This window comes from Camelina sativa, chromosome 12 (assembly GCF_030686135.1).
Source record: "Camelina sativa cultivar CO46 ecotype springtype chromosome 12, ASM3068613v1".
In the NCBI taxonomy this organism is placed as follows: Eukaryota; Viridiplantae; Streptophyta; class Magnoliopsida; order Brassicales; family Brassicaceae; genus Camelina; species Camelina sativa.
Genome location: NC_141891.1, coordinates 33,731,459 through 33,785,615, shown reverse-complemented (window position 1 = coordinate 33,785,615; position 54,157 = coordinate 33,731,459). Strand labels below are relative to the sequence as shown.

General features: G+C 36.2%; 4 protein-coding genes and 3 pseudogenes across 5 annotated transcripts; 1 reads left to right on the top strand and 6 right to left on the bottom strand.

Annotated features, from left to right (window-relative positions):
• Positions 1–26,633: 26,633 nt before the first annotated feature.
• On the bottom strand, positions 26,634–30,020 carry LOC147933010 (uncharacterized). Its single transcript, XM_087477254.1, has 7 exons — positions 29,760–30,020; positions 29,172–29,678; positions 28,478–29,086; positions 28,157–28,220; positions 27,825–28,104; positions 27,421–27,520; positions 26,634–27,362 (listed from the first exon to the last, which is right to left on the bottom strand). The coding sequence occupies exons 1-7, from the start codon at positions 30,018–30,020 to the stop codon at positions 26,634–26,636; spliced, it is 2,550 nt and encodes an 849-aa protein (XP_087333380.1).
• A 771-nt stretch (positions 30,021–30,791) lies between these two features.
• LOC147933009 (putative disease resistance protein RPP1) lies at positions 30,792–34,823 on the bottom strand. The gene is made up of 4 exons (XM_087479420.1): positions 34,008–34,823; positions 32,718–33,855; positions 32,314–32,622; positions 30,792–32,024 (listed from the first exon to the last, which is right to left on the bottom strand). The coding sequence occupies exons 1-4, from the start codon at positions 34,631–34,633 to the stop codon at positions 30,945–30,947; spliced, it is 3,153 nt and encodes a 1,050-aa protein (XP_087335546.1). The 5' UTR covers positions 34,634–34,823; the 3' UTR covers positions 30,792–30,944.
• A 2,123-nt stretch (positions 34,824–36,946) lies between these two features.
• On the bottom strand, positions 36,947–37,658 carry LOC147933008 (disease resistance-like protein DSC2; annotated as a pseudogene).
• Positions 37,659–37,663: 5 nt separating this feature from the next.
• LOC147933007 (disease resistance protein TAO1-like) lies at positions 37,664–40,040 on the bottom strand (annotated as a pseudogene).
• A 6,463-nt stretch (positions 40,041–46,503) lies between these two features.
• Positions 46,504–47,245, bottom strand: LOC104733021 (defensin-like protein 181). The gene is made up of 2 exons (XM_010452630.2): positions 47,150–47,245; positions 46,504–46,889 (listed from the first exon to the last, which is right to left on the bottom strand). The coding sequence occupies exons 1-2, from the start codon at positions 47,205–47,207 to the stop codon at positions 46,549–46,551; spliced, it is 399 nt and encodes a 132-aa protein (XP_010450932.1). The 5' UTR covers positions 47,208–47,245; the 3' UTR covers positions 46,504–46,548.
• A 329-nt stretch (positions 47,246–47,574) lies between these two features.
• Positions 47,575–48,236, bottom strand: LOC147933006 (defensin-like protein 181; annotated as a pseudogene). Its single transcript, XR_015574166.1, has 2 exons — positions 48,102–48,236; positions 47,575–47,929 (listed from the first exon to the last, which is right to left on the bottom strand). The product of XR_015574166.1 is annotated as a defensin-like protein 181 (transcript).
• Positions 48,237–51,208: 2,972 nt separating this feature from the next.
• LOC147933005 (replication protein A 70 kDa DNA-binding subunit B-like) lies at positions 51,209–53,449 on the top strand. The gene is made up of 8 exons (XM_087477253.1): positions 51,209–51,229; positions 51,309–51,576; positions 51,670–51,766; positions 52,231–52,363; positions 52,436–52,629; positions 52,728–52,851; positions 52,928–53,143; positions 53,216–53,449. The coding sequence occupies exons 1-8, from the start codon at positions 51,209–51,211 to the stop codon at positions 53,447–53,449; spliced, it is 1,287 nt and encodes a 428-aa protein (XP_087333379.1).
• Positions 53,450–54,157: the final 708 nt, after the last annotated feature.

The following is a 54,157-nucleotide window of genomic DNA, read 5'->3' as shown; positions in this document are numbered from 1 at the left end:
TTCGTGACCATGAGAGTGGGAGAAACTTGTCTTAGATTTATATGTCTAGAGGTTAGCTCAAAGTTTGCTTGAGATTTGTTGACCAAGTTAGATAACCACAATGATTAGTTCATCCCATGAATCCATCCTCAGGACCTCCCTTGTTTATTGATATCTTAGTCTTAATCCTGTTGCTTGCTTGTTGTTTGATTTGATTCTTGTGTTGCTCTGTTTTTCTAGCATTGCTCTGTTTTCCAGATTTAGCCAACTCGACCTCTCACTCGACCTACACTCGGTCGAGTGCTTGCTCGGGTTCATCCCCAGAACTCTGGTTTATGTTTTGTGATTGTCCTGTTTCATTCCTGTTTCATCTTAGTTGCATTCATTTAGTTTTCAGTTCATTACCTGTGTTGCATTAGTTCATTAGTAGTAGTTTCTATTTCTGTTCTTGCTTCATTACTGTTTCAATCATTCAGTTTCATTTGCATCTAGTTCTTAGTTCTTGTAGTTTATTTCCTGCAATTTACATTTCCATCTTAGGATTGTTAGTGACAAGCAATCTTTACATTTGTCTTAACTTAGATTCATATGCACATCTTAACTGTTCACAAACACTCATTTAGGATTGATACCTCTTATACTGCAACAGCATAGGGGGAATTGAAACACCCATCCATCATTCCATTCATATCTCACCATTGCATACATCATCATTCACACCACATACCAAAAAGAATCGTTTCAATTTGGCGCTGTTGCCCATTTGAGTGTGTTTTTGTGACATTTAGGATCTATATTAGTCTAAGGTTAAGTTTGTATAACCACTTGTGCACTACTGCTCTTGTTTCTTCTCCTGCTTGTCTGTGATTGAGTTTCAGGTGCCAGCTCGACCATCAACTTGACCAACACTCGACCGAGTCGTGATCGAGCACCTGATCGAGTCAGACACTGGATCTAAATAGACAACACTTCCCAGTCGACTCGACCATCAACTCGAGCCTGTGCTCGACTGAGTGTCTGTTCGAGTCAGTAACCATGTTTCAAGGCAGTGAGTTCTATTATGCACCCATGCACCAGCAACACGGTTTCCAGACACAATGGTGTCCCACTCCAATGTTTTGGACCTACCAAGCCCAAGAACCTGACTTAAGCACTATGATGCAACAATTGTTGCTTGGGCAAGCCAATAAGAAGCTTGAAGAGGCAAGGCAGTTTGAAGAGCTGAACCAAAAATTGAATTCCTATTCTCATGACCTGAGTCACCAGCTTGAGAGTCTGACCTCTTCATTCCAGTACATGGAGAGCTCCATTGCTTCTTCTTTAGCTCCTAGGCCACACCAACTTCCTGAACAAGCCATTCAAAACCCAAGGGAGATCACTGCTAAAGCTATCCATCTCCATGAGGAATATGTCACTGAGGGCAGTGAGGTTCAAGGTGGGGAGGATTCATCACTAATTGAAGCCCAGAGTGAAGGTTTTACTAAGCAGACTGAAGCAGAGAAACAACTCGACCAGGTGCTCGACCACACACACGATCGAGTACCTGATCGAGTGACTGATCGAGTTGAAGACACAGAAGCTGTTAAGCCTGCTAGATACATTCCTCCTGCTTACAAATCACCTCTACCATTCCCAGGGCGTTTCAAGGCACAAAAGATAAGAGAACTCAGGGAGATCATTGATAAAAAGGAGAAGATAGCTTTGCAACAAGAGAAAGAGAAAGCCTTGAAAGAAGAGGGTGTAATTGAGAAGAAGGAAGTGATGGCCATACAAGAGGTCATCATTGCTTACCAAGAAGAAGAGAGAGGACCTGCTTTGGAACAGTATGCTCCATACCCTCTCTATCAGGATTTTTTACTTGAGATGTCAAAGAAGAGGGCTCATGACCAAGATATGAAGGATTTGAAAGAGATTGGGAAAGCTATTGTCCCAACAAAGCTTGAAGATCCAGGTTCATTCAACTTATCATGTTCCATCAGCTACATGCATTTCAATAAGTGCCTTTGTGATTTAGGAGCTTCAGTGAGCTTGATGCCATACTCAGTGGCTGAGAAGTTGGGGTATGAGGACTTCAAGGACAACAACTTCTATGTCAGTCTAGCAGATGGATCCAAGAGGGATGTGGTTGGAATGATTGAAAACCTCCCTATCAAAATAGGAGAAGCAAGGATCCCAACTGATTTTGCAATCATGAGCATGGAACAAGAGCCTGAAGACCCTCTTATCTTGGGAAGGCCATTCTTAGCTACAGCTGGGGCTGTTATTGATGTGAAGATGGGGACTATCAAGCTCCACCTGACTGAAGACTTCATTATGAAGTTTGACATCAACAATCCCACTAATCTGCCTTCAAAATATGATCCACCTTACACTATCAAAAGAAAGGAGGATCATGAGGTCTCAAGTGAGGAAACTGCTTCAAGGGGTAAGCTAACCTTTCAAGAAGATTCATTGGAGAAGCTTAAGAATTCTGTTCAAGAAATGACTGCTTTAGTCAAGGATCTCCAAGTCAAGCTGAACAAAAGGACTTTGAAGAGAGCAAGGCCAAAGCTCAAGGTTAAGAAGAAACATGGTTCAAGTGCTAAGGAAGCAGTGATCAAGAAGGAACACAAGGGTTATCAAGTAGAACCAGGGGGGACTTCATCACCTCCTTGGTCTCCAACTCAAGTTTGAAAAGTTAGAAGAAGTCAAGCTTAGTGACTCTAAACAAGCTCACTAGGGAGGAAGTCCCTAAGGTATCTCTGTATATATTGCTTAGGATTTTGGTATTTTGATTTTTGTTTTGGTGTTTTCATGGTCAGGGAAGTAAAGGAGTCTAAACAGAAGAAGAGAGGGACACTCGCGGTCCAGCTCGACCCCCCCACTCGGACACGTACTCGACCGAGTCGCGGTCGATCGCCATCGTCGAGCTGCCCCAAAGTCCATCTCCAAGTCACCAACAAGACCCCAACTACTCCTATGACAGCATGCAGATGGATGTGGACAACTTTTTCCACAACCCCTAAGGTACCACTATCACCTTCACTTGTAAATACCATTGCATTTGATGTTGTGTTTTGTTTTGTTTTTAATCTTGAATCCTCAATCAAATTTCTTTCACACAGAGGACTGTGTGATTTAAGTTTGGGGGAGGGTTTGAGATAGCATTTGACATTGTGTTTTGTGTTCTTATTTCAAATTTTTATCATCATCATGTTAGCACTTGCATAAGCATCTAAGACATAGAAAAACCATAAAAATTTGAAAATTTTTGAAAAAATCTTCATAAAAAAGAGTGTTCATGTAGTTTGCATTGCATATTAGGATCTTGTTTAACATGTTTCATGTAGAATTGTATAATATTTGCATTAGGGATCTATGATGAGTATTTCCTTGTTAGCTAGCTTATTCACTAGACTAGGATCAATGCCCAAGTTATTAGTACTTTGATGCTAGTTGAGTAGTTAGAAGCATAAGATTGAACCAAGCCTTGAATTCTTGCATTGCATTTGGTCTAAATTGAAGCATGTTGAGATTTGAAACTATTTCCTATTTATAAGAACTTAATATTAACTTTTAATTATCAATATATGCATTGCTTTAAACTTATGGATACCATATACATACTTGGATCATCTTTCTCCTTTTTACCACTCTTGTTGATCCAAGTAGCTGATTAAATCATTAAGATTAGTTCCCTTACCCCTAAACCAAACCTTCTTTCAAGCCTTGTTTATTCTTGAGTGTGTGAGGCCTATTTTTGGGATTGAGCTTGGTAGAAAGTGTTAGGTTTGAACTGACAAGAGTAAGACCTTGTGTAGTTCTAGTTTGCATTTTTCAAACTAGATAGGACTAGGTGGTTCACTTGTTGGGTTTGGGACTTGGCTGTTTTGAAAAGAAAAGAAAGAAAAGAGAAAGAAAAAGGGTAGAGTCTTTAAGAGGAGATTGTGTTTAAGCAAAGTCTAGTGAAAGGATGGGAAGAAAAGTGTTGTTTAAGATGGTTCTAGTTATGAAAAGAAAAGAAAGAAAAGAAAGTTTAGCAAAATGCTTATATGTCTTAAGAATAAGAAGAAAAGAGAACCATAGCAAATAAGTAAGAATCCCCTATCCCACTAGAAAGATCAAATAAGAAAACATCTCCTAAGACTTGAAAACCAAAAGAGAAAAGAGGTTAAAGAGAAAAGAAGAAATAAAGGGTAGCACTAGGATCATTTGGGTTTAGATTGCTAGGATAGACACTTTGGATGCCTTTGGGTAGACAGGGTTTTATTCTTGTATGTGTGTGTTCTTACCTTTAGCATTCTTCTAAAGCTCAATCCATTTTCATGAGAGAACCTTGATATTGACAAGCCCTACTCTAAAAAGAGACCATCTTTGTCTCAAAACCCTTTATTACCAAGCCAAATGATTTTAAGCATTGCATAGAATTGATTCATGTTCTTGATTAATGAATGTTAAAGGAAATGGTTGATTTGAATGCATGTGGATATCTAAGGCTCAAATCAATAAAGGTTGTGAAATGCTTGTCTAAAGTCTTTAATTCCAGCTCATTCAACTTGCATCATAGTATTAGTAACTTGGACATTGATTCTAGATGGTCTATTTGCAAGCTTTAGGAGCTGAGATCCCACTTTCAAACCTCACTTACCTTCTTATGTCTTGCTTATTTGCTTGAGGGCAAGTATATTCACATCTTTTGCATCTTTTGCTATCCATTTTAACCATTATTGCATAAGCTTTAGGAAAAATTATGCATTAGAGTTTAGTTGCATTGCATTTGCATCTTTTCATGCATAAACAGGTGATTTTGGAGCTTAAGGAGCATGGAAGCAATGGAGAAGAGATGTGAAGCAATCATGAGGAGGAAACAAGGGAGTTAAGGCTGAAGAACCAAGGTCCAGAGTCCAACTCGACCGCACACTCGACCAGACACTCGACCGTGTGCTAAGGAGGACTCGACCGAGTGGAGATTGCACGAGAGAAGCCAGCTCGACCAAGCCACTCGACCGAGCACTGGTCGAGTTGACTGAGCCGTTGACTACTTTAACTTTTTGTATTTTTAGGGCTTCCACCTCCTCACCTATATAAGGCCTTGTACCTGCAGCCACCAAAAGAGTCCAGCTTTTTAGATATTCCCTAAACCTAGTTTTTACTTTTTTTAGCATTATTCCTTTTGCATTTTTATTTTTAAGATCTTGTACTTCCTTAAGAAAGAAGAATAGATTCTTGTATTTTGTTGGTTCTATAACTTTCAAGATATTGAGAATTTGAGTTTCATCCTTTCATCAATATTATAGATCTTTGTTTCATCTTTCTAATAATGCAAGTTTCAATATTTTCTGGGTTTATGACTTTGTTCACCATGTATTGTTGTGAGTAGTTTCCTTAGGATCTTGAGGATGGGTAAGGATGGATTGATCTTGTGGTTTATGTGATTTGGTCAAGCTTGATTGTTGTAGATCTCTTCTAGGCTAGATGTTCTTAATGCTGATCCTATATCTGAGAGGGTAGGATCTGATTTCAAGCTTCTTAGCATCACACCAATGTTTAAGAAGCATAGATAAGGCTAGATCTAGAGCTTACCATTAGGCTTGCTAAGAGATTAGAGGTCTTGTTTTGTTTGAGATGTATTGCTTAATGCCTGCTTGTGTAGATTCTTTACTGTGTGAGAACAAGTCTAGAATTGCATAGGTTTGATTGTTTCTTGACCATGACAGTGGGAGAAACTTGTCTTAGATTTATATGTCTAGAGGTTAGCTCAAAGTTTACTTGAGATTTGTTGACCAAGTTAGATAACCACAATGATTAGTTCATCCCATGAATCCATCCTCAGGACCTCCATTGTTTATTGATATCTTAGTCTTAATCCTGTTGCTTGCTTGTTGTTTGATTTGATTCTTGTGTTGCTCTGTTTTTCTAGCATTGCTCTGTTTTCCGGATTTAGCCAACTCGACCTCTCACTCGACCTACACTCGGTCGAGTGCTTGCTCGGGTTCATCCCCAGAACTCTGGTTTATGTTTTGTGATTGTCCTGTTTCATTCCTGTTTCATCTTAGTTGCATTCATTTAGTTTTCAGTTCATTACTTGTGTTGCATTAGTTCATTAGTAGTAGTTTCTATTTCTGTTCTTGCTTCATTACTGTTTCAATCATTCAGTTTCATTTGCATCTAGTTCTTAGTTCTTGTAGTTTATTTCCTGCATTTTACATTTCAATCTTAGGATTGTTAGTGACAAGCAATTGTCTTAACTTAGATTCATATGCACATCTTAACTGTTCACAAACACTCATTTAGGATTGATACCTCTTATACTGCGGCAGCATAGGGGGAATTGAAACACCCATCCATCATTCCATTCATATCTCACCATTGCATACATCATCATTCACACCACATACCAAAAAGAATCGTTTCAAAAGAACAGTAAAAAAGGAAAGGATACAACATCAAGTGGTACATGCTTAAAAATAACTAGAAGAGAAAACCATGGAAACAAAAGGCCGGATTCAGTGCGTGTACACCCTATGACGTAGATATTAGTACGGCATTTATAACAGAAGACATTTAGATGAAACGTTTAGGGCGAAACATCTAAAGAGATAATATAACTAAAGGATCTCGGATATAGATTTCGCCAACCACCAAAGGCCGCAATTGTTGCACACCATGTCATAGTCTCGATAGTTGAGAGAGTACAAACATGCTCCAATAAACACAATTTAGCACATTCCGGAGAAGGGATCAAAGGGGCAATCGGATAGACGAATGTATCGTTGTACGTGTTTTCTCGCGCCGTCTGATATCTACCCAGCAACATGAACAACTCCCTCCCCAAAATCCTTGTTTGAGTTGTATTTAGTTGGTAGTGGTATGCAAAAAACAGGTAAACATACTGACCCGCCATGTCGAGGTTCCCATGTAACATAGAAAAAAACCCACATGCTAGTGTGACATCATCTTCTGCGGGTACGTTACAAGTTAGAAGTGTACCTCCCTCAATGTCGCTTTCCTCGGCAACAACCCGGAGACCTTCGTAATAGATTGCCTTTTTGTTCCCAGCGTCAAGGCATTTTTCGAAGATACGCCGGTGCATCCCTTCCTCTTTTATTCTATGATTTCGATGATGTAATTTTTGGAACCAAGAAGGATGGCAAGTAATGCTGGAGATGTTAGCATCCTTGAGAACTTGAGGCCTAAGCGCTATTTTGACTCCTCGAGGTCCTGCCTTGACTATTGGAGCTAGGTAGTTCAAACCATCTTCTGCGAGAAACCCGAAGATGATAATCAACATCTCATCTGGTAGATGAGGCATTTTTTGAGACGCAGACGCCATCTTGCTGTGAATTTTCAGTAGGAACTGCTACTTGTACAAAAGGGTGTTTGAAGAACTCAAAGTTCAGGTTGCACTCAGTGGGACTCGTAATTATAATTTATAGAACGCTAACGAGATACTTATTTAGCTAACACCATACCCGTTTATTGTTGTAATGTGCCGAGACATACGTCACTTACTACTGTTTAATTAAAACTCGCTGAGATATAAATCACATCACGTTTATGGTAACACGACTTTGGGGGTATGAGTTGTCACTTCGTCCAACCTACTGCTGTCATGTCTACCCTAAGTAGAGCCTAGCGGAATTTAAGAGAAATAATTGTGTAAGTAGTGTATAACGCATTAGACATCCGTTATTATGGTGGCGCCACGTATATACTAATACAAAATAGAAGAATCTGCGTCAGCGGATTTATTTATATTTAATTTGCATAAAGGGGGTTTTGCTCAAAAAAAAATTGCATAAAGGGAGATAATGCCCGAACTATTCCTTCCCATTCTACGTACACGCAATTTGTGAACTGTAATACGTACAAGGCCTTAAAGTATAAACTTTTGTACGTACACTAAACATATACTAATAGGGGATGTGGGGGATCATATATGGTTATGATGTAAAGAGGCCTAAAATATTAACGGCCCATTAAGATTCTCAAAACGACACTCCATCTATTTTGTTAGTGGATGTTTTAAAATCTTAATAATTAGTGGTTTGATGTCACCTCGCCATCTTGGCTTAAATTTTAAACTTTCGTACGTACACTAAACGTACTTACTCTTGAACGTACACTGAAATTTTAAACGTTGTTATTACACTAACATCTTTCAGGTTGTGTACGTCTTACTATCATATTTAAGTGGTCTTGCAAAGTGAAGAACAAATTATATAGTTTTATATTCATAGTTCATCTCCGATGCCTTGGCCACCTTTAGGCACCCAACCACTTACCATTGTTAAACAACATAATAAGTAGCGATAGATACCGCGTTCTTATAAAGGATACAACATTAGGTGTTACATAAACCAAGTTTAGTACACCAGGAGACATTCTAAACTAAAGGCCGGATTTATAGTACTTACATGGATTCTAGAAGATTTAAGAACTGCGTTGATAACAAGATATTCGTTAGATAGTACGTTAAGGGTGAAACATCTTATGAGAAAATATAACTACAGGATCTCGCATATAGCTTTCGCCAACCACCAGAGGCCGCACTTTGTGCAGACAATGTCATAATCTTCATACCGGAGAGAGTAGAAACCATGTTCCCGTAAACACAATCGAGTACATTCCGGTTTAGGGATAAAGGGAGCAATAGGATAGACGAATGTGTCCCAGTATGTGTTTACTCGCACCGTCTGATATCTACCCTGCAACCGGAACAACCCCTTGGCCAGAAACCTTGCTCGTTCCGATTTAAGTGGGTAGTGATGTGAATCAAACAGTTCAAGAAAATGAGTAGCCATCTCGCAGTTCCCAACTAACATAGAAAAAAACCCACAAGCTAGTGTCGAGATAGGTTCCGCGGGAACGTTACGAGTTAGAAGTGCGATACCTTGCTTAATGTCTTCCACCTCGGCAACAACCCGGAAAAATTTGAAAAAATTGCCTGTTTGTTGCCAGCATCTAGGCATTTTTCGAAGATATGCCTATGGATCCCTTCATTTTGGACTCTACCATTTGGGTGATGTGGTGTTTGGAACATCGTCGGATGCCAGCATAAGCTGAAGATGTTAGCAACCTTTAAAACTTGGGGAGAGAGCGCCATTTCTACACCTCGATGACCTGCCTTCAGTATTGGAGCAAGGTACTCCAAACCATCAACTGCGAGAAAGCCGAGGATTTTAATCAATATTTCATCGGGTATATCAGGCATTTTTCCAGTTGCATGCGGCATATTCACTAGCTTTTTCTAAAACAATGTTTCGTATATGGGGCAACTTGTGGTTGGTGTTCAACACCTACATACAATAATAAAGGGAGAGTTGTAGGTGGGAGTTAAAGGTTTTTTAATTATTATATATATAGAATGCTAACCAAAAACATATTTAGTTCACTGTGGTCGTTTAGTACAGTTGTGACCAGATTTCGTAACTTAGTAATGATTACAAATACACTCCTATTAAACGTACTCATCAAGACACATCAATGAGATATAAGTCACATCCCTCTACTTACTTGTAAAACAACTCTTCTACGTCTTCGCTTATAATACTTTTGCGGGTATCAGTTGTCACATCGCAGTTGCCAACTGGTGTCATGTTTGCCACTACGTTAAGCTGAGCGGGTATTGAATAATCGAGATTGAGATAGTAGATTATAGCAGACTTCAAATCCGTAATATGGTTATGACACGTGTATACTAATAGGAAATGGGGGATCAGATATGGTTATGATGTAAAGAGCCCTCAACTATTAACGCCCCATTAAGATTCCCAAAACGACACTCCATCTATTTTGTTAGTGGATGTTGAAAAATCTTAATAATTAGTGGTTTGATGTCACCTCGCCATCTTGTCACGCAGTTATATCTAGTATCATTTATATCCATACCAAATACTTCCCCAACCATATCAACAAGTTCGTATTATAAATCGTTTGCATTCCTATGTGCACATACTACTTTCATTACAAATATGACCAACCCAAATCTTCCTGACGATCTGTTGGCGCGAATAGCTAAACTAATGGCAGCAAAACACTGGTGGTACATGCAGTCACTCATACGTTGGGGAAATAGAGGCAAAACTATAGTTTACCGTCCCGACGTCTTGAAAGAGGCAAACATCTTCAACATGTGCAGTGACCCCGATGATATCATGTTTGGTGGTCGACACAGGAAGTTTTTTGAAAGGTGCCTTGATGCGGATAATCCAACGGCCATATATTATGAAGGCCTTCGTCTTGCAACAAAAGATGGGGACATTGAAGGGGCTGTAAATTTACTCCTGCGTAATGTACCAACACATGCCGACGCTACTCTTGCGTCTGCCATGTTGTGCATCTGTAAAGGGTCCAGAGTCCAGGCGGGTCATTTGCTTCAGCTGTTTTCTATAAAACACTACCCACTTGACTCCGAAGAGGTTGGAAATATGTGTGAAGAACTCATCACTGAGCTTATTCACTATGGAGCATCACACAATACAACTTATGGTGTGTTTTTTGACTACCCTGATGATGGGGAAATAACAACTCCTTCGTGCGCAATGAAATGTGCGCTCTCAATGAGGAAGAAAGACGTACGCAATATAGTGGACCCTTACAAGCATCATTGCAGGAAATGCACAATCTGGTGGTGCGCTCGCCAAATTAGTCAAATGCTTTGGTAGTTATAACGAAACATGTTTGCATTTCCTCGTTTCCGTGTACACCTTATCTCCTATCAATTCTAATTTTAATATTAAACGAAGTATTTTGTCAGCGATGCACCTTTGCAGAGTAAGGCAAGCTAATAAAGGTAACCACGAACTTTGTTAGATGTGATAACTGGACAATTGATTTAATTTTCGTACACAAATATATTTAACGAAGTTGATAACACATGCACAGCATAGGGATGAAGCAATATGGTAGATTTTCAATACACTTTAGGTTGCTCTCCTATTCTCCACAAGCTGAACATAGTAAAATGTTTAGTTCCATGAAAACTAATAGTTTCTCGGATATCTTATTCAGTACGATACATGGCTAAGACCTACATCAACATTTACATGCCCGTGTAGCTTGTATTGAATTGAACCCTTTTATACTTAAAATTGAAACCACTATATTTAATATATAATATAGGGAAATTAACAATGTGTTTGTATCTATTAGTAGTCGTATTTAATGCAATGACATGTTGCCAATTTTAATGCAATGGCCAACTGATTTGACGTCCATATAAGTCAATTTTAATCGATATGACTTACAGGGTTGTAGATGTCAAATATCAGTTATGTAATTTTACTTATATACGTACACGAGTACCAAAGAACCAACAGAACTTGTTGATTACTTTTGGCGTGGCTAATAAATAGACTTAAATCATTACATTTTTATATAAATATATTTCTATACAATCATTACATTTTACTGTTAAATACCATCGAGTTAATTACCTGTTATAGTAAAAATAAAATTACCACTGTTCTCACTATATATAGAGGTGTGTACGAAAGAAGATGTTTTATTCCCTACACACAGCAAATACCATCCACAGCCCATATCGTCTCCAACAAAAAAAAAAAAAAAAAACAATGAACACCCCTCCGAACGAGATATTCCTGGCCATCAAGCTGCCAAACCCTACAAGCCTCCTTGTCAATTTTATACACGTATCTGTCACTCCTATCCCCGCCTTGGTCGAGGCGCTGAACACTGTCGACCTCCAAACTGTTCAACTTCGTCCGTTCATCACGTGGCCACAGTTCATCACTATGGAGTCTAAGTTCAGGCCCTACTTTGAGATTCTCCTCTACAGGGGCCACATCGTAGCGAACTATCTTGAGGGCGTCAGGCTAGCTTCAAACTCCCCCACCGTTGCTGAAGGTATGGCGTTGCTACGTTTTTTTGCACCAACGGATCCGTATGCGAACTTCACTTACGTGCTGTTCGCAACGTTTACCGGCCAAGTGATGGAGGCCGAGGCGTTTGGCAATATTTTCTGGTTCATGGTCCCTCACATGAACACCGCCGTTGAAGTCGCTGGCCTGGTTATGTTCCATGTTGCGAACCTCCATCTCCGTGGTCCCCTTTTTGAAGTGAGATCGTCGCCTTCTCTCCTCCACCACCGTAGGTGTACTTGCAGTAGCTACCTCACCGGGTGTAAGTCCTATTTTTTCTACTGGTATGCACAGGAGCTGCGCTCGTTCTTTTAAGATCCTCTTTTCATGTTTTTATTTTTTTGCGGCTTAACCTTAGTGACGACGTTTTCAACTAGGTTAATGTTGAAATATTATGTACTTGATGGTTGTTTTTTTCTTTTCGGAACCTCGAACTATTATCCGGTGTATGCCGGAGTTTATTTTATAATCAACGAATGTATTCTATTTAGTGTTATCCGCCATCGTACACGGTGCCACAACTATGTATTTGTGTACGTACACCGAAACAGGGCAGCGTACAAAAATACATAGTTGTACACGGTGCCAAACTAGTGCTATTGTGTGTGACGTGTACATACACATGGACTAGTCCCGTTCATATCGTTCTGTTTTATTTAATAACATACCCTACAAATTATCGATGTACGTACCACCGCTCATATAAGTTCACATGTACGTACCAGACGTATACAACCGTACATTACATTAAAAAACTAAAAACTTTAAAGAGCAGCCATTGGAGATTATAGAACTAAAGGATTTCACATATAGATTTCGCCAACCACCAAAGTCCGCAATTAGTACACAAGATGTCGTAATCTCGAAAGTTTATAGAGAAGAAACCGGATTGGATACAACAGATGGCGGCACAGTCCAGGTTAGGGATCAGGTGAGTAGATGGATAGACTAGTTTATCTATGAACGTGTTTTGAAGTGCCACCTGGTATGTAAACAACAGGCGAAACACAGACTTGCCTACAAATCTGACCCCATGCGATTTGAGAGGAAAGTGAAGTGCATCAAATAAGTGAAGAAAATGAACCGCCATATGTTCGCTTCCATATAACATAGAAAAGATACTACATGCCAGTGTTGCCTGAGCGTCTGCGGGAACGTTACGAGATAGAACAGAAATGCCTCGCTTGATGTCTCTCTCCTCCGCAACAATCCGGAGGCCCTCGTAGTAGATTGCAACTTCGTTTCCAGCTTTGAAGCATTTTTTGAATATACGCCTATGAATCCCTTTTTCTTGTCTGCCACCATTTGGGTCGTGTGACGTTTGGATCAATAACGGATGCCAACAGATGTTGTAGATGTTTGCATCCTTTAGAACATAGGGGTCGAGCACCGTCTTCAGTCCTCACCGACCCGACTTTAAAATTGGAGCAAGGTGCGACAGCCCATCTACTGCGAGAAGCCTAAAGATTTCGAGTAAAATATCATCAGGGAGATATGGGAGCTTATTGTGTGCTTTCGCCATTTTTTCTTTTTTTGAGATTTCGTTATCGGAGCTATTATATATGCTTCAACAACAGAGGAGGTAGGTTGTGAAATTTGTATATATACTGTACAATATAATTACTCTATGTGTCCTTTTACCACAATGCATAATGAAGAATAAGTTACACTGTATTAGTTGGGAAAAGGTGTACGTAATGCTTACGCAACATCATACTGGTTCGCACGATAAAGGTTGTTCTCTCGTCGTCTCGGTAACCAAAAATATATTTCGTTCAGATAAAAAGTATACTGTACTCGTTGGGCAAAGTTTATAATTATTACTTGCTTAAAAAGTGTTCAGTAAACACTATGATGAGATAATAGTCATTTGAAAATTTCAGTAAGAACGACTTTCCACAAAAGAAGATGTCAAATCCCTGCATGTACTTGTCGCATTTAATGCTATAGCTATTGGCTGTTCCGGACGTGAAATTGGAAAGTTGTGTAGTTCGTATATAATTCGACTCAAATCCGGTTTATAGAAAAAGACACGTTTCCGTCCTAGCATATTTTACAAATAAATTTACACGAGTAAGGCCTTGAATGGGGAAAAGCATGAAGTTCTCTTATCACTTTATAAATCAAATATGTGGCTGTTCAAGTGCAGATCAAGGGTGAATAGCATCAAGTCCTCTTATCATTTTATAAGTTACCATTCAAGATAGATATTATTTTTAACTGCAGTTTATTTGTCTTTTTGTGGTTAATGCATGAGAAATACATGCATAAATTGTATACCTTTTTTTATGCTCTTCACCCTTAATCTGGACCTGAACAGCTAAATATTTGATATACCTTTATTCTGCTTGTAAATCTGAAACCGCTAATAACCGAATATTATTTAAAACAAGCCCGATTAAACCATCTCTTGAAGTGTTTATCACAATTATGGGTCAGGGTTTCGAATTGAGGGAAACATAATTATGGTCTATCGATGCTTGTTAATATTTAGGAGTTTAATGGTTAAGGTGTCGGCTTAGCGATATTAATTTATGATTCCTGGTTATTTCTTAGTGTTGTAAATATACAAACTATACATATGTACGTATACTACATTGGGAATGTAGAAAGGCCGCGTCGTTTCGAGGTGTCGTTCTCCGTAAATATTTAAATTGCTCCCAACCTTCGTCTTTCCTAACACGGTTTAAAGTAAGAGAGATTCAAAATCTGAGATCACCATGAGCTTCAGAACCGATCGTATTGCTGAACTGGACCACGACAGAAGGAATTGGTGTTGGTGTATCCACGCCAAGATGTTGAATGCTTGGTTAATTCGCGAATGCTTTGTAAAACGGGTTCTCCTACTTGTGGATGAAGAGGTTAGTTAAACAAGTCTTTCTTATTTCGCTAAATCCAACAATTTTTGATGTATAACAATTTATCTGTTATGAAGGGTTCCACAATCAAAGTGGCGTTTCTACAGGGTCAATACCCAAATATCCTGCCAAAACCTGAAATCGGTACCTGATACGATATTCGAGAGTTTAAATTAATCAATCCAACTCTCAAGGAGAGGAATACTCATCACCCATACCAAATCAAGTTTACGCATGAGTCAACCATGGATGTGATCCAACCTTTGAATCACAGAAATTACTTCCACTTCGAGGATATCGATGATATAACTAGTGGCAAAGTTACTTATCCCGTATCTTTCGGTATGTTTTATCTATAATTTCTTTAATATGTATATATTAATGTCCGTGAAATTATGAACTTGCGATGGTTGCTGAGATTCATTTAGTGGTCGTTGTTGTACCCACGATCTGCCATCTCGGGTAATAGGCAAGAGGGCCTAGGCCGGGCTTGTTTAATGGGCCGAAAGCATGTTATTCATCGGCCCATCAGGCCCGGAGAAAGAAAGATGGCGTGGAGACGTTTCATGCTGGTCAGCTCGCAGCTCGGGCCCGGTCAAAGATTCCTGCATTCAAGAGGATTAATTAGTCCGCGCAAATCGTGCCCTATTAATTGTACATTAATTGAGTAATTAATTGGTCGGTATAAATATATAAGGGGGGTGTCACTTGTAAGGGATCCAATAATTTTTCGTGGAAACAGCAACACAAATTCAAATTCTCAAACTCTTTCAATTTAGTTCGGAACTGTTCTACGGCGATAAGCTCCTCCACATTTAAATCACTTCAGAAGGAGAAGCTCATTCTCAGTTCTCACAGTCGTTTGGTCAGTTTAGAACGTCGGTTTTAAGTGTATCATTTGGAAAAGTACAAAATAAACGTTACATCTCGAATTTTTTTTTCCCTGCGCTAGATGTTTGTGGATGCATCGTAAATGTGGACGTCATAAGAAGACGTTACGATGGCAGGTGTATTGAAGTTGTCTTCACTCTCCTGAATGGCAGGTTAAGGACCTATTATGCTATAAATATAGTAATATATATATATATGAACTTCATAGATTTAACTTTGATAGCAACTGTGCGTTAATGCAGGAATGAAAGTATCAAATGTCGTCTCACAGACTTCTATGCCCATCAATTCCTCTCTGATTGGGAATCAAAGGGATGTCATGTTCTCCACAAATCCGAACCAGTGTTTTGTGTCTTCCGGTTCTTTAAGGTTGGGAGTTATGAAGGTACGTCAGAGTAAATTGATATTATGATAGAAGCAAGTACATGTAATTTGTCTAGCAACTCAATTACGTAAATGGGTGTAGGCGTACTATGTCTTGTACACACCGAAGCGTCTTCTAGAATCTTCATTCGAGCAGTTTTCGAAGGACTTGGACATCACAAGGATATGTAAGTTGATATTATAATAATATTTCGTTTGAAAGCGTATGTGTTCATATCTGTTCACAGTCTCACATGCACATTTTTTTTTTACTTATAGAAGTGAGTTTGCAGCACGTTACCACATTCACAATGTGATGGGACACGATGGGACAACAATTGAAACAATTGACCAGGAAGGAGAAAGCTCCGGAACCCATACAGAAACAAGGCAGACGTTCGTCAGACTGTCCGGGAATGAGGAATGAAAAGATGACTAGAAATAGAAATCAAATGTTGTTTTCTATTTCAAATATTGGTTTAATTTCGTCAGACTATGTACAATGGTTTATTTTTTTAAAACTTACTCGATCATTTTTATTTTATATTCTAATATTTATTGAAATTGAGATAGAAAATAATATGTAGAATTTTGAATATTAAAATTGTTATTTTAGAATCTATTTCACAAAAATAATTTATTTAAAGATATAAAATGACATTCTTTTTTTAATGTCCAAATAAAATGTACTAAGTTCCTATTTATAAAGTAAAAGAAATGACGGAATGCTTGTACTATCTCCTAATAATAAGTAGAATCTTTAATGTTGTATTGTTTTATCAGAAGGATAATTTATTCCCCACACCATAGTTGTTGTACGTTGGGAGTCATAATATATTGTGGTAGTCGTCTACGTACAGAAGCTTAAATAATCGTACAATCAAAACAAGTGAATAGCAACCCTTTGGATTGATCTCGTTGAGAGGAAGTGATGATAATTACGTAACTGGATACACATCAAATAAACATAATGATGAGAAAACTATCATATCTAAGCAACAATAAATACGACTCTCTTCGAAGTTGTCACATCAGAGAACCTACAAATGTCATAGTCTAAGCTTAGGGTTAGCTGATGGGTGTGTTACAACCGATATTTAACGAATTCGAATATAATGAATCTGAAATCCGATAACACGAAACTGACACGTGGTTCGCACTACTTATTTGTTTTAGTAATTCTAATCGAGTATGCGTGCATGAGAGCTCATAAACCTAAAATGGGTTCCTTCGTAATTAAGTAGTTAACAATAGGCTAATTTAAAACGACGTCATATAGAAACTATAAATTCCCAGGATTTTCGCAAAACTCCCCAACCACCTCTCACATCGTAGGTTTTATTAGTGGGCAGGCTGTAGTTTCCGTCTATTTGGTTCTGCACATATTGCTATTAGTTTACTTAACTCCCAAAAAATGACGACTTCTAGGCGTAAGAAGACTGATCTGCCAGACGAAATCTTGATAAAAATAGCCAAGTATCTCGTAATTGATGGGTTCTGGTGCCTTGGCCCATTATTAAAGGTTGGTCGGTGAGGAGTGGATACGGTGCTTGCCCCAGAAGTTCTGAAGGTTGCCAGCATCTACCAAATCTGTGAACATCCTTCTTCATTCCAAACGACAAGGAAGTCAAATGGTGAACGCCAGGAAGAAGGGATTCACAGGCGTATTTTCGAAAAATGCTTGGATGCAGGGAACAAAATAGCAATCTACAACGAGGGGCTACGGATCGTTGCCGAGGAGCGAGACATTCAGCGCGGTATCGCACTACTAAAAAAAACGTTCCTGAAGATGCCGAGTCCACTCTTGCATGTGGAATTTTCTCTATGTTATATGGGGACGAGCAGATAGCGGTTCGTTTTCTTCACCAATTTGATGCACATCACTATCCACTCTAATCAGAGGGAGTATGGCTTATCGGGGAAGATCTGTTCCAACGGTTGAGTTTGTTTAAGATGGCGCATAAAAACACGTACAAAGATTCTTTTGTATATCCCTCCAGTTCGTTGATCCCTTTCCCGGACTGTGCCATGCGTAGTTGTTTGAGATGGGGCAGGTTATCGACCAACACACGTTATTATGACATCATCTGTGTAAATTGCGGAGTGTGGTGGGTGGCCAAATCTATTTGTGAAAACCTCTAGGTGTATCGTCGGTTCCCTTCTGTGTTGTGTTTCACCTCGCCACGTATGTTTCATTAGATAATTAAATTACTATGTAATGAAGATGTTAATTAATGTGTATGCCAATATCTGTCGTTTTGGCCGTTTTGCTCCTTTTATTCTGAAAATGTCTACTAGATGTCGTATTGCTCCTTATATTCCAAAAAAGGTCTAAAATGGCAATTCCCTAGCTTCGAACCCACCGTATAGACGACGTGTACTTAGTTTCACCGGGCAAACACACAAAAAACTATCAACAGTGCCGGCCCAAACAATTTTGCCCGTTAACAAACATTAGAAAAAAAAAACTAAAACAACTTTACAAGGCCTCGAACTCGTGACACTGAAGGACAGTCAAGGCCAATCCTACCACTGTACCACCGCACCGTTTTTGATATTGATTCCCCTAAAATCGCTAGTATAATCTGTAGCATAAAGCCCTTTATTTACGGGCTTTATGTCAGGACCGGCACTGTATCAAGCTTACGACGCCGTTCGTATCTATTGGAAAATGACACAACTTGGAAAAGTTCATGTTGTTTTACAATACAAAAAACGACACAAAACAGAATGTTCTATAAAAGCTAACCGAATATAATCGATATCTTATAAGATTCAGGGAAATTAGGGTTCATTGAACTGATTTGGGGGAAACAGAGAGAGCCGCTACCATAGATGTTGGATTAGATTTAGAGAGTTGGATATTCGGTTAATAGTTTAACGTTCCTCTTTTCTTTATTTTCCCTCCTTCACTGCTTTGGCAAACACGAGTCCAGTCGAGTATGACGATGCGGAGTATGGGATCCCGGCTGTTTGTTACTGTGGTGAAAGGCCAAACCTACAACCTTCTTTTACAAGGACAAACCCAGGGAGGCTCCACTACACTTGTAGAAATAGAGAGGTAAGTGACGTACAGTTTCCCCGAGGTTGATTAAAGATCAGATTTATTTGCATAACATGAGGTTTTCGTTTAAAATTTTTTTTAAAAAAAATGCAGGATGGGGACTATCACATTTTTAAATGGTGGGATGAAGCTATGATGGAGGAACTGAAAACAGTGAAGGAAGATCTTCTAAAGTTAACTAGTTTGAATCAAATGCGTGAAGCGCTTCAGGGACAAAAAGAGGAGATTGCTAACATCTTAAATATGCACAAGGAAAATCAGATGGAGTTGGAAAGGATGAAGGCGTTGATTGCGTACAAGAGTGATGGATTAACTATGGAATTAAACTGACCAATGTGTTTGTTGTGACTTTGGTTATACTAGTAACAATGACCTATTTTTTAAAGTAGTTTGGTCGTTTTATTAGTAGTACTTTGGGTTGTGGTTTAATTGTTTCACATCAAGTTATAAACGTTATATTTGGTTTAGTCACATTTTTTTTTCGTCTAAAAAAAAGACTGTTTGAAACCTTGTCGTATTATTATTATCGACCAAACCCTTGAAATTAAACATAAACATTTGTACACGTTTGTACACATACGTCTAACATTAAAGGTTGGCAGTATTAGGAAGATGCTTACCAAATAAAAATAAAAATATATAATTAACCATGCGTAATACACACAAACATTTTACATCAAATTATTCCTATCCACGTAAGATAGATTGTTGGGATGTAGGTAATGAAGATAATATAAAGAGTTCAGCAACGTGGTTTAGAAGTTTGGAATGTAAGCAACATTGACAAATGGAAACATAGGCTATGAATCGTCGTCACTCCGCTCGCGCTGGTCGAAGTATTCCAACCGGAGTTTGAAATCTCTAACCTCAGGGAAGGGTGGTTCAAATATCACTTTAGAGACACCCGGTTGACTAACCACTTCCATCCCTCCTGCGGTGTGGAAAAATAAGGAAAAAAGGTAACCAAAATTAGTTTTATGCAGTAATCTTATATTTAAAAGGTGATTGAATTGTTTTAAATACGTTTGCCTAATCCGTACCTCCATCCTTAAACTTGGGCCTCCAGAATCGCAAGACTACAACTGGTTTGCCTCCGCATAGCCAAAAAATTGCGGGCGAAATCATCGACCATTTCATCATAAGCCACACATTGCAAGTGATGACCCCTACCCACAGAGACACCTTACGTTAGTAGCCCGGTATATCTTTAAAGTGTGTGAAAGCTAATAATCGCGAAAACGACTCACTCAAGATTCATCAATGAAAACCGTATCAACCGGGTTCTCTCGGCAAAACGTGGAGCAGTTGGATCGTCCACCAATATTCTTCGTTCGACGTGAGTAACTTGCCCCATCGTCTCTATGGTGTCATGTCATTAGAATTATGGTACTGGATATGATATTAAAAAACGGAACAACACAATGCAACGTTACCTAAGCAGCAGTTCTGGGTCCAAGGAGGCCATCGTTCGTAAATTTGGTCGAAGGGGACGTAGTCGATGTAGTGATTGGTCGACAAGCAACGAATGTTGTCCACAACCGTGTCAGCAGTGAATTTGATCCGGTAGTTGGAAGCCACGACCTTCACAGCGGATGTGTCGTCAGTGACGACGAAATTAGAGAAGGTTTTCCACAAACCCTCCTCAATCCCTGCACAAAACTAGGGCAACAGGTCCTCGCTGATTGTTGCCTGCATCTTATCTCCCTACGGTGGGGGAAAAAGTTCAACCATGATGTACATGAATCATTTAATATTAAGTGCATATAATATGATGATGAGACGAGTCACTTATGAAAACATCCGAAACAACCATTTCAAAGGTGACGATGTTCGCTTCTCTTCTTCTCCACTTGCGAATGATCTTAACAGAAACCTTCCAATCAGAACGCCACGTCTGGAGATCGGATAGCCTGTCGAAATGCACCATGACTTTGTTGCACTTATGTTTACTTTGTGATGTGATATTTAGGTTTTTGAGAGACGAGTACATACTTCACCGGGTGTGTATTTGTCTTCTTATATAATCAGCGAACAAACACAAATGGATTATCCATATTGTGGCTTTTCAAACGTCGTGACTGCATTCCATACAGATACATCGCATTTAGATAATTAACACGTGTAACTGCCGGTTAAGCGAAGACGATACATCGCATGCACTACTTAATTATGACCCTATAGTCGACGTTATATATTGGCGGAAAATATATTGGTTCATTTAACAAACCAATTCAATGTAAAACTTTATAAAACATCAAGGAATAGTGAATGATGGTTTAACCTCACTAATAAAGGCTGATATATAGTGTAAATGAACCAATAACGTTGAAGAACTGTATAATTTGAATAAAAATATTTACAGAAAAGCTCAGCCATTGCACTGTTTATAAAAAAAAATTATTTTAAAATAGTTTAGTAGTAGAGGCAAAATCTTCGTTCTTGGTAATAGACGGAAAACTGAGGCCTCAGCTGCGACGGTGCATTCGGATGTCCAATAGGGTTGTTTTACATCCCGATTTTTTGAATTAAGGTGTTTAGATCTGGGATAAGTACTACAAAACGACACTCCATAGAAGTCGGCGACGGAACATTTAAGGAAGAAGAGATTACAGAGGTCGGGTGAAATCAGAAAAAGGCGACTAGTTTCGATCCCTCTTTCATCACCGGTGTTGAATCAGAAGGTAAGTATTTCTCTTGACTTCTTACTTTAAATTGGAAGAGAGATTGTTCCCCCAAATTCTATATTAGGTTGGAAGAGTATATAGCAAATACATTTAAGAATCGCTTTGAGTAGCCCAGGATGTAAAATCTATGAATAGTTGTGTATTTGTGGCGGGCAGAGGATAAATAACCCTAATCGTCAACAAAATTGAACTTTGGTAGACATTGGTATTAGGGTCAATTGGTTTAGTGTACGTACATATTAATATGTACGTTACTTCTTGGTGATAGGATGGATCCCGAGGATGTAGAGATCGTTCCTCAATTGAGCTTGGATCTACCGAGGAGGTTATTTGCTCTTGACCATTACCCTCTCAAAACCAAGATAAATGCGTATTCAAAACCGGAATATCTTTCTACAATATCGAGGGTGATGAGTGGAACAAAAGAAATGGAAAAATTGTTAGAGTCTCCATTTGGGCAGCTTTTTCGTATCCCTGCTAACAAGATCTCGTTCTCCGGTAAACTAGTTCATGGATTTGTTTGTCGTCAATTGGTGACCAAAAAGCGGCATGAGATGTGGATTGTGTTTGGTGGCAATCCAATCAAGTTTGGATCACAGGAATTTGTAGAGTTGACAGGTCTCGAATGTGGAAATTATCCAAAAAAGAGAGATGTGGAAAGAGCTACAAAAACGGGTGAAGGATGTAAGATTGTTTGGGAAGTTCTATTCGGGGAAAACATAGAACCAACGATCTCCGAGTTGGTACAAAGGTTGGAGACTGAGGAAATGGAAACGTGGCAGAAACTAGCTTTAGAGCTGATAATAATAGGTGATGGAGTTCTAACATGCGCCACGCAACCAGTAAAACCAGATCCGAAGACAGTGGAGATGACCAAGAATATTGATTTTTTTTTCAAATATCCATGGGGAAGGTTGTCATTTGAACGGACGCTGGAGACTATTACAGGATTTAAATGTCCAGCAGACGTAGACAGCTTAGTAAAAACTTTCAAGCAACAATCAGTTGCTGTTCATGGATTTCCTCTAGCACTCCAGCTGCTGGCTTTCCAATCTGTCCCAGCAATTGCAAGATTAGTACCATGTGACATTCAAGATCAGGCGTTTAATCAAAGACCGATCCACAATCTGGCTAAACTGCGGCCAATCAAGACAGCAGACATCTTCGCATGCAAGGCTGCTAAAGAGGTATGTACTTGGTTGATATAATACGTAAACGACCTGAAACTATAAGTTTCGTAAAATGTATATATTTTTGTAATCATATTATAGGTGGTTATTAGACGGATGGTTGGTAGTGGGGAGCATTGTGATAGTGGAGAATTGGCGTGGCGTGACGAAGAGGAAGACCATCAAGTTGACAACATTGAAAATCTTATTAAAGCTGGCCACAAATGGGATGAGACAATATGGATGGAAGGTGATGATAGGTGTCCAAAACAGACACGTCCCGAAGAGAAAGGTATTAAAAACATTTATACATTACAAAGGGCTTCACTATAAATTTAATTTATTTCAAAATTAATGGTTAACTAGTGATATAGTTAAAAATTAATGGTTAACTAGTGATATAGTTACAGTTGACTGTCGGAAGAGGAAAAGAGCAGACACCGGAACAATTGACAATAAGAAAGAGAAGAGCACGAGAAATGATGTGCGACCGGGGGGTACGCCCATTGTTGATGAACGTTTGGACGATGACCAATTTGAAAGGTATGCGGCGGAACTAAGCCGGTTCTACAGGAAACAAGAAGCACTGATAAAGGAAAATCAGGCAAACATGGAGATTTTCATACGTACAGAGATCCGCAAGGAGATAAGAGCTGCACTATTGGAGGTTAAAAGAAACGAACATGGGGAACCTTCTTACGCTTTGCATACAGTTTCAGAGAAGAAGTATTCAAAAAAAAGAAGAGGGAAAACTATAAAGTTTCTAAGAATGAGTTCAGTAATGGTTATGAAAAAAAAGGGAGAGAAGGTCAGAAACAGGGGATGCGCTGACACTACTAAGGTTGATATGACAAATAGCTTAAGGGTTGTAATTTTTTCACTACTTACATATATTAAATTATGTTGCTATCATGGTGTGCACAGGGTGATCGGAATACTGATGGTTCGAAGGATACCATAGATGGTCAACACTCTGTCAGTGGTGATTCTTTAGTTGGAGGCCAGGTAATGGACAACAAGATCCTCTTTAGAATGCGACTCAATCAACTTAATGGGGGTGTTTTTGCTTATGCACCTATCATATACGCTTTATATATTTGACCGTAGGATACAACCCGTACTCATATTAATGAGTGGGTAACCGATAATAACGACTGTGGCATGAACGAACCATCCCCGGACAATGGAGTTAATGAGTGTCGCCAAGATTATGACGCGGGGGACATTGCTGTGGAGCTATCACCAACTAAAACCGTATCCGAGTATTTGATACAGAATAGAGATTACAACACTATATTCGTAATAAAGCATTGTCCACCTTTAATTGAACAGATATTGCTGCAGCTGAATACTAAAATGGAACCTGATCTGCATTGTAACAAAATGGTAGGTCATGAAGTAACCATAAAAGGGATAACCATCTGTGGGTTTCATATATATTCGGTTATTTGTTTATCTCCTCTAATCTAAACGTGTGAAAAATTGAGCTTGTACCAAGTTCCTACTACAAACACGCGTCTTAAAAGTTTCATTATTTTGAATAGGAGGATGGGGAAGAACTGCATCAAGAAGGCGGGAAAGTCGAGTGGTTTAACAGTAACGGAGGGGACATAAGACGTCAGGAAGGCGAGTCAGATGAGGGTTGTAACAAAACCGAAATACCTGTAGAAAATGAAACTGCAGTTGACGGTCAACAAGAGGCATGTGTCTAACTTTGATGATTTCGATTATTTGTGACATTAGTGTACGTATGTATGAATCTATGTACGTACATCTTATTAGGCCGAAGTCCAAGCACTACAAAAGGAAAGCGATGGCGAGGAGAGCTGTAACAAAACTGATGGACACGTACAAATAGAAACAACAGTTAACCTCCAATAGTGCAAACTTATTTTTTATTTCGGATATTTGCCATATTTATAGTGTCTACTTAGATGGTCCAGTGTACGTCACAACTAATCTATGTACGTACATCTTATTAGGCCGGAGACCAAGCAATACACAACGAAAGCGATGTCGAAGAGGGCTGTAAAGAGACTAGAGGTCAACCAGATCAAAGTCCCGGGGAGGAATGTATTCCCGGTGACTCAGACAATTTAGTGCCGCAGTCGGTTATTATTGTGGATGAAACAGGACGGGCAGAAGAAGTGATAATGGAGATACGTGCGAGTCAACCATCCGAAGCCATAGTGATAAAAGCAGGGTCGGTTTCATACGACCCTATGGAAGATGTTGCTGATGGGAAATTTGCCAAATTAACCGAATTGATAAAACAAGATAATGTGTAAGTGTAGTATATATTACTCCGATGATATATTGATATGCTCAATCATTGATATAGGATATTCATAATTACAAAATTTCGCAGGGTACACACCTTTTTCGGATTCCGCAAGGCAGATATCCTATTCTTCTCTACTCTTATATCGTCCCAAAATTGGGTCCATAGTCAGGTACATAATTTAAACTTTAACTACACGATTTTGGTGTGTTCATGGTTTCTTGTTGGATTTAAATTCGACCGGTTTGCGTTTAACTGCATCTGCAGCACATGGAGATGATTGCCCTAATGATGTGGCACAAAAACGGAGAAGAAATGATAAAACAAAGGACCGTAATTTTGGTCTCCGTTCTCTTTTACGAGTTGACAAGAAGGTTCCAAGCATTCAACAGGAGCACGGCGAAACGGAATTTCAGATGGGACAAAGTACTCATTGACATCGTCAATGGGGAAAGGATGCACCACGAACCAAGGTTGAAGTGGGTTACAGATGTCGACGTTATATATGCTCCAATGAACTGGAAATCTAAGCATTGGGTAGGAGTGGGCATAAATCTTAAAACGAGACATGTTTCCATTTACGATCCTTTGATGACACTTTCCAGGGAAACTCTTGCAATGTCCCGGATCAAGCCGGTGATTATGAGGATACCATACCTACTTCAGAGGGTTATCGATGTCAATTACCCTCTCGATCCATTTACCGCTGAAAGGGTTAGCCAAGTAGGACAAAACTTGAGGACGGGAGATTGTGGACCTTTTACTATGAAGTTTTTAGAACTGTTTAGCATGGGTAAACCGATGACTAATTGCTTGAAGATCACCGACAACAATATTGACAATTTCCGAAAGAAATTTGCGATGGACGTCTACGAAGCTGGTATTGGCCCGATAAATTATGTAGCGAATAAACATTCTTCCTGGTTGTACTTATTACTTTCACGCAGGTGGTCCATATGATCAGTAACAGTCTGTTAGGATGAGTTTGGTTCGCTGACTTCGAATACAATTTAATTGCCTCGCTCATCATATCTTACCTCTAACTACCACTATACGTAGGATTGCCAGTAGGGACAAGTTAGTGTGCTCAAAATGGAGAGAAACTAAGCACCAACCATGCACCTAAAAATAAATATACGTACGTGTGTACACAGACCATAATAAGGCCGTTACGTAGTTGATGGTACGTACACATTTGATAAAGGCCTAAAATATACTAATACTGGTTAGAAAGACGTCATAATGATACATATCTAGACCCTGCAATATACAAAAAACACTACACCTAAAGAGGGTTTACAAACAACCGATAGGAGCTATGTGAGTGACCAGACCTCGGATAATCTAATAACGACATCCTCAAATCCCACATGTTACCAAAAAGTTGACCAAACACGCATCTTCTTTTAGCAACACGCGTAAAACCAATCTTCAATTTTGCAAAATCATACTGCTCCGGTAATGTACATGGAACCTAACTTCTTCAACTTTTGGATCCCGAGTTGAACTCAGCTTCAGGATAATCTATTGTCTCCGACGTAGCATCTAGTTGCAGAAAGCAGTCTCGGTCTGGGACCTCATCAAACACTTCTGCAGCAAGTTTCATCCTAATCGAAGGCATGGCCGCATCACATAGGCCTGTGTAGTTTAGTCCAAGAGCTATACACTCTAAGCACTTCAACGTGTACACACCACAGTCACCTTGTTGATAGTTCTGTGGGAGTGTTTTCACCCGGTAGTAACTAAATGCCGCCGCTCCGATATTCTCATCTTTGTACCTCCGATGATATGCTTGTATCAAACGTGGGATCATTTTTGCGAACGGCTTACACTTCTTTTGTAGACTCTCGTCGGTTCTACCGCTGTTTATGCTATCGTAAACTCGTAGCCTTCGCTGGACTAATTCAGCTTCGATGGCTACCCAATGGTTGTTATCGAGGTTGTATGGGAAGAGCAGGGTGTCTACATCGTCAACCCACACCTTGTGTGTCATTCCATATTTTGGCAGCCTTCCCATGTACGTCTCAAAACAACCTTCTCTAAAAACCCATTTATTAGAGGCTTCCATTTTAGGGAATTCGAATGCCCACATACTAACAAACACCGGATCGAGGAAAGCAATACGATCTGTTTTATATGGGGATGGCGTTTGCGTCCCCCTAATACGGAACATATGCATATATGTAACCATGTGTTGCAACATTAGTGACATCTATCAGGCATTAGTATACCATAGTTAACTGCGTCAGATGTTATGCTACGAAGCTTACCGCATCCCATAACCAGCCGAATGTTGTAGTTGGCCACAATTGTTTAGGGGTCAGGAGGTGAAAATAAAATTCGGCATTTCCAGTGCAAGGTACTTTAGCCCTGAATACCAAAATTAACAAATCAGTTATAGATCGTAGTCCTCAAATCCGAATATAGACACTAATTATATACAACTCTAAATGAAGACTTACAAATCATCAGTTAGGAAGGACATCAGCTTTGCAATTTTCTCAGGACTTGCCTCACTAAAAGGATCGTACACTGCGGGAGATAGGACTACAATGTGGCTTTCACGTCGGGTGATTAATGCAGCTCGCATTGATTCGTCATTAGGGTTTAACCCTATGTTAGTGCCCACTGGATCTACTAATAGAAGATCAAGCTCTCTTGATGGAGGAAACACCTTTTGTATTTCTCCTTATCTTTCACTGTATGAGACGATGCAGGAGTGCTGGTCCCCTCGGTTAAATCCACAACAGATTCGCACTTTCGATCCGACGAGCCAGGGTTACCACCACTTACCGGATGGATAACATTAATAGGAACGGGTTGAGCACCTGCTCCATCTACTTTGTCATTATACGTTGCTCTTTTATCACCTTCCTCTGTCTCCCAACTCTGTACTCTTTTGCAATGCTGTACACTGTCTACCATCTGCTTTGGAATTTGCTCTACACTGTCCTCTGGTTTGATTTAATACTCCCAGACCACATGACCTTATCCTTAATGGCTAACGGATTCCTAACACAGCAACTTTATAACCATCCTTGTCCGAATGCTTTATCTGATATAGCCATGACTTGAAACAAAAGACATGTATTTGACGTTATATACAAGACATTTGAAATATAATATGACGCTGTTAAACTAGAGACAAAGTATATAAATTGCTAAATTGTGTGTACGAAAAAAATCATGTATCAAAATAATTACAAAATTATTCAACTTCACAATACTGAAATTGATATTGTTTCCTCGAATAGATAAATACAAAGACTTCATACTGAACAATAGATATATAATAACAATTTTATCAATACGGTACGCAGATCATACCTCCTCTATTTTTTGTTCGTCATTTCTTAATGTACGAGGTCCTTGCGTATGCGCTCCTCCATCCGTTGTGTTGATAACAACTTTCTTCAATAGTTGAACGTCACTCTCAAAGTTACCCATCCTACTCTCCATACCTTGAAGTTTGAACACAACTTCCGCTATTGCTCTAGAAAATGATATCTGAATATTATCCATTTTCGCCCCTAGTGTTTCAACCATAGTAAATAACCTTCCACTACCATCTTCACCCTGCACACCTGAATGCTTATCTCTAGACGCCTTCTCTGCTGAACATTTGTCCCCAACACTTTCTTTCTGCTCCTTCGCATTATTGGGGACATTACGGATGATGGTTGGGGCTGTTTCAAGGAAATCATCGTCACTTACCCCTGCAACATGTTGCCTCCTCTCCCTCTTCTTTGTATGTTCCCCCTTCCTTTTTTTTGCACAATCCCATTCTCTTTCATCCACTTCGCCATTGATCACGTCTAACAGCAGATTATCCAGTTTCTTCTTCAAACCTTCTCCTACACCATACACACAATACTGTCCTGGCCAATCTGGATATATGAACTCCAAAGGTTTAGGTACTAAATGCTTCACCTGAAGCTGCATTTCAGATACCATAACTTTTAATAATCTATCTCAAAGAAAAAATGCAGACAAATAATGTATACGTAAATTGAAGGCATACCTCCCCATTATTAAGGAGCTTGCTCCCGGATATGAAGGCTTCGATATCCTTCCTTGGCCTCCCTCCTCTCCACCTTAACAGAGACAAATCTACACCTTCTCTTACATTCCCGTAGCTAGCCCCCAGCACCTTGACGCTCTCAAATGCCCATATCAGCAATACATGGACACATCCATGGAGGGTATAAGCATTGTTAGGTAACCCAAGGACTTTGATGGAATCAACTAAACTCTTGAATCCAACCCTACCCCATTGAAAACTCTCAAATGCATCTTCATTCAACGCCCTTTTAGCGTATTCCAGAGGTATCCGACTGTTCCTTGATAAACCAAGCACTCCAACATGAACAAGATACAACCGAACAATCTGCGTCTTCATTTCATCATACCACCCACGGCAGCTTCTCAAACCCTCAACTAGCTCCTCCCAGTTGGGTCCATGAAAAGCTTTCACCTTTAAAGCCGCCCATAAAGGTGTATGATCGACTTCAAACTTTGTTTCATCAATCTTCTCACAATTCCAACCACTAATTTCTTCATATTCATATAGAGAGAACCTCAGCGGCTTTCCTCCAACCAAAAACCATACCTCCGATGGAATGTTTATTGCCAATTGATTGGACAATAGATAATGGATGGTCTTCCCACAAAACAGGTAGTCAGATTCGGCTAGATCCAATAGAACTCCCAGCTGCGAATTCTTTCTTATTTTGTCATACACCTCATCACCAGCAAAGCCTTTCAAACCACCAAGATTGGACAAACTACAATCGTGGTGCATGCTTCTCATCGGCAGTGGAAAATTACCAACCCCATACAACCTACTTGGATACCTCTTGCTTGACCCCATATCTACGATATAAGCTTTAGTTTAGTTATTAATTCAATATCACAAAACATTTGTTGCTTAGATTAGCAACGAAGCAACATGAAGTCACACAAATATCTTCCGAAAAACAGAGCTCAACAACATACAGAAAACTAACATGAATTTCGTCAGAAATTACCTTCCACAATATACAAGGCCTACTATGTAATACTCGAAATCTTAGAAAACAGTAAGCAATAGAGACTAAACCACGATATAGAAATTTACCGCAGAGCAAATCGCTATATTTCCCTCCTCCTCTACTTCAAACCACCTCGCCGTCAACTCGCCGTCAGTGGTCCTCCAGCCAAACGTCCTCCACACAGATTATTTTCACGCCGCAAGCTATCTAAAAATAGCTGATCTCAACCCAACTATCGTAAGACAAACAACACAAAGATTCAAGGGATCGACTTAGGTTTATGATCTTTTTATTTTCCCCTTTTAAGATATTCGTTTTAAAAGAGAATGGCATAAAACGTAATAAAACACACAACTCAGATATAGAAGTAATTTGCAAACTTTTATGTGTTATTCTAGTAAGACAGAAATCTCAACGTGTTAGTTTAGTAATAAACCTACTTTTATGTAATATTCTAGGTAATTTCCCTTTATTTTTTTATAAGTAAATAGGTTATAAAAATGATAATTAAATAAATTTTCGGATTTAATAGTTGATTAAATCTTTTATTTTAAAAAATTAATAGAAAAAACATTGATTCATAATATTTTATTGGCAGATTTATGTAAATAATAATAAGAAATAAGAGCATTTATTAAAATAAGTATAGAAATTCTGTGAGTGCGACATCTCAGTTTTTTTGTGAGAGTGCTTTTCTTTTAATATATAGGGTATAAAAGTAAACTCAGTTATTACCAACAGTAGGTTCCATCACATTAATGAACTTAGAGTTGGAGTACTCCACATTCTTTTATCACCACTTGGTTACCCTGGATATCGAACGAAAATAAAAGCTTGTTGGACGTCACATCAGCTTCAAATTCAATGGTGAGCAAATGCTCCGCTGAAATGGGAGGTACGGGAAAGCAATATCGAGGTCTCCATGAAACTTCGACACCAATTTTATCTTTCTCCTTGATGCCAATAAATACAACTGTTTCCCTATCAGCGGCCTCCTCCTTATCGTTGTCAACTTTTTTATCCAGCAAGACGCAAGCCTTAAATGCCAAGGTTGTAGAAATAGGCCTTTGGTTCAAATTTACCATTATGGAACTCCCATTAGCTCGGTAAGTGAAATTTGCGGGCACTTCTCTACTTGGTAAGATTGAATAGGTAATACTAGTCTGGATGAATTCTCTAGCTTCTTTATTCAGCTGGAAACAATTAACAAGCTCGGCCAAACTCTCTGGATGATTTTGAAAGGAGAAATTAAGTCTCTCTAGTGACTCACAGTTTCTTACCCGTAGTTGTGATAAGGAATCTGATAGCTGTGGGATTGCTACGAGCCTCTTGCATCCCTCTAGTATAAGTGTCCGAAGATGAGAGATTTTCTTGACCCACAGGGGAATTTCATGCATTTCTGTCTCATTAACGTACAGCTTTGTGATGATATCAAGAGCATGCGGGAGTTCCTTGAGGTTTTCATTGTATGACATTTCCAAGTTACGAAGACGAGACCACGACCTAATTGACGGAGGCACTTCTTTTATTTCAGTTTTCATGAGCTTGAGGTTCTTAATGTTCGTGGAGATCTCAGGAAATCTTTTGATCAGTAAGCAATCAGTGAGATCAAGGTTACTGAGAGATTCCAAGTTGATATTGGTTGGAAGAACCTCTAGCTTTGAGCATCCTTGTAGACTCAACTTTTGCAATTTCTGAAGGTTTCCAATAGAAGAGGGGAGCTCTGCCAAACTTGAGCATTCATACAGAATCAATTCTTCAAGATTAGAGGCACTTGAGAGATCAGGTAACTCTTTTAGGTGTTTCGACTCACGCAAATCCATAATCTTCAGACTTCCAAGCGGCTGCACAAACAAATAAAGACAACATAAGGAAATATGTGCATTAAGTTTTTTTACAAATAAATAAATAATAGCGTAGTCTTTTTTTTTTTTCTTTAACTCAATTTTTAAATTCTTCATTCATACACTTCCTCCCTTTTCACCAATGATACTAATATGGGATACTACAATTAACCAAGCATAATAAGATTACAAGAGATAATACCGGAAGATCACTCCTTTTTGACACAAAATATGTAAGAAAAAAAAACCCAATAATACAAAACTGGAGAGAAACACAACAGTTTTGTACCTGATTTCCTTGCCACAAGTTTTGAAGTTTGCTGTTCGACATACGTAGCTCGACTAGGTACTCCGTGCAAAAATTAGAAGGCAAACATATCAACGGGAAACGACTCCATCGTATTAATCTAAGTTTCCGAGGTAGATTATTCAAACCTTGCGGTAAGTACAATTTATCTTTTTCGTTGTCATACTCATATGGGCCATGAAACATTAAGAATTTAAGGTTAGACATTTTTTCAAAAGCTCTCCCACTGATATTTAATTCGCCTGATATGGTTTTTACCTCCAAAAGTATACCTATTATATTTCTACTACCCTGTTAAAAGATCAGAAAAAGTAGAAAATGAGTGACTATTAAATGAATTTAATTTGTAGAAAACAAGGACACAAGAGACTAATAATAGAACTAACCGTGTTATCAGTGAGTACTTCACAAATATCTCTAGCATCAACCAAAAATTGACGCTTCCCAGGCTCACGAATGGATTGGTGCCCAGGCTTACGACGGACAGTTTCTCTACCTAATTGTACTAGTAGATTGTGCATATCTATACGTGTATAGCCACTAGGTAGAACCTCAATAGCTATGAGAGATTTCTCAGCTAAGACTTGAAGCCCTTGCCTCACATCTAAGAAACTTAAAGCAAGATAATCTTCCACTTTCACCATTTCTCCATTGTTAAAAAGGCAGGCTATATGAAGAAATAAATCCTTATCTTCATCACATAAAGCATCGTAACTGAACTTTAAAATGCTTTGAATACCAGCATCAAGGCGAGTCTTTAACCTTGGTAGTTCATTTACCCACTCATCCCTAGACATTCCCCGGAAGTGGGATCCCATAACTCTTAGTCCCAATGGTAGATGACCTAAAAGTTTTGTAACTTCCCATGCAAGCTCCTCGAAACCATCTTTAGGGAAGTTTTGGCCAAAAGCAGACACACAAAACATCTGATAAGCTTCATATGCTGATGGAAACTCCACCTTGTAAATATGGTTGATTCCATGTGCCTTCAAAAGTTTTTGGTCTTGTGTTGTGATGATAATTCGGCTTCCATGACCAAACCACCGAGTTTCTTTTGCGATAGCATCTATATGTATTGACTGATCAATGCTATCAAGAACTATGAGTACTTTCTTGTCGTTCAACCTATCTTGGACAATGCCTAAATGAGGAAGCTCCATATCCTTATGGTTGATTATCTGGGACATGAATCTTTTTTGTAACTGCATCTTTGCACTATACTCATCAGAACACACTGGTCTTGTATACATCGACTCTTTGATATTCTCCATGAAGACACTCAATTCAAAATTTTCTGAAAATTGGCTATACAAGACTCTGGCAATGGTGGTCTTTCCAATCCCAGACGGACCCCAAATCCCAATCATCCTTACTTCATCAGAGCCTAGGCATAACAATGATTCCATTTCTTTCATATGAGCTCCCATCCCTATTAAACCATCAAAATCTCTTGACGGTGAGGAACTATTAAGCATGTTTGAAACATCTGTGGCTATTTTTTCAGTCATGGCTGCTTCATTATCCCTAACAAATGAAGTGATCGATTAATACTTTTGTTAATTATTCATTAAAAAAAAATCACATACACATCCAAAATATGTATTAATACAAATAAATATAGTTTAAATGTGTTAGTCAAATGTGAATCACAACAAGTGGAATTCAAAAGGACAAACCAGTTGCGCGAATGCTCTCCAGCGATTGTTGCCACATCTTCCAAAACTTTTCTCCATCTCTTAATCTCGTCTTTTGTTTTGTCTTTACAAGTTCTTTTGAAGACCTTTCCAAAATCTCCGGTCTGCTTCTTTACATCTGTTGGATCAACGTCATAGAAAATGGTCATCACTGTTTGACCAAACTCTTCTCTGCACTTCATGATCTCAATTAACTCGTTTAGGCACCATGACGAAGAAGCGTAGTTTCTCGAGAGCAATACGATCGCTATCTTTGATCCTCTGATAGCTTCTATGAGCTCAGGACCGATTGTCTTGCTTCTCTCGATATCGTTATCAATAAATGGATCGATTCCCTTTCCTTTGAACTCTTTAAGGATGTGAGTAAGAAAGGTTTTTCGAACATCTGCTCCGTGGAAGCTTGGGAAGACGTGGTGTTTTCGAGTTCGAGGCAAAGAAGATGGGGTTGATGTAAGAGATAAAGTAGAGGAAGAAGGAGAAGAAGCAAGAGTTGTTTTGTTTTCTTGATGAGATTTTTTTTTTCCATAAAACATGAAAAGTATTGTACCTAAAAGAGTGAAGAAGGTTATTGCAGCAGCGCAAAAACCATAGTAGAAAGAGGAATCCATGGAGTATTATTGAGAGAAGATCAATATCTCAAAGCTTTTCAGAAAGCAAACTGCAGAAGGAAATGGAAATGGCTGGTTTGTTTATTGAGAGAGGCATAAAAGAACCTCTAACGAGTCCCTACACTTTTAGTTTCTTACGAATTGTTTCTCATCTTTTCTTTCGAGTTTTCCATTATATTATTAATCTCCTTTTTGGTTTTAGACTTTAGTTCTTACAATTATGGGCTGCCTGTATGTGGTCCCCTGTAAAATAGGGTTTCAACTCGTTTACCCCTGTACTTTTACGCTCTCCCTATTTACCTTTAGACAACATCTATTCTTCCCAACTCCACCTATAGTAATTCATTTCTATCTAATTAACCAAAATAAATTAAATTTTAAAAAATCTAAGTTTGCGTTTCAAAATCGATAATTTGCGATTACTATACCGTGATTGGCTTAACCCGACTCAATATATCAGACCCGAAATCATTTTGTTTACCTATAAAACCAAATCGATTTGGGAAAAACTAAAATTAGGTCTTCTTCTTCTTCTTCCTCGAAACCCAAAAAATCGGGTTCTTCTTTACAAATTTGGTTGAAGTTAGATGAGACGCATTAGAAGAAGAAAACTGGAATAAGGAGAAATAAACAAACGGAGAAAAAGAAGAAGAAATTGAATCGGGAAAGAAGAACTCAATTTTTTTGGTTTCGAGGAAGAAGAAGAAGAAGACCAAATTTCAATTTTCCCCAAATCGATTTGGTTTTATAGGTAAGCAAAATGATTTCGGGTCTGATATATTGAGTCGGGTTAAACCAATCACGGTATAGTAATTGCGAATTATCGATTTTAAAACGTAAAATTTAGATTTTTTAAAATTTAATTTATTTTGGTTAATTAGATAGAAATGAATTAATATAGGTGGAATTGAGAAGAATAGATGTTGTCTAGGGGGAAATAGGTAGAGCGTAAAAGTACAGGGGTAAACGAATTGAAACCCTATTTTACAGGGGGCCACATACAGGCAGCCCATTTAAACATCTGTAATTTATAAAATACATTAATTGGCACAACTGAACTCAAATATCTAGTAATGTGAACTATAAATAATGGGGCTCAATTGATAATAACGTAAAAATGTGGGGTTCATCTCCTACAATGATGTAGGGTTTATAATCTTTAATCATGTAATTTTCTTGGAAAGAGGATAATGGACGTTGAAGATGGAACGAAACTTTCCTAATGACGCATGTTTTATACTAATATAGTCATAATTTCTTGGAAAACGCCGAAAAAGGATCGATAAACAATGGTAAGATCGCATAATATTTTAGCCCACAAGTCACACAAAAAAATAAAATAAAACTTTAATTACTTAAAAAATCACAACTTGTTTTAAAGTTTAAACTGATACTTAAAGTTAAATAATGTATGGTGTATACAATTTTCTATCATATTTTCTTGGAAAAAACGCTTAAAATGAAGCGATGATCAATGTCCTACTAAAACTGCAGACGTTTAGACAATGACGCATACAATTGTTTAGCCACAGGTCAAACAAAAATAAACAAAACTTCACTTAAAAAATTACAACTTGTATAAATGCTAAATATATAGGTGTATCGATTAGGTGTAAAACATTTTTTTTTTCTTTCTTTATATGATGTAGGTGTATATATAATCTCGACTGTATTTTATAAGATAAATTTGGAACCTCTAAATTAAATTGTATTATATAGCAGATGGAGCATAGTCAAGATTTTTATTAAAAAGAAATACATAGTCAAGATGAAGACTAATGGTATTGAGATTCTCAGTTTTGACAAGTGGAGATAGGGATTAAAGGAATGAAAATTTCAATACATTAATTGAGGATTGCTAGTTAACCAAGAAACTATTTCTCACCTATCTTTTTTATTTTCTTTGTTCCATAGAGAGCTATCAATTGAACCATGATAGTGACTACATGAGTACTGAAGTTGCAAAGGTTAGCTTAATAATACACAGGAAATTTCTGTACAATGTAAGATCGCTGTAAAGGCGAGTGAGCGAGGATTAAAGTAGATATCAACAGACGTTTCCACATGACCCTATAATGTGGCCCGTGAGTATAAGAAAAAAGTAACCTTTGCAAATCCACTCAGAGCTCGTCTCGAATGTCTGTGCATGCTAGCTTTGTCTTCAAGCTTCCCTGTTTGTGTGTTTGCAGATGATATTATGGCAGTGCTGGATGAAGTCAAACAGCTCTCACTTATTCGACGAAGCTCTATGCCCAACAGATACTTAGGCCTACCCGTCTTGAGTTGTTTTTCTCCAAAAAAAAAGGAAGGGGCTTAGAGTTGGAGTACCCCACAGTCTTTTATCACTGTTTGACTACTACTAGTCTGGATGAGTTCTCTCGCTTCTTTATTCAGCTTCAAGCAGTTAACAAAGCCGATAAACATCTTTGGATGATTGTGAAAGGAGCAATCAAGCTTCTCTAGTGAGTCGCAATTTATTACCCCTATGTTTGATAAAGAATCATAAAGCTGTGGGATTGTTACCAGCTTCTTGCATCCATCTAGTAGAAGTGTCTCAAGACCACATTGTGATGGTGTCAAGAGCACGTGGGAATTCCTTGAGGTTTTCATGGTATGACATTGTCATGGAATTCCTTGATTCTTGGCGGTACTTCTTTTATTGCACTTCTCGTGAGACTGAGATGCTCAATGTTTGTGGAGATCTCAGGAAAAATTTTCACAATAAGCAATCAGCGAGATCAAGTTTATCGAAAGATTTCAAGTTGATGTTGGTAGGAAGCACCTTTAGCTTTGAGCATCCCCGTAATGTTAAATCTTGCAATTTATGAAGTCTTCCTATAAAAGAGGGAAGCTCCACCAAGCTAGTGCACATTCTCAGATTCAGTTTCTGGAGATTAGTGGTGTTTCCAATAGAGAAAGGAATCTCCACCAAGCTTGAGCATCTATTGAGATTCAAATCTTTAAGGTTAGTGGCAGTTGAGAGATCAGGTAGCTCCCTTAGGTTTCTCGAGTTACTTAAATTCATCCACTTCAGGTTTCCAAGCTAAGTGGCTGTACAAACAAATAAAGATAACAGATGTAAACACATTTACTAAGCATCTGAAACTAAAAAGAAACTTCCAAAATTAAGATTAAATTCAAAGAATAATTAACATAACAAAAAAAAATCCAAATAGAGAGAACACACAACAATTATGTACCTGCTTTCCTTCCCACAACTTCTCAAGTTTGCTTTTCTGCATATTTAGGTTGACTAGGTACTTCGTAGAAAAATTGGAAGGCAAGCTTCTCATCGGAAAACAGTTCCATTCTATTAACCTAAGTTTATGAGGTAGATAATTCAGACCTTGCGGTAAGTACAATTTATCGCTTTGGTCTCCGTATGGGATTCTTAAGATTAGACATTCCTTCAAACGCTTTCTCACTTATACTTAATTCGTCTGATAGGTTATCTAAGTCGAAACATATACCTATAACACTTGCACTACCCTGCAAAAAGACCAAAAAAATGTGGACAATGAGAGATAATAGGCTATTAAACAAATTTAATTTGTAGAGAACAAGGAAACGTAATACAATAATATAATGTAAACTAACCGTGCAGTCAGTGAGTACTTCACAAATATCTTTAGCATCAACCAAAAACTGACGCTTCCCAGGCTCGAGCATGGATTGGAGCCCATATTGATGACGAACAATTTCTCTGCCCAATTGTACTAGTAGATTATGCATTTTTGTCACTCTACAATTAATACCTGTGAACTCAAGAGCTATGAGAGATTTGTCAGCTAATAGGTGAAGCCCATGCCTCACACCTAAGAAATCTATAGCAAGATAATCTTCGACTTTCACCATTTCATCATTGTTGAAAAGGCATGCTATATGAAGGAATAAATCTCTATCTTCACAGCATAAGGCATCATAACTGAACTTTAAAATGCTTTCAATACTAGGATCAAGGCGATTTAACCTTGGTAGTGCATTTACCCACTCATCCTTAGACATTCCTCGGAAGTGGGAGCCCGTAACTTTTAGTCCCAATGGTAGGTTACCTAAATGTTGTGTAACTTCCCAAGCAAGCTCCTCGAAACCATCTTTAGGAACCTTTTTACCAAAAGCATACATACAAAATATTTGATAAGCTTCATATGTTGATGGAAACTCAACCTTATAAACATGGTCGATCTCATGTGCCTTCAAAAGTTTTTGGTCCTGTGTTGTGATGATAATCCGACTCCCACTACCGAACCATTGAGTTTCTTTTGCGACAGCATCTAGTTGCATTGATTGAGTAATGCCATCAAGAACAATAAGCACTTTCTTGTCGTTCAACCTATCACGTGCAACTCCTAAATGACGAAGCTCCATATCCTTATGGTTGAGTATCTTGGACAATAAGTGTTTCTGTAAGTGCAACTTTGCACTATAATCGTCAGAACTTATAGATCTTGTATACATCAAATCTTTAATATTCTCAACAAAGGCACTCAATTCAAAATCGGCAGATAACTTGCTGTGTAAGACTCTGGCAATGGTTGTCTTCCCAATCCCAGACGGACCCCAGATCCCAATCATCCTCACTTCATTAGAGTCTAGGTCCAACAACGATTTCACTTTTTCCGTATGAGCTTCCATCCCAATGAAATCGTCAAAATCTCTAGACCGTGAGGATCTATTAAGCATGTCTAAAACATCAATGGTGATTTTTTCAATCATGGTTGCTTCATTGTCCTTAGAAAAATAGAGAGATCATTTCTAGATTCGTTAATTATGAACATTTCTCAACACATTAGTTAACAAAAAAATAAATGTATTGCTTTTCTTGTAGTTTCTAAAAAGATACTACTAATAAATATAATTTGATGTGTTCCTAAAAATATTTACTTAGAGCAAGCTAAAACAAAATCAAGAGGGCAAACCAGTTGTGCTCTCCAGCGATTGTCGCCACAACTTTCAAAAATTTTCTCCATCTCTCAATCTCCTCTTTCGTTTTGTCTTTACAAGTTATGTCGAAAACCTTCCCAAAATCTCCTGTCTGCTTCTTTACATCTGTTGGATCAACGTCATAGAATATGGTCATCACTTTTTGTTTCAACTCATCTCTGCACTTAATGATCTCCACCAACTCATTCAGGCACCACGACGAAGAAGCATAGTTCTTTGAAAGCAAAACAATCGCGATCTTTGATCCTCTGATAGCTTCTTTGAGCGCAGGACCGATAGACATGGTCCTCTGGATATCATTATCGATGAACGGATCGATTCCCTTTCCTTTGAATTCTTTTAGGATGTGAGCAAGAAAGTTTTTTCGAACATCTGCCCCGTGGAAACTCGGGAAGACATCGTGTTTCCGATTTCGTGACAAAGAAGTTGAAAGAGATAAAGGATCCATGGAGTATGATGGCGAGAAGATCAATGTCTGAAAAGCTTTTTAGAAAACAATCTGCACAAAAAAAAATTGAAAGGGTTTTGTTTGTTGAGTGAATCTGGAAAATGCTTTTATTAGGATAAGAATTAAAGGACCTTCATCGCGTATATCTTATATAATATGAGAAAGTTTTTCTCAACTTTTGCTAAGAAGATGACACTTGGACTGTTATTTATCTGATACTTGTACATTTTTGTTGTTTGAACCTAATTAACTAAATTTATTTGTATTTTAATATGAGAAGGTTTTTCTCAACGTTTGCTAAGAAGATGACACTTGGACTGTTATTTATCTGACACTTGTACATTTTTGTTGTTTGAACCTAATTAACTAAATTTATTTGTACTTTCGACCTAATTTACTAAAAGCCCATACAAAAAAAAAAAACTCTTAATATTTCCTTCTTCCCTTCTTCAATTAGGCCCCTTTGGATCTAAACCCACCATTTATCATTGTGGTTTCATCCTAGGAACAATCTGATTATAGTTTATTTTGAAATTATAAAAATATGTTTCAGTCTTATGTATAATTCACAGGCAAGAACAGATTTTCAATTATGTATAAAATTTATTTATGGATTTCAAAAATCATGTTGTTAAGATTGTGATGTCTTTTTATATCATAGTATGATATGAGTTGCATTTTTCTATACTAATTAATTTGACTTCTATAGTTTTGAGTAGTATATGCTAATTGTATATTGGCATCATATATTTTTAGGAATCTTACTATTAAATAGCTTTAGAATTAACTATCTTAAAAATAAAAGAGCAAAAAAAATTCTCAGAACATTTTCCAGTTTCACATATAATAGTTTACTTCCTAAGATACTTTATTATTATGACATTTGATATTATCATATTCTGCGGTTTGTCTTCTAAGTAGCTACGACAAAATAAATATGTATTTTATTCAACTGCATTTATGATAAAGCTAAATAGACAGATCTAAAAATTCATTTCGGCGATGGAACAAAACTATTGCATTTTAATACTCAACCAAAACTTAGAGTAATTTTTTATAACTTTATTTACTTGGATTCATTTTCATTATTAAAATTTCGTAAAAACAATCTTAATTTGTATAAGAATATATAAAGAATAAATTATATTGAGGGATGTGATTGCATTTTTAACCTCACCAAAAAATAGCTGGTAATATGAATTTTTAAGTTCATTGTTGTTTACCTAAATTTCATATTTAGTTTTTATTCATGTAAGTTATATTCAAAAATTACATGTTTTTGTAGAAGTTAGTGGTAATATAATTTGACCAAACGCAAGAGAGACAATAAAAGGATGGAGAATGCTTAATATGTCTTGAAAGTCTAAAGGGGGGAAAAACCATAAACACACTACTATGTAATCAAAAATTTATCCACATGTTGAAATACTCTAATACTATATATAAAAGGAAAATTCAAGTAACACCAAACAAAAGAACCCAAAAAAAAATTGAAATGATCAGTATATTTTAAAAATTATTAAAATAACAATTGCTGAGTAAACAAATAAAAGAACTAATAATATCCAAATTACTAAAATTTAAAAACAACGTAAGCTAAATCCGTATTACTTTCTTCTTTACAATACAATACATATCACTTTCTTCTTTTATTCATATTGTGGGATTTTACCCATGCTGTGAGAGAGAGAAGGTAAGTGTCGCCAAAGATTGTTATTTAAAAAGAAAACTTAATGCAATGGTTGAGAGAGAGTAATCAGGGATTGGAATGAAATGTTAATGACCATGAAATCATAGGTGTTTAGTATTATTTTCATTACGTTATAATTGGGTGGTAAACGTAAAGATGAAAATGAAGGATATACTTCAATGGAATTCTTTAATTACCTTAAAGATTGTAATAAGTAATACAAATAACGTAATCATAATAATGGTCCATATGATTCTAATTGGTAGTGCAGATCTAAATCCCTTTTAAAAATTTTTTAAATTTGATTCCAAACCATTTGAAAACAATTTTGGACAGGATTAATGTTACATACTGTTTTTAATTACCTTAAAGATTGTAATAAGTAATACAAATAATCGTTTACAAAGCCATGTCAATGTGTTTTTTGTTTTTGGTATCAGATTCTTGTCAATATTTAATAGCCTCTTTCAAAGTATTATGTTTTACGATAGTCATGATTTAAAGTTTTTGCATTGTTTTGTAATGTGATTTTTTTAACTTTCAGACTATAGTTGGAACTCTTCAGTTCCGAAGTTGCGCCTCAGCATGGTGAAATGCCATGAAGATGAGCCTAATGCATGACTCCTAAAACACAATCTCTTTGGTTTTGAACATTCACTCATAATATTATAGTTGTAAGTCCTTTAGATTTCTCCTCTTAATTCCTCTGATCTTTAACTACAATATATTTCTAAGTTTATGTTTTGTAAATTTGCTTTTTTTCGTTTTTAAAAGTTCTTTATCCCTATTACAAAAAAAATTTACTTTGCATATTGATAAAAAGATTGAGCCTAATTTTACCGTGTAATGCATATATACATGGTGAAAAGATCATATACTTTTTTATGCCTATTTGGAATCACTTCTCAAACTTTACAACATTCTTTTGCATTACACAGAAAAACATTACAGGGACCTATTGTAAAATATTTCATATATATATATATATACACACACATATTGTAACCTCAATACTTTCATCATAGACATATGTCAATCGTTAAAAGTGGTATAAATTAACAAGTAGATTAACATGTACAAAAGCAAAACTACTTTTATATCGCATTGGTATTATTTGGGTTACCAATCATACCTCATGTCTATTTTCCTGTAACCCTTACTCCATCCGTCATTATGCTGAAAAAAAATTACACCATTTCCAATGGTTATCTATTTTTAAAAAAAAAAAAATTTATATTTTACATTTAGAGTATAATTTTGAAGAGATATGGTTTAGTATTTAGAGTATAAGATTAAAAGCATGATGCTATTTTAGTATTTTTAGAATTTTAGAAATGATTTGCTAAATTTAAAACCAAAACTTATTTTTATGTAATATGTGAAAATTGTCCTTCTTTTAACACACTTCATAATTATAAATTTATAAATGTATGTATTTAAATTCTTTTCAAGGTATATAGAGGTAACTTTCTAGTAGTATATAAATGGGGCCAAATTGATTGATAATAACGTGAAGATGTTGAGTGACTTTATTCCGAATTGTAAATTATTAATGCAGGGTTTATAGTTTTTAATGACCGACAAAAACTGGAGATGTTAGGCAATGAATTACGAAGTCAAACAAAAATACAAAAAGTCGCTAAAAGATTAACAACTTGTCCAAATAAGGACATGCATTATACTCATTAGGTGTGAAATTTCTGATTAGGTACGGTGTGATTCGTGTGAAGTCAAAACAAAAATAAATAAAGTGACTTAAAAAATTAACAACTTGTCCAAATAAGTAGAAATGCATTATATTGATCAGGTGTTAACTTTTTAATATAATACTATATAGGTGTAAGTAATATCCCTTTGTATTATATTTTGAGTAAAGTTTCAAAAATGCATTTTTATATTATTTTTTTTTTTTTAAATAGAAACTTGAAAGATTCAAACCTGTTGATTAAATACTGCGTTATTTTAAAATATATACGTTTTAATTTCAAAATCAATAAAAATTTACAATATGTGATATGGATTTACAAATCTGAAAAAAATCATCGGAAAAATGAATTGACACTAAACCAAAAATAAGTTCTATAAACTTATAAATGAATTAGATTAGGACCGCCCGATGTACGAGTTTATAATTTTTAAACTAAAATTAAATTTATCAAAGAATATAAAGTAAATATTTTTAGTAAGTAAATAGATACACCGAGGTGTCCAATGTGATATTCGATGTAAAAGATGCGACTCTACGGTTGAAACTATTAATCACGTTTTTATTTTAAATGTCTTCGTTTGTATGAAGTTTGGGATTTATCTCTGACTCCGGTCTTGTCAGAGGGTTTACCATATGAGTCGGTGTACTCGAATTTGGATTTTGTTTTCTAGAGGGATGCCTCTCAACAAGGTGATCCTGATTAACTTCTTCAATTACCATGGATTTTATAGGTAATCTGAAAGGCCATAAAAAAAATCAAGGTTAAGAGATAGAGGCGAATGATATAATTACTCAGACTTTGGGTGATGATTTAGCCTGGGAATATGCGCTCTCTTTTACGACAGTCATGTCAGCTCCATGTTTGTATTCAGATGTCCAGGTTTCTTCACCTCGCTTTCAGATTGATGGTTATTGGAATGACCCAATGTCCATTCATGATTGGGCTGGTGGTGTTGTGTTGGTGAGGAGCGAACCTTGTTGTTGGGGGCCAAGTGTCTAAAACAGAGCCCCTCCCCCTGCATTCAGAGTTAAAAATGTTGTTCTGGGCCATTGAGCGGATACATGTTGAAGGGGTCGCTTGTCAACGTTTTGAGACTGATTGTGTTGAGTTACTCACTATGGTGCAGTCTTCTGAATATTGGCCGTTCTTCTCCAACTTGCTCGATGAATTTACCTTGCTGGAGTCTTTCCCACTATTCTCCATCTCTTGGATCCCGCGTGCGTCAAATACGAAGGCGGATTATCTTGCCCGTGCTTCGTGTTCTCTTATCTCTGAAGTTTCTTTTTTAAATCCTTTTCCTCCGGTTTGGGCAGCTAACCGAGAAATTTTCTTTTAATTGTTTAATTGAAAAAACAGTAAATAGATACACTTTTAGTTAAAGAAAATAGATGTAGATGAGTTCAAAGTTATTAAAATAAAATTAAATTTAACAAAGAATATATACGTAGTTCTTTTCGTAAGTAAAAACAATATATAAAAGTAAAGAGATGAACTTTTAATTATAGAAAATAATTGTTTTTTTTTTTGCTATAATACACTAATGTATATCCATTTACAAATCTACTATCTATATCACTACTAAAAGTGTATTTGTACACACAAATATATTTTACTATTAAAATATACTCTTTAGTCTTTACTACTACTAAATTGTTTTTATGAACATATTAAAGAATATATTATATGTCTCTTTACTTTAACATTTTTGTAGTTACAAAAGCGCATATGTTAATCTTACATACTCCTATCTTATATATTACAATAGCAGTCTTTTTGAATAAATTATTTGATTGGTGAAAAAAATATGAGACAATCTATTTTTTTTTTTATGTTTTTTTTGTCAATAATATTTTTCTTTGCGTAAAGATGAGTATTTACATTTTTTTAGAAACAGTAATTAATTATATAATTTTCACAATCATTTTTTCTTATATAAAAACTATTTTTTTTCTTGTAAAATTAGCAACTTAAAATTAAAATAAGTAAACAATATTATAATTTTGAATTTATTGATATATATATATATAATTTCCTTATAATGTTTTTTTCTAAATTTAAAACTGTTTAAATATTTCAAATAAAATTAGGTTTTCTTTTCTCTATTTTAATTTTATATAAAACTTTTTTATGATAGGTTTTCAATTTTTACATTTTTATTTTTTATAATTTTAATAAATTTAAAATTGATATGTGTCAATATTTTGAATGATACAATTGACACATGTCAAGATCTTGTTAATTAGTAATTTTGACATCAAACTTTATATAATAAAATTTAAAATTGACATGTGTCAATATTTGAATGATACAATTGACACATGTCACGATCTTGTTAATTATTAATTTTGATATCAAACTTTATATAATAAGATTCTTAAAAATCAAAGACATATACCGAACTTTAACCGAACATTTGAAAATAAACACCCCCTTTCATTTAATTCTCCCCTATACATAAAATCTCACACATACAATAGAGTCTTAATTCATATCCCATCTATTTGTTCAATCCCCTCCAAAAGTTTCTTACGATGCCAGAAAATGGTAGTGACAGTCCAAGAATCTCATTTTCTAACGATTTTTCCCATTCTGATTCCATACCAATCGAGCAGCGTCCGGTACAAAATCCGTTGGACTTCTCCAACTTTTACTGGGGCTTCCCTTTCGAGTTCTAGGTTTCTCGCGACATAATCTCCGGCGAGAGCTCGTGGTCCGCCGAAGACTTCTTTAACGAAAGCAAAATCCTCCCTACAGAAATGAAAAAGATTACGGAGCCAATATATCGTAGTAAATCCGATAAATATAAAACCAGGTTAGTCTATAGACGTTTATTTGCATTTCGTACGTACAAAGCTTAAATTAAGTTTTCTGTTTTCAATAAACAAAACATGTATTTATGCTTATAATTTGTTTTGACTAGGGTTTACATATGTATTTTCAAATCTAAATAAACACTGTGAAGTATAAAAATGATACATATTTTGAAAAAAAAAAACATCTTGTAGAACATCCGAGAATATTTTTTTTTCTGTTTACATGTAAACTTTATAGCCATATTCTTGAACTTACAATAACAAAAGATGAAAAGAAAGACGATTTTTTATTCAAGTTTTGTCAACCTGTTTTAGCAAGGATACTGACATTGGCACAAATTAAAATTACCAAGGGAATTACAAAATCCACGTCCACCACTATATTTTTGTGCGCAGTTTGTATCACAACATTTCTCAGGACAATTTTCACTGCACATTGTACTAGTTCCACCGTTACAAACTTTAGGGGGTGAAGGGGGTGAAGGGGGTGAAGGTGGCACACACTCGTAAGTGCATGTGCACAAAAATACCCCATATAGTCCGTCGCATCTGCTAATGCACGATGGCCCGTACTTGGCCTTACACCTTTCGTCGCAGTTTTCACAAGTGCCTAGGATATCGTTGCATGACTCTGCTCTTGTCTGATTCACAACTAGAGCAATATTGTAAACCTCATTAAATTTTAACATACCAGTAAGAGTATATGCACTCTAGAAATCAGGTACATGTAAACAGTAATAATGAGAATTCATTTTAAATAAAAACTTTTTTAACTCTACTCTTAATTTTAATAGAATACGTGACTATTCCCCCAAAAATGTTATTTCGTTTTCTTTTCACCCATTGTCATGTGAGTGTGACATGTTATTAATCTAATGGAATATGACAAGATAAACAAAATATATAATGTACCTGCCACAAATATAATAAGCAAGCTGACAAGGAATACAAGTGAACCTGTCCTCTTCATCCTTTCACGTTTTCTAGTTTTCTTCTTAACGACCTTTTGTCTCTGTAAGAGAATTGATTAGTTCATCTATTTATAAACCTATGTAGGAAAAATCGATTTCTTACCGCAAATATCGTAAGAAAATGGTAAGAAATCACGTAAGAAATCATATATTATAGGAATTTTCGTAGAAAATGTGGTAGGAAATATTTGACCAATTTTCTAAAAAATATTTGTAGGAAAATATTTCCTATTATTTTCTTAGTAAAATGTTTTACCAAATTAGTACGTATGTACATGTAAAAAAAAAAAAAAAATCTCGGATCAAAATTTATGTGGCCTTTTTGGTTTGGTTCATTGGAACAATGTGATCCACAAATCAACAATATAGTAGTAAATTTTATAGCCATATTATTGAATTTACAATAACAAAAGATGAAAAGAAAGAAAATTGTTTGTTCAAAAAATTTCAACCAGTTTTAGCAAGGATACTGACATTGGCACAAATTAAAATTATCAAGGGAAGTACAAAATCCACGCCCACCATTATATTTTTGTGCGCAGTTCGCATCACAACATTTCTCAGGACAATTTGACTGCACATTGTACTAGTTCACTTCCACCGCTGCAAACTTTGAGGGGTGAAAGGGGTGAATGGGGTGAAGGGGGTGAAGGTGGCACCCTCTCGTAAGTGCATGTGCCTAAGCTGTCGTTGCATGAATCTGCTCTTGTCTGATTCACAACTAGAGCAATATTGTATACCGTATTAAATTTTAACATAACAATGATAATTTTTTTAAGAAAAAAATTAATCTTTCTTTTCATCCATTTCCATGTGAGTGTGACATATGTATGTAATTTCTCTTCTATCTAATGGAATATAACAATTGAAAGTATACAAAATATATAAAGTACCTGCGACGAATATAATAAGCAAGCTAATAAGGAATATAAGCGAAGGTGTCCTCTCTCTCTCCATTCTTTCACGTTTTCTAGTTTCCTTCTTAAGGTCCTCTGTAAGATAATTGATTAATTCATCTATTTCTAAATAAGCTGAAGATCTTGAACAAAGAAATATATATATATATATATATATATATTATATGAAGAAAAGAATTTGGAGATAAGGATATTAATTTTTGGTCCATAAATCATGGGTTACAAAATATTATTGGTCTAAGGGATGGTATGTAAAGACTAAAGAGAGTTTGCCAAAAAAAAAAAAAAAAGACTAAAGAGATAACTAAATTTGAACTAATTAAATGCATAAATCACTCCATGAAATCTATACCATTTTAAAATTAATAAAAAATCCTATATATTGCCTTTTTATTCAAGATTTTTTGCAATATTTCATTATTGTTTAGATTTAAAGTTTTAAACAGAGGATTAGCACTCTATTAATCATGTTTAGAAGAAGAAAATCAAGCATATTGTCAAAAAATAAAAAAATTTAGTTGTAAAAAAAAAAAGCACATTCCTTTTTTCTAATATATTAAATATTTGAAGTAAGCAATAGAAATAGATATATGAAATGAAAAACATTTATATCTTACATTTTAAAAGTATAAAATAACAATTAACTTAGCACTGGAAAGCAAATAGTTAAAGGTTATATATATATATATATATATATATATATATATATATATATAATCTATTGTTTTTTAAAACGGAAAAATAAATAAATGATTGAAAATAATTTTTTTCTTTAATTTTTTCATCTTTTTGTATTATTAATGCTTTTACAGTTTCTATTAAATTTATTTTTAACTGATTTTATTGATAATCAATCTAAAGACTATGACACAGAGCAATTTAGCAATTAATATACTGAGTAGACTCTACTCCCACACTGATGTGGCAACCTAGAGGAATTACCAAAGAGTCATTACCATATTTGTGAAAATATTAACACAAATATAGTACGTGACTACGTGTAATAAATAATTCTTGGATTAATTTTTAGCGAAAGTGTATTGAAATAATTTAAATTAATTATATACTGGATCATCGAACAAATATTGTATTGTCAAACAGTTTTGTGTTAACCCTTTCTAAAAGGTATCATGCGTCTACTTAACCAGAGTATTTCTTAGTGTTTGTTAAATTACGTACGTCAAAAAGTATTGCAACATTAACATATATAAGTACATGTAGAAACTAGGTTTATCACAATGAATTTGTTTGTTGGGGGAATCAAAATCAGTCCAGTCATGCCTCGAGTTTGATTTTTGTCTACGACAGAATCCAAAACAACGGGTTTCTCACGTAGACAAGGTCTTCTCAGACTGGAAAAGCTAGCCTTTCTCTCATTGAAAACAAAAACATGTATTTATGCTTAGATTAGTTTTGACTGCGTTAAAATATGTATTTATGATCTAAAGAAATGCAGTGAAGTTCAAAAACGAGAGTACGAGACATACTTTTAAACCAAAAAAAAAAAATCTTGTAGAAGATTAGTACGTACGTATCTATGTACATGTGAAAGAAAAAAAAACTCGGATCAAAATTTATCCGAGTTTGGTTTGGCCCGCCCATTCCATAGTTTGGTTCATGGGAAGTATGTGATCCATAAATCAAGACTATATTAGTAAAATTTATAGCTATACTAGGGAGAGGCCCGCCCATTGGACATGTTTACTTTTTGTTAATTTTTGCATATATTTTTTTTAATTCTTTAATTGTTTAATTTCGTGTTCAATAAATCTAGATGTACATAATGTTATTTTGTGGACAATTCTTTATTTTTTTCTTTTTTTTTGGAGGAAGTAGGAGACAATTTTTTTAATCCTTTAATTTTTTAAAATCAAAAAAGAAATTACAATCAGACATTCAAGAAATTACAATCAGACATTCCGTGGGTATGCATCCCCATTGACATCCACCAACACCACCGGCTTAACAATATCCGGGTATATATCTAAATAATGAAAATCAAGCGGTAAAAAAAATATTAAATCTATACTATTAATTGGGAAGCACACTTAGGCTTAAAAAAAATAAAACAAAACAAGAATTCCATAAACTACCCTTACGAAACAAACTAAAAAGGAACAAACAAAAAACATAAAAAGGGCAATGCTGTCGTTTTCTAAAGAAAAAGATGCGGATCCTATCGTTGTCCAGTATATCATCATTCGGATCGTGTTTAATTTCTCGGATCTAGAATTGCCATACGCGTATCCAAACAGAATCAAAAGCTGTCAATCTGCACAACAAATTTTTCCGAAAATATTAACATTAACATTTAAAGGAAATCAAAAGAAACACATATATATCTATGTCTCCAAACAAGCTGGTTCTCGCAATTATACAAGGTAAATAAAAAGATTATCATTAACTCTCCAACAAATCCGGGATTTCAGAGATTATCAAGTTAGAGAACTTACCATTTTCCATAACAATTAAAAGTTGAGCTCCGAGACACTAGGTAGTAAAGAATTGCCAAATTTCTAACTTGATATCTGCAAATACACACCAAATCAAAACATGTAAATATGGGATACCAATCATATCATTTAGGTTAATTCGTAATATCAAAATCATATCAAACAAAAACGAAAATATTTCTAATACTACAAAAATTCAGGGAATCCAAACAATTCAGATTTTTAAAACTTACCAAACGTAATATCAATCATATCAAACCAAAACGTTAATTTTTCTAATTCCCTAAAAAACATCCTTAATCATATCAATCTAACTCAACATAAAAACAAATATTAACTGACAATCTTTGATTGATTCATAGAATATTCGTAGGGTTGCACAATCATAACAATTCACAAGTCAAATTCCTATATAAACAAGCGTCGACGACATAAACGATCAAACACCTCAAACCTGCCTTTAAAGCAAAAATAATAAGTCAGATAATCACCGTTTAAGAAGAGATGGCCGCCAATGATGCTTTCACAAATCTATCTGATCTTAAGGCATTCAAGACAACCTGGAGAATCAGAGTCAAAATAGTTCATACGTGGAGGCAGGTAACGACGTACACTGGAGAGACTATCGAGATGATACTAACTGACCCCGAAGTAAGTTTATTTTTCTGATAAAGTCTATGATAAATCAATGATTATATGTTCTAAAATAACGTTTTAAAATCATTATTAGGGTACTCTAATTCATGCAACGGTAAAGAAGCAGCAACTGAAGAAATTCCAAAGGCTGATCGTCTTTGGAGAGTGGAGAATCATTCAGAATTTTCACCTCACAAAAGCATCTGGAAAGTTTAGGGCTACTAAACATCAATACAGGATGACCATAATGAACTCAACCCTCATAACAAGGTGTCCTGATTTGTCCAATGATTTTTATCTGGATTTAGCTTCATATGAGAACATAGTTGCAGAGGATGGCTTGAATGAACACATCCTAATAGGTACATCTATTACATTTTTGGGTTAAAATTTATATATATAGATACGTGGATCAATAATTTTAATGAGTATATGTTACATATTTTCTAATACAGATGTTGTTGGTCAGGTGGTTTCTATTGGTGACATGAAGATGTCAGAAGTGAATGACAACCCGAAAAAGAGAGTAGAGGTTGAGCTACGAGACACAAGGTAGAAAATACAGTTTCCAATAATTTTGGTTTCCTTGTGAGTAATAAACACTAAACATTGCCTTTTAAAATTTTTAAAATACAGAGATCAGCGTTTGACATGCACCTTCTGGGGGAAGTTTGCTGACAACATTTGGACAGCATGTCATAATGCAAATGATTCAATGGTCGTATGCTTGATTCGTTGTGCAAAAATCAATACATACAATGGTAAGATTTGTCAATCTGTTGCTACCTATATGTGTTGTATCAAGGAAAATAAATATTGATTCACTCGATTTCAAATTATGTAGGCCAACGAACAGTTTCAAATGCGTATGATATGTCCTTGATGCTAATCAACCCAGACTACACTCCTGTTCAAGATTTTGTTGCAGCGTATTTTTCTAAACTCAAAATTTTAATGGCTCTACATTATTTGTTAAAATTATATTTAACATTACAATTGTCAAATTTAATTCTTAGGTTACCAAGTGATGATTTGAAAATTACTATCGGGGAAAGAAACTTCAATACTGGAAGGCAACAAAATGACAGGGCAGATTACATCAACAACTTCCCTCGAAGCACTATTTCAGATCTACTTGACTCTCCAATGGTAACCTTACTATTTATGTCCTATTAGAACGTATTTAATAAACTTTACTAATTTTCTTGAATTATTTTATAGGAAGGAAAGTTTAAGATACTTTGCCATATCTATCATATTGATATGGAGTTTGGCTGGTATTACTTTACCTGCGTAAAGTGTAAAGGAACATGCTTCATAAAACCAAAAAAGGAGAATGATATCTTGAACAAAAACAAGAAAACTCTGTTTGAGTGCCAGACTTGCGATCAGGATGTATCAAAGGTTAACTGCAGGTAACTGGTTTCACTTAAAGCTATTTAGTTTTAAATAATCGATGCAATCTGATTGTGTATAATTAAACATTTGGTTATTTGGGCATAATGTTTATTAGGTACAAACTGGTCCTAGATGTTATGGATAACACTGGTGAGACAAAGTTTATTCTCTTTGACAACAATGCAGTTAAAGTGGTCAACCAAGCTTCTATTGATGTGTTAGGAGGACAATACGATGAGGTTTTAAATCTGATAATCTATTTATTCTAAACTAATATAGAGGCTTTTTTATCATAACTTTCAATTAAATTTACAGATTAAAGATCCAACAATGGTACCACCAGCTTTACAAGCTTTGGTAGGGAAGACTTTTCTATTTCTTGCTTCTGTAGAAACCGCAAACATCATAGAAGGTAAAGAGACTTACAAGGTCTCCTATGTAGAGATGGGTGATAATTCTACACATGCTGACAATATTGAAGATTCTGAGGTAGCTGTTGATCCTAAGGATGTTATCTCTACTGATGTCCAGGTATCTGTGTTAGACTTAAATGTTGAACTAATAATAATCATTTCAATAATCAATAACATGCTGATTTTGTAGGGTCAAGATTGTTTGACGAATAGTAATGAGATTGGGACAAATGTTACTACACCTTCTTCAAAAAGAAAAGATGATTCTAATGAAGATGCTACAGCACAGTCATCAACTTCCAAAAAGATTTGTCTACCATCTATCAAAGAAGCGATTGATAAGGCTGGTGAAAAGATTCCAGGCAAGGAAAAAGGGGAGATGGCTGGTGAAAAGATTCCAGGCAAGGAAGAAGGGGAGGCTTAAGATTTGGTGGTGATCATTTAGGTTTTGCAAAAAATAAAATAGTATGGTTTTTTTTAGTTTTATCTTAGTCCATTCCAGCAGAATTGGCTAGGTTTGAAACTTTTTTCCATACTTTTAATTTTATTTCTTTATTGGTAGTCAGTATTTTCGTCATATTAACAGTCCTTTGCATTTCGAAGATTGTTAAAATAATTTATCTAAGTTTAATCTGGTAGACTAACCTGAATACATGAATTCTCCAAGTATCCCCTTTTCCAAACCATCTTGAAGAATTTATATATCCTAACAAAAGTTAGACCAAAAACAAAAACATAAATTTCCAGATTCGGAAAATATTGTAAAAGGAGTGTCAGACAAATATATATAACATCTTTCAAACCATATTGAATATTTGATATCATATATATTGATAACAAAATCACATGTATACATAAAAATCATTAAAAATTATGCTCCGATGAAAAAAAGTTCATCAGTATGTAAACCATAACAAAATACGGAGTTAACTTGAAATATTATAAACAGAAACAGACGACAATCATGTTTTTTAGTTGCACTAATCACGGTACAGTTTCTCTTAAATTAATGTTAACTATCTGTCATTATATAGCAGATCAAGTCAGCTATAATAAAGGATTACGGTAAAGGAATAAATTGATTTGTTATATCTTACTCTACATAATTGCAATATGTCCCGTAACAAAAAAT

Excerpts from the sequence above, each read along its gene's own strand:
- LOC147933009 (XM_087479420.1), bottom strand. The coding sequence starts at position 34,633 with ATGGATTCCTCTTTCTACTATGGTTTTTGCGCTGCTGCAATAACCTTC. Across the intron at positions 33,856-34,007 it reads GGAGAGCATTCGCGCAACTG|GGATAATGAAGCAGCCATGA; the intron begins GTTTGTCCTTTT and ends TTCATTTGTTAG. Across the intron at positions 32,623-32,717 it reads AAGTACTCACTGATAACACG|GGTAGTAGAAATATAATAGG; the intron begins GTTAGTTCTATT and ends ATCTTTTAACAG.
- LOC147933010 (XM_087477254.1), bottom strand. The coding sequence starts at position 30,020 with ATGGGGTCAAGCAAGAGGTATCCAAGTAGGTTGTATGGGGTTGGTAAT. Across the intron at positions 29,679-29,759 it reads CAATAAACATTCCATCGGAG|ATTGATGAAACAAAGTTTGA; the intron begins GTATGGTTTTTG and ends AATTGTGAGAAG. Across the intron at positions 27,363-27,420 it reads TCGGCTGGTTATGGGATGCG|ATGTCACTAATGTTGCAACA; the intron begins GTAAGCTTCGTA and ends AATGCCTGATAG.
- LOC147933005 (XM_087477253.1), top strand. The coding sequence starts at position 51,209 with ATGATACTAACTGACCCCGAA. Across the intron at positions 51,577-51,669 it reads GAATGAACACATCCTAATAG|ATGTTGTTGGTCAGGTGGTT; the intron begins GTACATCTATTA and ends TTTCTAATACAG. Across the intron at positions 52,364-52,435 it reads ATCTACTTGACTCTCCAATG|GAAGGAAAGTTTAAGATACT; the intron begins GTAACCTTACTA and ends ATTATTTTATAG.
- LOC104733021 (XM_010452630.2), bottom strand. The coding sequence starts at position 47,207 with ATGAAGAGGACAGGTTCACTTGTATTCCTTGTCAGCTTGCTTATTATA. Across the intron at positions 46,890-47,149 it reads GCTTATTATATTTGTGGCAG|TTGTGAATCAGACAAGAGCA; the intron begins GTACATTATATA and ends ATATTGCTCTAG.